Below are 72,089 nucleotides of genomic sequence, written 5' to 3' on the forward strand. Positions count from 1 at the left end.
TGACCCAAATCCTCCCCATTGTTAAGGCTATTTAACATACAACCTGGAGAGTCTAATGCAGCATTTTGGTTATTATAAACCACCAATGAATCTTTTCCCCACTATCTCACTGAAAAAGCTTCCAGGCTCAAAATTTGCAGATAGTGAGGCTAAGGCCAGTGTCTTTAACAACATAGGTTTTTATTTTTTCCTAAATAGAAAGATATAAGGTGTGACTGCACTATACAAAGACTGATTTCCTGTGGACCTCACAGCCTTCATCTCAATGAGTCATTCTGTCATCTTCTGCATATTTCAGAAAGAGAACACAAAGTAATACTCTACTGAAACTACCGATAGGAACATTGTTTTAAAATACTAAAGCTTTGAAATCTAATAATTAATCATGTCATTGTTAAAATGTTCATAGACTTACAGATTCATAGAGATAGAATAGATTTCAAAGGCTTGTCTTCCTTTTGTAGATGTGGACATTGAGGCCCAGAGTTATTTGTCCCAAGTCAGGACTCCAAGGCCCCAGTCCAACAGTCTGTCGTCTACACTGCAGTTCTTCCCTTGAATCAATTTTTCTGGCAATGAGAGCAATGAGCCAGTTCATTCTTTCTGAATTCGAAATATTACTCAGTTTCAGAAAAAAAAAATAGATGATTTAAGTACATCACAATAAAAGGGAGGAAGAAAGGAGGAAGAAAGGAAAGGAAAGAAAGGAGGAAGAAAGAGAAGGAGAGAAAAATAAATTAAAACAACAAAGAAAGAACAAAAGGAAAGTAGGAAGGAAGGGTGAGATGGAGGGGTGTGTGGAGGGAGGAAAGAACAAGTCCAGTGGAGACAATCTAGCTAGAAGGCATAAGGGGACTTCTTGAAGCTGGATTTGTATAAAAGTCCTTTAGAGATTTTTACATTGATTTCTTTACTTTTGTGGTTTAGATTTCATGAAGTGGAGTAGCTTAAGCCTCACAGGCTACACTTTCAACTAAGCATTTTTTATGTTTGTTGTAAATGTTACCAAAACAAAGTCCACATGCCTGATGCTTTGAAAGGCCAAACCTCAAAACACCAGATTTTGGAGTAAAGAAAGGTTTATTGATCAAAAAGATGCCAGCTGAGATGGGAGACCTAGTGGTGCCTCAAATACAGAGTTCAGGCTACTTTTATGACAAGGGAAGGGAAATGGGCGGGGCAAGAGGTGATTGAGGACCACAGACATCTGGGCGCCAGCAAGCGTCCCAGGACGATTGGGAAACTTCTTTGTTCTTAGTCTGTTGACTCCAGTTGATGTGAGTCTGGTCAAGAGGTTCCTGCAAGTTTTTGATAAACAATCATTATTTTTGTACATACTTCTCTCATCTACTCGGGAGAGGCACCTTCGTTAAGGGGGTGTTTTTGTAAAACTCAAGCCACAAGCAGAATTCCTCTAATGATTAGCATGTCTACATGCAAGACTAGGCAGAAACAATTAACCTGAAGGCCATGGGAACAAAGCAGGCTTGAACAAGGTGGAGTCAGAGAGGTTGAGCATTTCACGAGGTTACATAAATTCACATAGATAACAAACCTCAAAGAAATTTTCATTTTAAAACAAGAACCACAACCACAAAGTTATGCACATGCACTTGATTTTAGGGTTTCCAAGAGGAGCCTACAAACTCATTCATTTATGCCACAAATTTTAATAAGTGCCCACTATGTGCTAAGAACTGTTCAAAGTACTAAGAATACAGGAGTATATAAGAACAAGATTCCTGTCCTCATGGAGTTTATTTTAGTGGGAAAAAAACAGATAGTAAATAAGTGAAACATAAACAAACAAGATAATTCTAGATAAAAAATAAGTGCCTTAATGACAATAATATAGGAATACTGTGTATATATACAGGAGAAAGTTATTTTTTTAGCTATGCCAATTACAAGAAATAGCTAACCACAGAAAAATCAAGGTCTTTTGAGATATAATTGTCAAATAACATTGTGTAAGTTTAAGGTATACAATGTGATGATTTGATATATGTGTGTATTGTAAAATGATTGCCAGGATGAAGATAGCTAACAACCAAGTTGAAGGGCATTCCACATTGAGACTCTTGTAAGAGCAGAAGCCTTGTGCTTTAGAACACATATGCTTGGGTGGATCTCTGTTCGTATTTCATTAATGGTCCTGCCAAACTTGCTCTTGTCTAGTTCAAGTCTCCTCCCCAGGCTTCCAGAGGAGGGAATTGTACTAGCCCTATACACAACAAGTATGTATATATTGTAAATTGCCATTTACTACAAGACAAAATACATTATCTAAACGGCTGGCACCAGAGACCCTCTCAGAAATGTAACTGTCTATGAGAATCCAGTCAGAGTCAAGTAAATCCATAAGGACCTAGGCTTGACTGGACCCCAAGCATCAAAAGATGAGCACTAAATTGTGCCATGTAAGTAGAAACATTTATTTTGCTCCAGATATGTAGAGATGATTCAAAACTGAGCCCTAATGATCAATAGACTTGTAGTGTGAGCAAGAAATAACTGTTTATTGTTTTCAGCTAGTGAGGTTTGGGGGGGAAAGGGAGGGTTCTTGTTACCACAGTATAATAAAGCCTATCCTAATTGATATAAAGACATAAGGGAGTAGAAGAGAAAGGAAAAAAAAGAAAAAAGAACCCAATCAAGATGGGGAGAAGCACAGAACCAGCAGAGTAAAAGGCCACCTGAGCTCTCCTGTTCAGGGCATTTTCAGGTGGTTTATTATTCCACTGGAAGTTGATCGTGTTGCTGCAATATATATTCATCTTCCTACTCTCCCAACTCTTCGCACCAAATCTTCTGTGAAGCCTATTACAAAAACAAGATTTGCTGTGAGTTGCTCCTTCTGCGGAAATCAAGTAGGACTCAGATCCCATTTGGGAGGGATACAATATGGGGCACAGTGTAGAAAACAGAAACCCACAGATGGAGATGCATACAGGTTCCCTGGAAAGGCAGTAGACTAGTTGTGGGATTTCACCTTTCCATTTATATAGAATTGTGGGTTTGGGTCAAACTTCCCTACCCGCAAGGGGATACCAGCTTCTAGGTAGATTACATGTAGATGGATGCACAACGCTGGTGGGGAGGCAGTGGTGAAGCGAATGTAGAGAGTGCAGATGCGCATCTGTGCTCCCTGATATATCCATCTTCTGACTGACAGTAGTGCCTGAATGAATGGGGGCCATACGGGTTCCACAGCACTTTGTGCTCCCATACAATTTAGCTCTTACCTCTCTTACAGCACTTGACATATATGGCTTTATAATTACTTAGAGGCAGGTCTTTTTTCCCCACTTGACTGGCTCCTCCGTGAAGCTGATAACCCCATTATATTCATTTGTGTGTCTCCCATACCTAGCATAGTAGTATCTGACACCCAGCAGATGATCAAAAATGTTACTTGAGTTAGTTAAACTCTGATATGTATAGCCTTGTTTAAATAGAGGCAGCTGACTCTCAAGAACCACCAAAACAAAGTCTCAAAAGTATTTCTTTTAGGGGTAGAAGCATAGTAGCTGTTGGTTTTGTCTCCTAATTATTCCCAGCTATCCATTTGCTGGGCTACTGCTGATTCCTCCCCAGTGGTTGCGGGGAATCATGAGCCTAGTTCTGCCCAATGAGGTGTAAACAAAAGGGGGAAGTATCACTTCAAGGCCAGAACGTTTAATTGCTGGTGTGAAATACTCCATGACTTTATTTTCTTTCTGCCAGAGCACACAGCACTGTCTCAAATAGTGGCTGCTCCACTTAACATCTGGGGTTAAAAATGATGTAAGAGAAAGCACTGGCTATTCTACAATAGACATGAGACATAGGCGAGAATCAAACTTGGTTGTTTTAAGCTACTGAGATATGGGGGTTGTGTGTCACCAGTGTATAACTTAATTTAACTGATGAAAAAAAATGGACAAAATTGAGGCCTTCTTTTCCCTACCCTGGTCACCAAATCATTTTTAGCATGACCAGTAATAACTGGTCACCAAATCATTTTAACATAGTAATAACTGTTGGAAGAAGGAATAAGCACAAACGATTTAAGAAGGAAACACTGAAAGTGAAAAGCCGGTACCTTGGGAACAGGACTGGGTAGCCCGTACTCAGGGAACAGAAGGAAAGGTGATGTGCTGAACCTGTGTAGGTGTGCAGGCCATCTGGTCACATGCTTGCGTGTGTTAAGAAGCTGCACAGTTAAGAAGAATGCAGCCCATCAGAAGAAATCCTGTATAAATGGTGTGTTCATTTTTGGCTGGAAAGAGGTAACAATAGTAGTTACAACTATAAGCACAAAAGCAACGATGCTTCAAAAAGAAAGGTAATGAGGCAGAATAAAGATTAATTAATAGACTGAAAGGGTTTTTTCCCCCAGTGCCGTGGATATCTGGTATCTAACAAGACTGCATGATAAAACTCTCTGCAGATTCCAGTAAGACTTTATTTCTATGTGTGTGGTCATTTATTTCTCCTGTAACATTTACATAAAGTTCTGAGTACATTTGGAATGCTTGAATTTGACTGTCATTTTCTGGGGCCTAAATTATTAAATTTTAACTGAAGAGCATCTCAAGATCTGATGTCTTCAAATTTGCATTTGCAAAATTTCCACTGCTTGACACACAGCTGCTGTTAAAATGGACTTTGTGCAGAGGCACATCAGTAAGTTCTTACACTATCTTTTGGAGCTGTATGTTTATTTTTAGAAAGGCTTAATTCTTTTGATTGTTTTTCAAAACTTTAGAAAATACAGGGGAAAAAATATAAAGAAGAAAATAAAAGCACTCAACCTCATATTCAGAAGAAACTAAGGCAGCCACTTTGATGCAAATTTATCCAACTTTTCTCCAGGCATGCATACACATTTTAATATGATTATTTAGGTCCCTGAATTTTTCTTTACACAGCATTTAATCATGAGCACTATTCTAGAAGATTAAAAATATCTTTTAAAGTGTACACAATTAATTATTTCCCTATTTTTTGTAGGTCAAGAGCTCTCTTTTTTTATGCTTATAAATAACACTAGGATGAACAGAAATACTTTCCACATCACTGATTATTTCCTAGAAGAACTACTGAAACAAAGGATGAATGTTTTAGGATTCTTAAAATAACAAGACCAACCAGTTGCCATAATGTTGTGGACAGAAAAGGGGCCATATGTTAAACCTGACAAGCTCAGGAGACTGAAAATAACCACAGAGGTTGTAAGATAACATCTTTAATCCTCCCCCCCCCCACCAGGGCTGGAAACTGCAAAATTCCTCATTATTATGCTTGTCTCCTGATTACCGTCTCTATGTGCTGTAAAGAGTGAACTGTTAGTGATCCTGCACACACCTGTGTAGGAGGAGTACCTGTCTCTCCAATGTACTTTTATCCAATCCCAAAGATTCCCCGGCTTTGCTTTCTCCCACCCCCCTTAATCTATCACCAATGAATTTCATGTAACGTTTCTCCTTTGATTTTAAGTATAAAATAAACTGCAAAGTGCCATTTTGCGGAGCATTTTCTCAATCCGTTGAGATTTTGCTTCCCGGCAATTGTCGACAGTTTGGCTCAAATAAACTCTTATAAGTTTTCTCTTAGGCTGGATATTATTCGTCAACAAAGTCAATTCTAATTTATACTCCCATATGTTTATAAGAGTGCCATTTCCCTACTCCTTGCCAGCATGAAGAATTATACCTTTTTATAATGTTTAACAATTGTTTAACAAAAAAATGGCACTACAGTGTTGCATTAATTTGCTTTAATTTTTTGACTAATAGTAAACAAGCATTTCTTCATGTATTTAAAAGTCATTTGCCTTTCTTATTTTTTTGTTTGAATTTCTATGCCCATTTTATTTTTTGTTTAGAGTATCAGTAATGTTGCTATTGATTTTTAAGTTTCCTTTACACATTTTTAGGCTATTACTCTTTGGATATAAAATATTTCCTTCCAAGATTAGCTTTAGATTCAAGATATTTGGGGTCAATAAAATGAGATACTGTATGCGAAAGTTGCTTTTAAGTATGAAATACTTTAGAATTGTTTCATTGATTTTTTTTTTAGTTTTTCCAATTTTACATTTGTACAATTCCTATCTCTGTTTTGATACTATTGAATAATACCTCCTAACACTGAGCACTTGGTTGGCATACTCAGATGTATACATAATTCCACATAGAGGTAATTTTTAGAGTTCCTTAGCACTACTATTATAGTGTGGTGCTTACAAACACAACTGAAGAGCCAAACTCCCTGGTGTTAATCCCAGTTCTGTGCCCTATTAGCTGTGTGAACGTGAGCAAGTTATTTAACCTCTCTAAGCCTCACTTACCTCATTTGCAAAATCTCAGAAAAATTTGTGAAACAAGGAAGTAGCAGACCTCACAATATTGCTTCAAGGATTAAACAAGATAACGGGGTAACTAGTTAACCTAGATAGCTAATTTAACTAATCTGGAAAACTAAGGCCAGGCATCTAGCAAACCTAACTAAGTGCTAGCTCTTGATATGACATTTACATGTTCATTGAAAGGAGATAATCCTTTTGATCTAGTTTATTTTTTAGGCATTTAGAGTGAACTATTTCTCTGCCTCTAATAACAATAGTTAACATTTTGTGGAGCACTTTGCAAAACTTATTGATAGTTCAGCAATTAGTTATTAAATACCTGAGCTCCAGGCAATATTCTAAGCACCTCAGCTGTGAACAAAATCAATAAGGTCCCCCAGACAGGGAGTTTTCATTCTAGAGAGCAAAGATAAAAAGAAAAAAAAATGCAAGTAAATAAACAAGTTAATTTCAGAGGGAAATACATGATATAAGGCAAATAAGGCAGGAGAATGAACTGGAAGATGATTATTGGGATAACTCTATTAGGTACTCAGGGCAAGCCAGGGTGAGGAAGAGGCAATATACTAAACACTTAAGGACAATCCTATGACACGGCCATCACTTGTATAAACCGAATGATTAAGTTACTGAAACCAAATTGTCGCTTTAATAAAATACACATGCATTTCTCTGCAAAGGTAACACTTTTTCATAATAGAAAATACAGCTAAGGATGAAAAGAAAAGAAAAACCATCTGTGATCCTATGGTCAACAATTTGTGTGTGTATTTTCTGTCCTCTTTTTCTGCATACATCTATACAATATATTTAACAATGGGAATATGAATATTTGTAACTTGTTTTTTCCATGAAACAATATTTTTCCATGTCACTGAGTCTTCTAAAATATCTTTAATAACTATATAATCTCATATTATGGAACCATAATGGTATCTTTAGTTTCTTACCAATGGATATTTATATCATTCTAATTTTTCATTATTATAAACAATGCTATGATAAATCAAATAATAATAAGAAAGTACTAGTTAATATTTATTTAAGTGCTTATATACAGCATGCATTGCACTAAGCAATTATAACTCTTAAATAGTTTAATGTGTACAACAGTTCTATGAAATGAGTACAGTGGTAATCCAACCTTTAGAAAACTCGGACAAAAAGAAGTTCAATCATTTGCTCAAGGTCACACATCCAGTAAATTGCAGAGCTCGGATCTGAATTTGGACACTCCTGTTCCAGCCTGAGCAAACAATCATTGCACTCTATTTCCACCCTGGCCAAATTTCCACAGATTTACAGATAGGTCTTAATCTTCATCAATATTATTTCTTTAGGATACATTTTTAGAAATGGAATTGCTCAAAACCCGACCCCAGACCAAATGCTTCTATAAAGGACCACAGCTCCTCTCATCCAAACCTAATGCCCACTCCATGGCGCCCTCTTGGAAGATCCAAAGCCCTGTTTCAGATTACACACCAGACTGCAGCCTGCAAAGAGAGACAGGGAACCAGCAATAGTGGAACAGGCAGCTCTGCCCCTGCCAGCCCCTCCCTCCTCTGGTTCTCTTCAGAGCCCTTGCCAAGTAAAGCTGAGCAAAAACAAAGAAGAAGCTCCCGAAACTGAGCCTGTATGCATTCATCCAGCCCATGGTCCCCTAAAGAATATCCTCTGCACATATCCCATAGTCTAAACACAGAACGAAGTGGAAAGGCAGAGAAAAGACATGAGTGGCTTTGAGCTCGGGAAGCGGAAGCTTTCCATAATGCCCAAGGGGCTGCTCCGACACTGCCATGCCTCTTTTGTACGCTCTTGTACCTCCTTTCCTCTCTACGTGGCCCTACAAGGCTATGGAGCAGATTAGGTAGCAAATGATTGGGACGCTCTCAGGGAACTAGAGGAGTCCCATGAATGCATCCTGCTAATTGAGACACACAAAGTGGACCCTTCTGGGTGCTTTGGGCTTGCACTAACCTGGAGTCATGACTCACTAGACACCATTTTATCTCACTCTTCAAAAAGTCTTTTTTTTTTCTTGAGAGGCTGTTCGATCAAAGAAATGAAATAATTCATCTCTGTTACTTTTCCCAGGCTTCAAAGATAACCTAGAATCATAGGTTTCTATTTTACCGAAGGAGGCTCCTGAGTATAGTAAACTTTTTGCTATCTCATCCGGTCAAATGATAGAGGTTTTATTGGGGAGTGGAGCAATCAATTGAGTTATTATATCTATCCTGTATAGTACATTATCACTCTTCAAAGAAATGGAATACAGAAAGATAAATATAAAAATAGATTAAAGGAAAGGTCATCTTTCTTTGTTAATTCAGAGGCTATTTCTGATCCTTAAGGAGCTTCAAGGTCATTATAACCTTGAATTATTGCACAAAAAAAACTACCTACTGTCAACCTTGGGTTTCAACAATCTGCTTATAAACTTTCTGGTTGGAAACCAGAGGTTACATCCGTAACAAATAGCATTTAGGAACCAAGGTCAGCCCATAAAAATATTTTTTTAATCCATAATGTAGTTGAAGAAAAGTACTAATAATACTAAAGACCCTCACTATCATTTTCCAAATTACTCTCATTTTCTATCAAGAAAATATGTTTAGAATCAATCAAGTGAGACACCAGAACTATGTCTACTGCATTCTGGCGGCAGATACGGGAACCTGCACTTAATGTCTTTGGCAGCAGAGCCAGGCTGGTAGAAGAGAGGGAGTCTCATGAGATTGAAACACTTGGGTCAGACAGAAAAGAGAAAGGGAACAGGAGCAGGGGTTATACTGAATGGACTTAAAGAGTCACAACTGCCAATGAAATGTAAGTTCTATGACGGCAGGTGGTTTTGTCTGTTTTGTTCACCACCATACTTCCAGAACCTAGAATGGTGCCTGGGATATAGTAGGTACTCAAAAAATAGTTTTGAATGAATGAAGGCAGTAGTGATAGAGATGGAGAGACACTGGCAAAAAAGCAGCTAGATGTAAGAAATAATATAAAAATCAGTCAGCTTGCACAACAATAGGGGACAAATGCTAATTAATAATCCTGTCACTAAAATGTCGAATGATAGAGAGGTACTGTAACAAGGTAGGCACACAAGGAAATTTAGTCATGATGGTCTAAGCTTCAAGTGAACCAAACAGATAATGTACACAATTTTCTAAACATCAGGGAATGAACTCAGGTATCAAAGATAATAAAGTCTGTATAACCCAATGGTCCCTCCATTGAAAAGATGAGAACCAGCAATTACAAGCCTGACTTACCTGTGCCCTTCTGGACAGATGAGGATGGAGATCAGTATCATGCCCCTGTAAGTAGAGCCCGGTAGAAAGATAAAATCAAAGGATCATATAAATGCAAGTTAAAATGCACTGGACAAATTAAGACAGTGTTACTTAAAACACAACAGAAACCACTCCCTCTAGGCATGTCAGAGCTAGAGATTTCTACTGAAGTAAAGAGAGCTTATTATACTCCTATTCACCGTGAAAGTCTGACCAAAGGGCCAAGTATCATATAGAGCAATGTGGTATTTTACAACCAATTTTAGACACAATCCACCTCTGTAATGCCTTATACAGCATCTAACTTCATGAGCCTAAGACTATGTTGTAAAAACTAACGACCTTGACAATATGTAATCGCAAAGACTTGGACTGCCACTAAAATTTCAACTACAGGAGGAAATGTATATCATGTTCTAAGTCTTCCTTAAAATGGCACCGTGGCCAATGAGCCATTGAACAAACCACAATAGCTCAATCTGTCCTCTCGTTTAAGCTAGAGAGGAGAGCTGGGCTCTGGCTCAGAGGAGTCTGGGGTCAAGCACGGATAGAGCATCACTTTTCCTCAGGTTGCAAGGTATGAGTCAAGGACGGTGACATCCGAAGAAGGTCCTTGGGAAAAAGAGAGCTTGACCAACAACCTGGCTGCACATGAGGAAATGGTGTCATCTGCAGAGACTCAGGGAAGAGGTGGTATAAATACGCGAAGCAACAGAAAATAGACCAAGGACTCAGAGAGAGCTCAAGATTTCTAATGAAAGGATGGGAGGCAGTGCCTCGAACAATTCTCTGGACCAAAAGGTAAGCTGCTTGTTTTTATAGAATGCTTTTAATCTGAGTTTAGGCATGGAGAGACATGTTAAAGTTGCCAAAGTTATTCCAAGCCAGGAAAGTAGTCACAATTTCCTATTTAGGAATGGTTAAGTAGGGGGGGGAGAAACCTGCAGGAAATTACATAGGGACTCGGATATTCCCCCAGCACACCAATACAGCTGAATTAGCCATTCATTAACTGATTCAATTTGGCATTTCTGAGATGCAATCCACTGTTTTTAATCATAATCTCTACATTTTAATGCAACACTTACCTTCCTCTTCTTAGTCTCCAAGAGTTTTCTAATTAGCAGATAAGCTGAATAATAATAATAAAAATCTTCTAGTAGGGAAAAATTATCTGCATGCTGTATTACTTCTTTCAAGAATGTTATTCTGGAAAACTACAATGCAGAATATGAAAATGCACTAATTTGATTTGTCATAGAAATGTTCTTTCTTTTAAGATCCAAGATAAATCAGCAAATGCTTTCAAAGCTGACATTTAATCCATGAATTCAAATCATTTCCAAGATGTATGATCCATTAGAAAGACAGTTTCAATTTCCCTTGCCCTTGTGAGAGTCTAATGCATAGCTGGCAGAAAATGCATTTACGTTGTACACACTCCATGATAACAATATCATTTATTGATAAGGCTTTCCAAGTTTCAAAAAATGATGTTCCTGGTTATGTTCATTTTGATTTGTTTATATGTACGTAGCAGATAGATGCCTCCCTCTGATAAAGTTTCCTAAAATGTAGCAGAGTAACAGATATCCATGTAACGAAGATCAGCTGCTACAGATTAGAAGAAATCTCCTGCAATAATAATCATAATCATAAACAGATGGGGATATCTAAGGGTAGACTAGATGTCCATAAATAGATATAGACTCAGATACAGATATAGATATAAATAGGATAAAGAATCAAGCCAGTCTAACTCACAAAAGGGTGTGATCAACCCAATTTCAATTTTCCTTTCCCCACCCCACCTTCTATTCTTCACCCTTTGTCCTAAGCAAGATTATTCTGACTGCCAAAAATATCAGTAAAATGTATTGGACTCTAAAGCAGAATTTTCCAAAGCACATTAACTCAGCCTTAAGATTCAGAGTATCAGTGAATGCAACACTCATGAGAGGAGATGCTTCTCTTCTCCAGTAATTTGAGTTTTCACCATATAATTACCAAATCGTACATATATCAATTCTATACCAGAAGAGAAGCTACATGAGTGTACAGGATAGTCCTACCTTTGAAGAGCTTAACGTCCTTAGATTATGAATGAATAGATTCTGTGTTAGTGGGCAAGTTAATGTATCTATGGTTAATTGAAGGAAGGGAAATGTTCTCTTTAGGAACAATTTGACTGGCAGCATCGGGAGTTATAGAGCTTGCCCAATTTCATACAGAAAAATCATGTAGTGCTAGAATGTCAACTTCTTCACTATATATATATATATATATATATATATATATATATATTATAAAAAGGAATTCCAAAGAGGAAAGTTATGTCCCCAAGGTCATAACCTAGCTGTTCTATCTGTGCCTGCCCTCACCTATGTTAATCAACAAAACAAGAATTAGATGTTTATTAGCTAATGACAGCTCATTAACTCTAACACCACCCAAGGGTGTCATGCAACAACTGGATTTGTTATCTGTTGTGACATAACAGACCACTCCAAACTTAGCAGCTTAGAACAAAGCATGTCTGTAGTTTTACTGTTTCTGAGGGTCACTAATCTACAAACAGCGTAGCTGGGTGATTCTAACTCAGAGTCTCTCATGAGGTTGCATCATCTAAGGCTTGATTAGGTCTAGAGAATCCTACCTCATTCACATGGCTGTTATAAGGATGCCTCAGTTCAGCATGTGGGTCTGTCTATAGAGGTGCTCATAGCACGGCTTTCTGCAGAGCAAGTTGTGATGAGAGAGACAGAGAAAGAGAGAGGGAGAGATCAATCGCAAGAAAGAAACTGTACTGTTTTATAATTCAATCTTGGAAGTGACATACCATCATTTCTACCATATGTTATTGGTCACACAGAGCCCTGGTACAATGAGATTATAAAAGGGTGTGACTACCAGGCAGGGATCATTAGGGGCCACGTTGGAAACTGACTACAACAAACTTCTCAAAACCCAGGGCACTTGCTCATACTTCAGAAGATGCAATAGTTTCAGCAAATCTTACTTTTCTGATCCACAGATGACCCAGAACTCTCCCTGAAGAACCCCTTCCACACTTCTAGAGATGCAGCCTGGCTGCCCCACAGCTGAAAGAATAAGAACAATATGAGCTCTGGGTGCTTTGTTCATTTGTTCACAAAATAAAAAAATAAAAAGAAGTTTGGGTAACTCCCATATGCCAGGAACTGTCCTGGGGGCTGAGAATATGATGGTAAAGAAGGTATAGTTTCTGCCTTAAAACTATTTGACAATAAAGAGATAGAGACAATAACTGGAAGAGCACAGAAAGAGGCAGAAGAGGAGGAAGAAGATAAAAGAAACAGTAGGGAGAGGGAGAAAGATGTGAGGACGGCAGAGAAAGGGAGATGGGTGCACACAGAAACCAGCATTGATGGGAAACAAATGCAATCATAGAGGTTTTTTGCTTTTGATGCCCTGCATTAAAATTCAGATATTGAAGTTTCAGAGGAAAAAAATGGGAAGGTTTTTGCTTAACATATACATCCCTATGTTCAATGTACAGCACATTGACTAAATTTAGAAATTTTGCCTAAATGTATGCTTCCTTAGCATGCAAGAAACTCACACCTCAAAACAGAGGTTCTCAAGTCTTTGAGGAAAGAAGTTGATAAAAGCATTGGACCCTCTTTTCATAAAGAGAATGAGGATGTGTGCACATGCACACAAACACACGCACATATTTTTGGAGTCCATGGGCCTCAAGTTAAGAATGCTTGATCTTAAAATGATTATAAAATAACATTGTAAATAGTTTTCCATGTTAGCTGTCATTGTCAATATTCAGGATAGACTCTAGAACAAGCTTTGATGAATCCTCATGATGACAATGTTTAGCCAGAAATAGGAAGAATGTTAGGGCATTTTGCTCTTTGAGAGGTTTTGCTAAGATAACAGGTTCCAGCCTGAAAGCAAGAGCTTGCCCCTTTACCTTGGCAAGGGGCAAGGTAAAGGGCATTGTGTCCAAAGAGAAGCTTGGGGCAAAGTGAATCAATCGAAATGGAAGAGCCCTTTACTATAATTCCTTCATTTTACAGGTGGGCAAACTGAAAGAAGACCCCATGGCTGACCCGGGTGAAGTGGCTGCACATGCAGTATGGCCAAGCATTCAGGATTTATGTAGCCTTGGTCCAGATGGTAGGAAGCGTATCCACAGCGGTCAGGATCACATTTGGGAAACTGAGGTTAAACTCCCATTCCAGAAGGAGAGCGCTGAGTAAAGCCAAGTTAGCTACAGACGCCTCAGCCCAACAGGCTATGGGATGTGTCCTAGTAGACATTTCTATGAACCTTCATTTAACAGTCTGGGTTTCCTCCCCTGCAGAAGACACCTTGACACATTAATTCTGCAGTGCAGTAATTTTATACCTGGAGGCCAAAGGAAGCTTGGGTTTGAAAGCCAAATTTTCCCTTGGAAATATAATTGAAAGTCTCCAATGTACATAAACCCTGATGTGCTGCCATTTAAGTCTGGCACTTATGGCTGTAAAACTTAGCAAACTCTATCAAAAGCAGGTGAGGGAATGGCTAATATTGTTGTCCCACTGCGGATAGGTTAGAACTGACCTGAGTAGGCACCGTGCCAGGTCTTTGACAGACCTGCAGTGCCTAGTTACATCAAGTCATCCCTGACAACGCAAACTGCTGTTTGAGCCCTTGTAGGCTGATGCTAAAGGGAGCATGGTTTAATATGGGATTCCTTTCCATAAGCTTTGAGAAATCTCCTAAGTCTAAACCAGATGTAAAATGCTCAGTGCTCCACCAGAACTTGGAAGGGTTAGGTATGGGGCCCTTACCTTTTCCTCATTCCTCCTTACCATGGTACAAAAAAAAAAAAAAAAGCACCTCTAAGGTTGCAAAATCCATTCACCAGCTTTTATGCCCTATCACAAATTTTTGAAAAACAACTTATTTCCAAATGTTCCGAGGTATAGATTCTCAAAATAAACACCCAATAGTATTTGCCCTTTCAGCTGAATTCTTCCTGCGAGCGTGATCTCTACTGCATTTTGATTTCTGGGATTCCCAATAAGCTTTTTCTAAAAATTAAGGGCCATGCAGTGTGGCTGGCAGGATGACACTGGGCTGACCTGTTGAGAGCACCATGCTTTTCTACCTTGCTTTGTTCTTTGAGCTGAAAAAATGCCACACACCATTTAAATTTTATTGGAATAAGAAGTGAGCATACATATGGTGAACTGTCAGGTTTGCAACATGCAAAATGAAACATTTCTATAGAGCATGTTAGTTTGAGGAAATTGCTGAAGTGTCACTAGACAGAGTCAAAAACTGATGAAACTGATAAGAGACAAAATTGATTCACTGAGAGACAGAGTGGATGCCGCTGTGCTCATTTTTGTTGCTGTATATAGAATTCTATTTTATGAATCTACTAGAATTGATTTATCCAGTTCCATCCAATTTGGGGCATCTGTGAATAATCTTGCTATAAAAAATCTTTACAAGAATCCTGATTCACATGTGTCAAAGTGTTTCTATATTAGATAGGTAAGTGAGAAACTGCTGGTATTTTGCCCAGCATAGTGCCAGAGGGTTTTCAAAAATGGCTGTACTATAAATTTTGCTCTCACCTGCAGTGCATGAAATTCTTACTGTTCGTCATTCTCGCCAATACATAGTGTTGTCACACTTTTAATTTTTTTCCCAATCTGGCAAGTATCTGATGGTATCATTCAGTGGATTTAATTTGCATGTTTCTGACTACTAATGAGGTTGTGCACTTTTTAATATAACGCTGGCTTTAAATGGCCTCCTTTTTTATGTCTCTGTCCAAGTGTTTTTCCAACTTTTCTGATATATATATATATATATATATATATATCAAAATTGGATATATATATATATATAGCCAAAACCATCTGCATGAGTTTTACAACCATAATATTAACCAAAAGCAGCATGATACAAAAGAATACAAATGCATGTTTCCACTCATACAAAGTTCAAAATCAGGCAAAACAGAACTATTTGTTTAGAAAGACATAAGCAGGTGGCAATAATATTTTAAAAAGCAAAGAAAAAAATTGTAGCACAATTCAGAAGAGGTAACTTCTGACTCTAAATAGCTCATGTTTGGGGGAAATGAGTTCTGTTTCCTGCGCTATCATCATTTCTAAAATTTGGTCAATCAACTCACCAGTGATCAGGCTTTTGAATGCTGAAAGTGACTCAAATTAAAAAACTCTATTAAAAAAATAGTAAGAATCTATAATTTCATGTGTAGATAAAGAGCAAAAATAAAGCACATACAAAGGGTAACAGCAAGTAGTGGTAAGAAATTCCTATTTTTTAACCTTTTATTTTGTAATTTAAAATACACACTCAAGTATACAATTTACACATTTACTTGAAGAGAAGGCTGAGTATTACTGAATGTGTACCCCTCTCTCCCTAGAACCCAGTGTAAGGTCAGGGGACTGTAAAGTAGATTTGGAATATGCTGACTTGAACTTCAGGCATACAAATCAGTATCTCTTTAAAAGAGAATATAAGGTAATCTCTAGAGCAACTGCTGAGAAAACTATTTTTAAAAATTCTACAAAGACATATACTAAAAAACGTCACAGATAAAGCAAAATGTAACATTAAAAAAATGCTCAAGTAACCCATAGGTAATGTACAAAAATGGAGAGAAATATAAAGCAGAGAACAAACAAAACAAATAATAAAGTGATAGGCTTGACTTAAATCCTAACATGTCAAAAATTACATTAAATATAAGTGGTTTAAATATATCAATTAAAACAGAAATCATCCAAATATATATATATTTAAGATTTTATTGGGGAATTGGGGGAGGGGAGCAGCACTGGGGAATCGGGGAAGGGGAACAGACAAGTTGCTGTCCTTTTGTTCTTCAGTCTAGTTGTGGAGGATGTCGCTTCACTGGCCCATGTTGGTATTATCATTGTGCTCTTTCTGGGTGAGGCAGATTGGTCACCAGCCCTTGGTCGGCTGCTCATGGCAGCTCACACCGGCTGCTGGCCACTCACATTAGCTTATGGCAGCCCACTGCAGCTTCACTGCATGGCAGCCCAGCCCCAGGTCGAGCTGTTGTTCACCATCTTAGCTATAGAGGGTGCAGCGTCACTGGCCCTCATGTGGGATCCGAACCGGGGCCCTGCTGCTTAGAGCTGGCGTCCCAAGTCAACTCCTAACCAGTGCGCCACTCGGCCGGCCCCAGAATAGATTTTTAAATGACCCAACTATATGCTATCTATAAGAAGCTCATTTTAAATATACTAATATAGTAGCAAAGAGATGAAAAAAATATATACAATAGAAACACCAATCAAAAGAAAGCTGCATGGCTATAGTAATATCAGATAAAGTGGACTTCAGAGAAAAGAAAATTACCAGATACAGAGAGGGACACTACATAATGATAAAGAAGTCAATCTATTAAGAAGACATGATCCTTAATGTGTCAATAACAGAGCTTCAACAACAAGATGAAAAGGATAATGAGGAGAAGATAACTTTCACTGTTGGGGCCGTTAATGTATGCTGCTAATATGTGTTAGACCCTGTTCCAAACATTCTACATCCATTATCTCATTTAATCTTTACCCCAAGAAAAGTAATTACAAAGGGCACATTATTTCCATGCTGCATATGAGCAAAGTAAAACTCTGAAGAAGTTAAGCACCTACCACAAGGTCACACAGTCAGCAATTATCAGGCCAAGCTCTTTTCACTCCTCATTCTGCCTTCTTTAAACACTTTTAGAAAAGAAACAGTGCGAGTATCACATGCAACATGGCAGCCCAACATCTCCTTTTCTTGGCCATAAAGTCTCAGGTCAACTTTTAAAGAACAAACTTGGATTGTCAACGAGTCATTGGAATAAAGTGGCCCAAGAAGGTATCAGGAATAAGTACAAAGAGGGAATGAACAAAGCCTGTGCAAGACGCAGCTAACCATGGGGAAGATGGAAGTCACCTGATGACCACAGTGATTCAGACAGTGTCAAGACCGCCACATAAAGTTGGGCAAGCCGGGCACTGCGCAATACCACAGATGTCATGTACACAGACTAACACAGGCTATTGTGTAAATGGCATTACCTGGAGTCTCAGTCCACGGCATCCCCTGCTATTCGTGGCACCTCTGACAATCATTATGCTATCTGAAAGTAACAGACATAAGTCTTCAAGGATCAAAAATGGTCATTAGCATCTGTTTAGGGCCTGGACTCTGGAGCAAAGACAACTGTCCAATTCAGTGAGTCTAAACCCTGGCAAGCTGGGAGAGCAGTACCCAGACAGGTGTATTTAATGGGCCAGGAAAATTGTCCCCAGTGTTGTAATGAATCTATACAAGATTGTAAAACTTTATTTTGCCAAGCAATTATTTTCCTTTCAAACTGTTGTTGTACCACCATAATTTCCTAAAAGAAACTTTATAAACACATTTCTCTTATTTTGCCAAGACTTGGCTAATGTGAGCACAGATCAACATTGGTCTATAAAGGAGAACCTGAGCTAGCAAGTCAGGACAGAATGACCAAGACAAAAGACAGAAGGAAAGAGACCATTTTCATTTGTACCCCTCCCCCACAACCTTATCCTTCTTCCTCAAAGCCAAAAGATGCTCATTAGACTTTGAAAATAATTTCTAAGACTCAGACATTTGACCCATAAACCATCTGAAAAGACTTGCTTTGATGGTGGGTGTCAGCACCAAATGGTCATCATGTCTTTCCAGAGTCATCATCGCCAACAGTGTTATATGGGAACGTGGGCAACAACAGACCAGAGTTGTCCAGGAGAGTCCAGAACCAAGAATGGCAGCTAAGATGGAAGTTCTCTGAATATCAAGGGTCTAGTATAAGTCCACTCTTTTATATAATACTCTATCTTGGGCATTTTGCCAAGTTTTTAGCAGATCATAGGTGCTCAAAAACTTACCTAGAATAATTGCAATTGCTGAATTGACAAGGTAAGGCTACAAAGGTCATGAAGGTAGAGAAATACCCAAGAGTCTCAAGACCTTGAAAGTATGGAGATAGAGCCCAACATTCAAAAAAGAAAGGGACAGGGATGGAGATGGAGGGAGGCGGAAAGGGGAGAGAGAGAGAGAGAGAGAGAGAGAGAGAGAGAGAGAGAGAGAGAGAGAGAGAGAGAATGAGAATTATTTAAGTGAATTTGCATGTTGACCTTGGTTTAGAAGCTGTGTGCTCCCTGATGTGGATTGTGCTTGGCCTGTGACGTTCATTGTAGCCTGAAAGAGGTAAGATCTCTGCAGGGAATCTTCTTCCGGAGAGAGCACAGGTGGTCAACATCATCTCATCTGAGAAGCCTACCCTTCCACTTTGACTGGTTCTGATGGCAAGGAGCCATTACTTCTGACACTGGTGGTTACATTTGTGCATTACTTTGGTAAAAGGAAAATCAGTACAGGAGAATTTAAAAAGCACAGACTCTGGGCCGGCCGAGTGGCTCAGCTGGTTAAGAGCTCGCTTGGGAGCACCAGCTCCGAGAAGCAGGGCTGCAGTTCGGATCCCACATTGAGGGCCAGTGACGCTTGCCCTCTACAGCTAAGATGATGAACAACAGCTCGACCAGGAGCTGGGCTGCTGTGGGTCGCTGGCAACGGCGTAGACTGCAGCAGGGCTGCAGTGGGCTGCCATGAGCTATGTGAGTGGCTAGCAGCCAGCGTGAGCGGCCGGTAGCTGGTGTAAGCTACCGGGAGCCGCTGTGAGCCTGCGACCGATTGCCTCACCCAGGAAGAGCACAATGATCATACCAACCTTGGCCAGTGAAGCGACGACCTCCACAACTAAACTGAAGAACAAAACAGCAATTTGTCTACCTGTCTGTTCCCCTTCCCCGATTCCCCAATGCTGTTACCCTCCCTCCAATTCCCCAATAAAATATTTTTTTAAAAAGCACGGACTCTGAAGTTAGCATTTTGGTTCTGAACTCTGCCACTTACTTAATATGAAATCTTGAGGGAAACAGCCTCATGAAACCTCTACTTCCAACTTGTGAGATGATAAGGGTATCTACCTCACAAGTTTTTGAAGGTAAAATGAGATAATCTATGTTAAAGTCCCTTTCTAAGCTGAAAGTTGATGTAAATGCTAGTTATTGCTATCTTTTGGATAACCCAATTGATCAGGGATTTGGAAGAGTATTTCTGAGCTCTGATGTGATAGCAACAATTTTCTTTAAGAATTCAAAGAGGAATGAGGGATTTGAAGTTGAACAAAGATAAATATCACAGTAAGAAGTTTTAAAACCATCATTTCTGATGGAAGGAAAATAAATTGACTGGCTGTGTTAATCTCCATTAGTTTCTATCTACAAATTAATAATATATTTTACTTAAACAGAGAGGAATTTTCATGGCAGAGGAAACACTATTCTTTTCATTTAGTTTGCTTAATTCCTGTTGCCATGTGAAGAGCAATTCATTTCAAGTATCAAAAAGCTCTGACAGACACTAGGAAACCAGGCAGTGGATGTTAGCAGACTTGCAACTCAATCTAATACTTCCATTAATAGTCTCCTTCTATCTTGTAATAATCATAGAGAGTTGTTAGGATTCTCTGCCATACACAGGTCCTTACTGGGGTAAACAATGAGATGATACTTGACTTCTAGCAACAAAGAGTAAAAAAGCAACCCAACAACCTCCCCCCCCCCAATAAAAGAGAAATGTATAACTATTGCATTGTTTTATACATCTGAAATTAATTTTTAAAAAATTAAAATAAATAAATAGATTTTTTAAAAAAACAAAAGAAACACCTCTCAACAAAACACATGCCAACTTGAAGTGAGATAATAATGATTTTACCTGAATGGAAATTTTTCTCCTGCTTTTCTCAAACAGAATGATTTTCCAAGCAAATAGATAAGATGATAGCCAAGCTAAAGAATAACAGAAAGTTGGGTCTGTAGAGAAGTTCTGTAAGTATCTACACAAGCAAGATAAACCAGCTTCTAGTTCTTCCTTCCTTTCCCTCTTTTTCTGCACTACACCATTTAAAAAACTCTGATAGCTCCATGTAAGTATAGACTTTTTAGCTGATGACAGTCCTTCAGGATTTTGGCTTCATCCAAACTGAACTATTTTCCATTTACTAAAGAAGTCCTGTTCTCATCTTCACCGTGACCTTGCTCAAGTTTCTCCTTCTGTAAGGAATGTGGCCTAGGGCTCTCTACATGAATAAGCTCTCTTTGTCTTGCAAGTCAAAAATTCAAAGACTCCCTCTTCCTGAAGCCCTCTTCTAAACACCTCTTCTGGCCCTCCCAGCAGAGTATGTGAGCCTTATTCTATACTCATTAAGTGTCTACTAAAATTACTTTTACATGTATAATTATTTTATACTTAAGCTATTGCTGATATGTCTGTCTCTCCCACAAGACTGCTATCTCTTTGAGAGAAAGGATTTCAACCTTTATACTTAGATCTACAGCATCTAGTACAGAGTAAAATCTTACACACTCCACAAATGTGTCTTAAATAAATGCACAGTTCAGCATTTGGCTAACTTATTCTGCAAAGGGCCAGATAGTAAATAGTTTAAGCTTTGTGATTCATTTATTCTCTAGCAATTCTGCTATCACAGTCTACTCAAGTCCACTCAACTCCACCATGGTAGACCAAAAGCAGTTATAGTTGTTAATACACAAACAAGTGAGTGTGATGTGTTTCAATAAAACTTTGTTTAAAAAAACAGGCACTGGGTCAGATTTGGCCCATGGGCTACAGTTGGCTAATCCCTGATAAATTAAAAGATCAAATGGATGAGAAAGCCCTCAAAAGTTCTTCTCACAAAGAGGACCTCAAATCCAAGAGGATATCTGATGATGTAAGGGTAGAAAGCAGTAACAGAGCCCTTTTAGCAGAAATGAAAGGGAAAGGGTGACACCATAGCATTCCTCTGCCCTCAGATCTTAAAACTAAGAGTAACCTAGGTTAAAATGCATACAAGCTGGGAAAGCGCAGGTCCATCAACAACCTTATGAAGCCTGCAAATGTAATGTTGGTTAACAACATATTCTAGTAATTAAACTTTTTTAGTTCATAGGTTAAGAGTACCTATAAATGGAGAGCAGTAGACTGCCCTATAGGGTGCATTTTTTTTTCCTATGTTCAATCAGAGCTAAATAACAAGGGAAGATGCTAGCTACCCAAGAATTGTGTCTATACCAGAGAAATGAAACAATAAGAGATGGAAATTCCAGGAATGGTCTGAAGGATGGTGACATTTGGCAGAATTTTTGACAGAGAGCGTTTGGACAGGTAACCCACAATTCAAAATGCACAAGCAATGAAAGGTGACACTGGGAGTATATTTTCAATTCCAAGCCAATGTGCCAAGCTAACATCATTGGGTAAAAAGTACATACAAAATCTTTCATTTTAAGACATAATTCTGATGCACATATTTTATTTTTTCTTCTCCATATTGTGTTTTCTTGGGGAATTGCTGGGGCACAAGGAGGACAATTAGATCAAAGAATGCAGCATGGCAAGTTCAATGGGTCGGAAAGTAGCTATAAGAGTGTGCACTTAGGTTCCCATCCCATATTTACATGGAGATCCAAACTTTGAGATACAGTTCCAAATGCAAATAACAGAGATAAAATGTTGGAATGGTGCCTGATCCCATATAATCCCTTTCTCTGGAAGGTAAAACATCTGACAGCAAATGCAGGAGCCAAATCGTGGTGTTGAAAGCAGCAACATCCCAGCAGCACCACCTGGCTACTGCAGAATGGAGTTGAATTACATGTGAAGAGGGATATGGAGAATGGAGTCACACAAACATAAAAAGACACTGGCCATAAAATACGTTAAGTGTGTTTACTGTCCTTTGAAGAGAAAAGTGTCTGAACAAATCAAATGGTTTTGAATGTTTCCAGCCTCCATGTTTCCCTCTTTCCTTCTTTCTCTAAAAAAAAAAAAGTATTTCCAGATTTCAAAAGAGTTGGACCAAGCTTTACAATACATGAAACACCAATTTATCACAGTGATCATTGCTCCATGGGAAAAAGAAAAGGTAGCTCCATGGCCTTTTCTGTTTAATTGGCTTATAGGACACATCCTGATGTGCCCTTAAAGCATCACTGCTCTTTTTATGAACTCAGGAATAGAACTCACTCAGGGAGCACACACAGTGTAGACAGCCTATCGACCTCACTTAAATGGACTCCATTTAGTGAAAGGCCACTATGTTAAACCACTTGGAACCCAATGATGAGCTTTTGGCCTGAATTTCCTGGACTAATTGTTAGCACATCCCAAACCCACCTGCAAATTTTCCACTTTGGCTCTAAAGACACAGCAAAACATAATAACAGCTTTGTGAATCTTTGAATCTCATTCTCTTCTCAACGAGAAATGATTCTAGGAATCAAAGCCATGAAAATATCACCAGCCTATTTTGGCACTGAGAATAGACAAGCGCTCAACTTTGGTTCGATGCTTCTTAACCTCTTTTGCAAACGCTGAGGCCATGCTTTAGTTAGTAGTCCTTAATTTTTTGTTTCTATACCATTCATGTCAAGGGTCATAAATTAAGATACTTTCATGGGCCAAACAGACCAAGAAAGTACAAGAAAGGATGGGTGGAAAGTATTGGAGAATCCAATAAACCAGAGATACAACCACCAGATAGTTCCAACCAAATACACTGTGCAAGTACTGTCAGCTATTTTGACTTCCAGAGATTTTCAAAATCTAGATTGTTATGTATGTGTGTAGATTTTAAACATTTACAATTAATTTAAAGGAAAATAAAAACCAGTGTGGGCCAACAAAACATATTTAAAGGTCAGCTCATGACTCATCTGTTTATCACCTTTCCTTAATATCAACAAACAGATAAGTGACTGTACCAGTTCACCTATTACTAACTGTGTCAGAGGAGAAGCATACCAGATAAATCACTGCTCAGGTGAGGGGCCAGCGTTTGACACTATCTAACCTTGGAGAAGTTATTTAAACTAAGAGCCTTAGGTTATTCATCTGCAATGTATTGTCAATAAGATTTTTTAAATATTGCCTATAGATACAACTAGCAGAAAGTCTGATTTTTAAAAATATAATTCGTTTTGAATCTTAATGTTTTACATATCAATACAAATAAAAGCAATGACTTTGAAACTGTGAAAATAACAAAAATAATAAACAACATACAGAAACTCACCAAATGTATTTAAAGTTTAATTTGAAATGAATTTGCCTCATGGTCATAGAATAGTATGTTCTTTGGGTTCCTGGTAACTACAAAGCCCTTATTGCTTAAAATCAAATATGCATATTATGCAAAGTGTATATATTTAAAAACAATGTGCTCTAAGACCTTACACAAAGCAATTAACAAAGATGACTCATTGCCACAATGTCTAACAATACATTCCATAAATGGGCAATACCTTTCAAAACATTCAACAAAATTATAAAAATTCAAGAATTGTCAATCATCTATTTTGCTGGATATCTCTTTCTATGACTGCCAAGAACTTTTCCCGACAGTCAGAATTCAGTTATTGGCAGACACAAGATTTTGAATCTCCTGAATCAATTTAGAAGTTAACCCCAAGGTCTACAGTAAATCTCTTTCCCTTTTCAATAAGGTTGGAACTAAGAAGGAATCTTATAGCTACACTTAGAGGAATAATCCTACCTCATTTAGGAGACAAGCCAACCATTCACATACAAAGGAGAAATGGCATACCAAGGGAACCATAAAATGCATGCACTGAGAATCAGAGTTTATATAACATATACACAAAAACTATATTTAAATATCAACATTTTGAGACCACAGGTTCCCACATATACCTGTTCCTTGTCCTGATACAAACTCTTTGATTCTGTCCTCCCATATTTAAACCTATTAAAGGGTTCAACTCCTATTGAAGGTCCCTTCAAATTATTTCTCCTCTCTTTCCTTGAGAGAGCTGTATGGAAGAATCTTAGCACTTTACTTAAGAACAAGTGAGGAGTCTCTTTGTGTTAGAGACTGTTAGCTAGAAACACACCTGTTTTAACACATTTCCACCATAGCAGAGGCATTATTCTAAGCCCACTAGCACCACCAAAAACTTAGCAAAATCCTGGAAATAAATTCTTCTTAGATATCCTCTTTCTTCAAACTTAGTATGACTGAAATGAGCTGTATTTAGGCCCCAAATGCTAGCTATTCCTCATGATTTCTCCCTACGGTCCATCAATTTAATTACTATGCCAAACCACAACCATCTTTTTTTTCTTTTTTAAGAATTTCTTATTGTAGTAAAATATACATAACACAAAATTTACCATTTTATTATTTTTAAGTGCACAATTCAGTAGCATTAAGTACATTTACACTGTTGTGCAACCATCACCATTATCCATGTCCAAAACTTTTCATCATCCCAAACTGAAACCCTGTACCCATTAAATGCTCATTGTCTGTTCTCTCCTCCCTCAGCTTCTGGGAAACACTATTCTGTTTTTCATCTTCATGAATCTAACTATTCTAGGAGCCTCACATAAGCAGAATATACGATATCTGTCCTTTTGGGTCTGACTTAATTTCACTTAGCACACAAGCCTCTTCTTGGACTTTATTTCGCTTGCTTTGTACTCCACTCAAAAAGTTCTATGAAGTCGTCCTTCTCTGTCACTTTGCATCTGTTCTTTCCCTCAACCCTCCCTATCATCTCATGCCTCAATTCCTGCAAAAACTTTCTAATACATGCTACCAGCTTTCTCTAACTTCTTTACATTCAATTCTACAAAAAACTTTCTGGAAACACGTTGTGACTTCAGGGTCTTTGCGAGGGTCCCACAGGCCCAGGGGGAAAAGTCCCAGTTCTTTAGCTTGGTACGCAAAGCCCTTCACAGTGTGGATTCTCCCTGTCTCCAGCCAAACTCCCATTTACCCCCATTGCAAACTCTGTGCTTAACCCAGACAATAAACCCTCTCACCCTGCAGAGCTCACTTGGGCATTTTCTGCCAGCTTCTACACCTTCTATCTTCTTGTGTGCATATACACAGTGCTCTGAGGAATCCCCTGGCAAGCCTGTCCCAGAGGGTTCACACTCCCCCATACAACCTCATGGCAGACACTCTGTCTTCTAGTGCTTGGCACTCCCTCTGCATTGTGGGTACTTCCAGTGTTTGCCTTGTCCTCCCACCTGGTCTGATTCTGAACCTCACACTCATGGCTCCGGACCCAGAGGAAGTACTCAGTAAGCATTTTTGAAACTTATGACATGGGATTCAACACTTACAGACAGATGCATTGGTTTACCTTAAACCTAAATCTTTCTCAGAGCTTTCTTTTTGGTGAAAGTAAAAACCAATCCAATCTCTTAACTCCTGAATAAACCTCACACCTTTACCAACACCATGGGCTGAAAAGTGGAACTGGTACAGGAGCTGCTATGTAAAAGTTTGGCCATTTGACACACTACTGTCTATTCAAGTACGCGGGTTATCCTACTGCCCATAGCCGTTTCCATGGATGCAGTCTGCACTTAGCTTCTTTTAGCATCTCTTTCCCGGGCTGAATATTTGAATTTTATTGCAAATCATTTTCTCTTCATGTTTTAATACATTTTCACTTGCTTTCAATTTATTATGTTTCATTGGACTCAATAAATATATTTTTAACAATGTAACAATGCTTCATTTAATTGGATGGTTTGGATCTCAGAGAAAAGTTCATTTGTGCCCTACGACAATGATTATGAATGTGGCTAAGTCATTTCCAATAGAGATATCATTCCCCAAAGAATAAGTGTCTAAGTGTCCATCAATTCTCTTACTTGGCACCCGTCTGCCAGGTCTCTGCTAACTACATTTCCCTTCTGTGTTCTGTTCTTTTCCTCTCTCCCACCCTGGAATATGCATTTGGTCTTCTTATCCTAGCCTGAGCTGCTCCATTTTTCCTACGCGATCTCTATCAGTAAACCACGCAACGCTGTTACAAATGGTGCATGTCTTATAAAAACATACACTCCATTCTCTCCTTCCACCACTGTGCAGTGTGATCCAGGCAGCTAAATGGAATGCCCCCATCGCAAACCATTTGGGATGCACAACCTCAAGAGAACTAGGAGTCAGATGGCAAAAGCCAGCATCTGATAAACAAATCCATGCAGGAAAAGACCTTTTGCCTATCAGCAAGGAACTCCTCATGCTCCAGACCAGAGTTAGCAAGTAAATTGTTCTCTTGTGCAGAATTTCAGCTGACTCCACCATCTTAGGAAGAGTCCTAGGTAAGGAAGCTGAAAAAGGACATAAAGAACACAGGTCTGATATGCTTTTATTTTGGAAGCACAAATAAACTCTTCTAGGTCCCTCCCACATTTTGTCTGAGGGAATTTTAAATCAGAGTAAACAAATATTCTACCAATCTACAGTAATGCATCCACTTTTCACCTTTGTTCAAATCATCTCCTTAACCATTCTTCCTACTTGAATCCATCCTCAAAATCCCAAATCTTCTTTGAAGGCTTCTCTGACTTACATCTTTCCTTTCCCAAGTTTTCCAACCCTTTCTGCCTCACCCAGTGATTCTGATGTTATTTCCTGCCATGATTTGTGATGGTTTCTGTGTCTGTGTCATGTAATATCACCTCCCTGAAAGAAGAAAGGCTATGTAGTGTTTCTTCAGGTTCAACACCAATGCCTCACCTAGAATGAAAGTGTAAAAAAATATTAGTTGATGGAATTTTCTTCTTCTCCACAGTCCAAAATAATCTCTCCTGCCTCAAGAGAATATCTATAATATTATTTCTTACAATGTGCCTTTATTACAGTGAAGTGTGTGTGTGTGTGTGTGTGTGTGTGTGTGTGTGTGTGTAAGTTGCTAGACTTAACACTGACGCCTTGAAACAAAGTATCTTATAAAAGCATCCTGGGTGAGAAAATTGCTGAAGCAAGGGACAAGACAATACATGAGGGGATAGGCAAAAACTTCAGGTGAAAACCCACAAAGGCAATTTTGGAGAATGTGAAAAAACAAGAAAAAGAAATCATGATAAAAGCCAATAAAGCAGGATATGGGTACCACAGAGAACGCGGGCTGCTTCAGACCTCGCCCAGTGTCTCATCAGCTACTTAGCCAAGACGGTCCAGGGACAAGCATAAGAACGTAGTGTAGATCCTTCAAGGACAATGTATTTCAAAATTATACATGTTCCTCATTCTTGAGTGTGGATTTCAATTTCTCAACTAAACAGAGAGAAGCAAATGCAGTCATGTTGCATTCATGTTCCCTCCTCCTCCTAAGTGACTGACTGCCTTCCATGCCTGAGGCTGAGGCTCCCACACAGGATTCTGGACACCCAGAGGAACCCAGTGCAGCTTATCAGGAGCATCGCTTGCTCAACCTTGGATGAGATCAGATTTCCTAAGTGATAGGATGCCCTCTTAGTGAGTTACATACAAATACTGTACGGCACCACAATTTCTAAATCCATGATGCTTAGCTTGAGTACAGGACAGGACATTGGGAAGATGGCAAAATTAAATAAAAAGCCGGTCAGGCTGAAACAGCAACAAACCAAAAATGTAAAATCAATCAAGAGAGTAGTAAGCATTGAGGGACTCTGGCTTGGAAATTCCTGTCGAATAACATACACCTTTTAATATCTTACTCTTTAAATATGGGAAAAGTGGAGAGAAGATCGCTCTTAATCTTTTCTGTTACTGCTTAACTAATTTTAGTCAGCAAAATTAAGCAACTTTTATTTGCTTGGTAAGTGAATAAAAGAGAATGTGAAAGCAGTTGAAGCTTTAAGCTTTCATCAAAAGTTACAGGTAGCTGCCAAAGGAAAATCTTATCTGTTGAAAAAGCAAGTTCAGCACTTCGCTGTGGAGCTATGAAAGTCTAAAGATAAGAAGATGTGGTATCATTTAATTAACAGCCACCCAATGATGGCTCAGAAGAGATTAATTCTGCTGCTTACGAAGTTAAAACCACCTTGGTCTCCACCAGAAAATGCACTTTAACCCGTGTTGTACCTTGGCCTTCCTCCCCCTTTCCCATTTTCATATTCTCTCCCCACCCCTTCTCCTCTGTCTCCTCTTTTTCCTCAACAAAGTCAGTCTTTTAATTTTAAAAAAAGTGTCCCTTTTCAGTTGCTCAAAATATTTCCAGCAACAGATAAACTTTTTTATTCTTCTTGTAAAAATAAGCAGCTCTCACTAATGATCTTTAAGAACAAAGAAGGAAATCAATTAACTCAAGTTTATTATTTTTAATGAAAGAAAAGATTTTTCTAAAATCTGAAGGGATTACAGAAAAATTTTTACTACAGTGACTCAGCCAAAAATGAAACTTTCAACTAAAATATAAAACTGCCATCTGAAAATACCAGATTTATGCAGAAATACATAGTGAAGAAAGGTGAATAAAAGTCTCATAAATCCATGAAAGTTAAACATAATATAATATAATATAGTATAATATAACATTATATAATATAATATATAAATGATTAATATAATAATATAATGAGTAAAAAAAAATACAGCACATCACTGTGGATTTTGTCTCTCTTCCTCCTTCCCCATTTGACTACTCCCTCTTTCCTAGGAGTAGAAAGCATCCAATACCATTTATATGTGCATGTAGCAGAGACTATCACTGAAATAGTGTATTTTAAAGAGATGAATAAAACCTAAACTGGAGCAATAAATATTTTGGTATTTGAGTGACAATAAAAAATGGATGTGTGTATAAATCAGGGAGAGATTCCTCTCCTGAGACACAATTCAATATACTGTATTGAAAAGGTATTACAGTTAGGCTCAAGAAAGACTGAATTACAGTGACAAAAAGAGAACCTTTATGCAGTGACTTACTTCTGTGGATGTGAATCAACATGATACTAATAAATATATAAAACAAAACCACAGCCTAAATAAGTCTTAACTACACAGAGACCACATTATAGGAGAAATAACGAAATTTAATTTAGCCACAAGAGTATTTCCCCGGGCCAAGCATAATTTTTAAAAATATACAAATCTTTTTCCTTACATAAACTAAGCATTAGGTTTAGTAAAATTGGTTAAATATACTCCCTAATTAATCCCTTCTCAAACCACAGGCCAATCTTACAGCTTCCAAATGGAAATAGAATAAAATTGGGTGTCTAGCAGGTAATAAACATTTGGACTTAACAGAATATTTTATATTAATATATTTATAAATATTACATATTTATCTTTCCTTTTTCTATTAATAAAAGTAATAAATGGTTGTTACAAAAAATAATATTAAAATAAAGATCATCAGTAAAACCACTAAGCCTAGTATTATCACTGTTAACATACTAGAGTAGGAAAATAATCTTTCCGATATTTTTCCTTTTATATGTACACGTGTCTTTGTACTATATGCCTTTTCCTTTTACAAACACAGGATCATAGTAAATGGACTGTGTGTAATTTGTTTATTCCCTTAAAAATATGTAGTAGATATTATTCTCACATTAATAATATAGACCTATATCATCATTTCAATGTATTACATTATATATTTGTACCATAATCATATAACCAATCCCTTGGTGATAGGCATTTGAGATTCCTTACAAATTTTGCTATCATAATCAATGCTTCAGTAAACATCCTTATACATGTGTCTCTGCATATCTGTACTTTTGAATGAAACATGAAATTTGTGTCTCGCAAACATTGGAGAGAGCGACATTTCTGTAGTCCACTGCTGTTTCCAAATTTGTATGTGAGAACTCCATACCCAGATAAATTCTTGAAAACGCTTTGCTAGAATTTTATATTGCATACACAGACATGCACAAACACACTCATAAGATTCAGGAAAATTGGGGGAACGTCTTTAAAAAATGAAAGGCAGATGGATGGCAATCCGAAATGTAAATAGTAACTATTAAGGATATTACATAAAATATGATACAAATTTACCCCTGAAGATACTAGGCATTGTGTAAGCATGGGTATGGCACAATAGGGGCCTTCCAAAGGGTAATTTACTATGACTGTTTAAACCTAAATACATTTTGGTGTATGAGGAATGATGCGTGCTAAATGTGGAAATGTACCTGCAAAAGCTATTATGATTTAAATATCTGAGATTAATATTCCAAAACCAAAAACTGCAGAAGTTTAACTCATGCACTACTCCAGCTTTCCAAGGAAATGATGCACTGTAATAGCCAGAGCTGGAAACCACAAATTCAACAAAATCATAGTAGGAAATAAGACAGGTAAGGTCTCTATCTTCATGTTGGTCACATTCTAATGGGAGGAAGGACAATAAACTGGTAAATATATTCATAAACAAGATCATTTCCAAGAGCGATAAGTAAAGTGAAGGGTACACTTTAATTCAGGTAGAAAGTAATTGGGGCAGAGGGAAGGGACAACGTCAAATAAGGTTTTCTGGGGAGACCTCTCTAATGAGGTGACATCTCATAGGTAACAAAATGATGAGAAAAAGGCAAACATGGAAAAATCAGGGAAAGGCATTGTTGGCATCAACACCAGTAGGTGCAAAAGTCCTGAGGTAAGGGTGACCTTGAAATGTGTGAAAGTCAGACAAAAGGCAAGTCTATCTAGAGACAGTGAGCAAATGAAAAGCATTAGGAGGTAAGTCCAAGAGGTAGGCACCTTCTAACCAAGGACTGGCAACCTTGCCAATAGGCCATATCTGGACCGCTATCTGTTTTTGTAGACCCAGCAACTAAGCTAATGGTGTTTACATTTGTAAAGGATTACTTTTTAAAGAGCTGTAAAAGTTATTTATATAACTTGTTGATTCTCAAAGCCAAAAATATTTACTCTCTTCACGCCCTTTACATAAAAAAAGTTGGCTGTTTCCTAGTTCAGACCATGGTAAAGGGCTTCTATTTTCATTCAAGTGTCAGATGAAGGTGTTAACAAGTTTCCCATGGAGGAAGGGGGTGAGTTATAGGTTTTGAAGATCATTCTCCTTCCAGGTGCAGGGAGTGGAGGTGGGGAGTGGAGGCGGGGAGCACAGTTTGATGCTAGAGCAGAAGTCTAGGTGAGAGATTTAAGTGATACAAACCAGAAAACTTCTAGGGTAGGAGGGTTTGGAATAGGAGCAAAGAATGAGAGAACATCACAAGTTTTACTCTATCATCTAAACATGACCCAAATTCGAGCTCTCTATAGCTTCAAAGCTGGCAGTTCAAGGTGAGGATGAAGGGAAACATGGTTCCTAGATGATTCAATGGCAGGCCATCTAACCCAAACATTCATTTATGCTCGTGTTCACTACAGCTTCCTTGATGGAAGGCCAATTTCTGCTCAAATAGTTCCAGAAATGAAAGGTTCGTTTTTGACATATAGCAATTGTTTAGACAATTCTGAAAAGGTGACCACTTAGCTGGTGTCACTCACTCTGGGCACCAAAATGTTTATCCTAAAAAATAAGGGATCACTCAGGCCAAAGAACTTACAGGAGAGATAACTGGTAGTCGTTACTTAGAGCTTCAGGGAGATGTCACATCCCCTTTCTTCTGCTCTCATGAGTCATTAGGTAATGCTAGCATTGGTTCAAAGGTCAAAGATGGAGATGGAATGTGGGAACAAAGAAGAAATGAAGGTAGAGTGTGCAGAATACAGCCCAGAAAAGATTGAGTAAAATAATAACCTGAGCCCAAGATGCAGCTAAGATGAGTATTAGAAAACAGTGAGAAGGAACAGAGAGTTGACTAACTAAACATAGGGAAGAAGAGCAGAGAACTAATGAAATGGTCAAGCCAATGGAGATGAAGACAACGAAAGGAAGTTAACAGTGTGAATGGACCAATACACCACAGTAGCATCTTTCCTACCAGTGATGCTTTCATAAGCAATGTTTGTGTTCCAATTCTTATCCCCATAATTTCTTACAGGCAGGCTCAACACTGAAGAAATCCAGTCACCAGTATACATATAGAATTGATCTTAAAAACATGTTGTTGTTTTTCCTGTGGGTTGTAAGAGCATGGTAGGTTCTTTTCCCCCCACTATCCATCTCCCACGCTCCTTCATAGTCACTGTAGCTCAAGAGATTAATTTTACCTGGGACTTGGCCTTGTATAACTGGTATTACCCCAAGGCCAACCACAGTCCCTTCCCCATTCTAGCAGTTCATTTAATGGAAAACAGTTCACTGAGATAGAGTCTCAACCCAGGATTTGAGACAATTAGCTCAAACCTCTATCCAATACCCTTCTTGCACTGCTTACTCCTCTGAAAACACAGATACAAAATACAGAAAAGTAAGGTGACTTGAAGAAGTTAATACCTGCCTGGCCCCTTATGTACTTCAACTAAATCTAGTATTTGACTTTTTAAAAAAATATTAGGGAAGGACAAAGCTCTTTGCTTTCTTTCTCTCCTCCTCAAGGTCTCTAACCAGAAGTCAAACACACACCCTAGAGCAAGCATAAAACTTCAGGAGAGTCTGTCAGTAAACATGTCCTTCCAGCCTCAATCATCAAGCCCAACAGTTCTCTGAAAAGCTTTTGAAATTAACTGTGGAGAGAAGTTGGATTTGCTAGTCAGATGTGATTTTCAGCTTTTGAGCGTATAAACTTTTAAATGATAGTAGGATTATTGCGACTAGAGAATTAGCAGTTCCTTGATTTTGGTAATCCGTATTTCTCTTTGCTTCAGTGGTCTAAAAGTATTTCAAAGATATTTGCCTGAAAGCAAAGACTTTACCAGGGTGATGCTTAAACTGTTGAATTCCATTATTCACTAAGAACTCCCAGTAGAAAAGGACTTTAACTGAATAGTATTTTAAAATAAGTAAATGTGCAAAGTTTGGATGTACTAATTATCCATCTGACTAGCTTCTTGTAGAGGTTGAAAGGACAAATGAATGCTCTTAGGCGATACTTTGACAAATGTATATTGCCCCCTGACTTAATTATTCAGATTCTTATGTGTGGGGTTTCAATAGTGTTGGAGCCAATTTTTTAGGCACATCTCTCTGAAGTTATAATAAAAATTAGCATGATTAAATATACAAATATTCATTTTACACCTTATTATAGAGAGCACATGTAATTCATAAAGCAAGGTCAAACTGTGTTCTCATTGCAATCATTCACTGGGATTCCTATCAAATTTGCTGATGTTGAATTGGAGTCAGTAGCTGATTAGAATGAGTACATTTCAGTTATTATGTGTGGCAATAGATACTGATATCCCAAAAAAAAAAAAATAGGTGTGAATTGAAAGATGAGTTCAATAGTTTGAGATGGTTCCCTGAATAAGGTATTAAAATGTTTCATGATACTTAGTATTAGAATATAAATTAATATTCTTTCACTTCCTCTCTTTTGAAAGATGTTCCATTAATATAGATGATTATTTTACAAAACACTTTTAAGAAGAGATAACAATAAAGGAGTGATTAATTATGTGAGATCTTCAAGGCTTATACTTGATTGCTTTCATTGTAACCAGAGTAGAAAATCCCTTTTAATATGGTGTTTCTGACTGTTCAAAATGATCAGATCTAGCCTTAAATAATGAAAGCAACTGTAGGGAGAAAGAAAATCCAAATTAAAAAAAAGAAAAAGAAAGAAAGAAAAACTTTCCCTGGTAGTGAGATGATCCTAATTTAAGTGTTAACAAATCAGACCATTTACAGTTTCCTTTCAATAGGATGACCCCCCAACTCACAGCCAATTTCTCTGAGTTGATAAATAAAGGAGGAAATTAAGAAATAACTTGGCCTCCATTTTTATGTGTCTTAGATTTGCTACTTTGCCTTTTTACTGCTCTGCAAGCAAACATGTTCATTAGATAGCAGTGGACACAGCTCCAGGTGACACAGAACATTCACATATCGATGCAAACATTTTACTCCAAGCACACAGCAATAATAGACAAAATATCTTAGAAAGAAAATCAAAAAGCCATCAACAAGTTCAAACACAAGTTAAAAGTCTTGGTGATTGGATCTGTGAAAATTTCAATGTGACCACTGGGTGGAAAACTCAAGCAGCCAATACTATTGGATGTTACTAGACTGAGACTAAGCTGGTCAACGCAATGTCAATGGTGAATACAGAAATGGATAAAGAATGTTAGCGTAAACTGAATTATTAACTATAAAAAATAACTAATATTTGTGAGTATTTTGTTTAGTTAAGGTAAGATACTGGTCAGCAAAAAGGGAAAGTGTATAAATGAAAGACAAAAGTATACAAAAGTCCTTTTTATATTTAGGAGAAAACTATAACTTTTAAAACCTGGAAAAATAAATATATGTATGGATACATGTATAAACACACACATACATACACATACTTAACAATGCATGTTACACATTTGAGAGTACGTAACTACTAACAGAGTAGAAATAAAATACAGTGTTTCCAAATCGGCAGACTGAAAAGAAATGTGAAAATATTTTTAGTTCAATCAAAGGCAGAAAAGGAGAGCAAAATGAGATCCAACAACAACAACAAAATTTAAGCAGTAAAGTTTAAAAAAATCAATTATTAAATATAAAGCTATTAAAAGATCTATAAAAATGCAGATATTAATTTGGATTTTTTTAGACCAAGTTTTATGTTGATTTTATGAACCACATTAAAAATAAAACACAAAAAAATTGAAAATAAAGAACGGTAAAATATATCTTGCAAATAAAACCAAAAGAGAGCTACAGTAATAACAGACAAATAGAATCTAAGCAAAAATCATTAATAGGAATATAGGGAAATACAACTTAACAATGAGAATAATCTGTCAAGAAGATATAGCAATCAATCAATATATAACTAACACCAGAGTTTGAAATATACATATAAAACTGACATAAGTACAAGGATAAGTTGACACATCTAAATCATTTGGGGAAATTTTAGCACAGGTCAATCAGAAACTGATAGTTCCAGCTTTTTCAAAAATGATATGAATATAAAAGATTGAACAACAAAATCACAAAGTTCACCAAGCTTGGAGGAGTGTGTGTGTGTGTGTGTGTGTGTGTGTGTGTGTGTGTGTGTGCGCGCGCGCGCGCGCGTACATGTGTGTGTTTATTTATTTATATACACACACATATACCAAGTAAACATACTCTTTTCAAATACACATGGAACACTTAATTACAAAATTATGCACTTCCTAGTTCTAAAAGGAATTTTTAAAATATTTATTAGGAAAATCATATCATTTCAGTCATCTATCCCACTATGATTAAATTAGAAATTACTAGTGAAACGATAGTTAAAATTAAAAGTTGGTAATTTTAAAATATACTAAATAACTTGTGAATTAAAAAGTAAAGCACTACAGAAGTTGGGGAACTTTCACAATAGAATAATAATGATAGCACTACATATTGATAACTGTTGGATGAAAAAATGATCATTCAAAAAAATTATTAGCACCTTGACACTCTTTTCATGCCCACATACCTCAGGTAGGACTACCTCGATGGATTAGAGGGTTCCAAGAATGGCGAATCTCAAAAGGGAAGGCGGTGGGGCCTCAGTCTCTCTCCCTGGTAGCGTCCTTGCTGGAGCCTCATGCACTCTGAGTCTCCTTTCTCCAATTTAGCTTCTACCCCAACAGCTGTAACAATTTTCCTCAAGACGTGGGAAGAGAAGTTCCTTTATACTACAACTTGGGAAATGTGAAATATACGTTGGTTTAATATTTTCAAAAACAGTATCCCCATAATATTAGGGACTCATAAATAGTGTTATCATGTACCAGTTGTATAGATAAGGAACTACACTGAACTATAAAATCTTTCCCTTGTCCTAAAGGAACTTGGAGCTTAGATGAGGTACGGTCATCCCCTGTCCCCTTATTTTCAGTTTCACTTTCTGCACTTTCAGTTTTCCGTGGTCAACCTCAGTTCAAAAATATGAAATGGAAAATTCTGGAAATAAAAAATCGGGAAGTTTTAAATTGTGTGCCATTCTGAGTACCTTGCTTCAACTCATCATGCTGGCATTGTATCATTCATCTCACATTATCACAAGTAGAAGGGTGAATACAGCACATAAGACATTTTGAGATGACATTCAAAATAACTTCTACTACAGTACATTATTATAATTATTCTATTTTATTATTATTGTTAGTCTCTTACTTGCCTAATTTATAAATTAAACTTTATTTATTATAGGTATGTATGTATGGGGAAAATATAGAATAGATAGGGTTTGGTACTACCACAGTTTGAGACATCCACTGAGGTCTTGGAACACACCCCCATGCATTAGGGCAAACTACTGTATTACAATGTATATGTATCATATGACAAAACAACTCTCCACAAAAGCAATAAGTTGGAGTATCAAACGTGAGGTGTTAGAACGCAGTCAGAGTTGGAGTGGAAGGGAATTTCAAGTTGGAGTATTTAGATAAGAGGGGGAAGTGATGAGACCTTGAAGGCTAGGTAAGGCTGTGATAGATACACAAGGAAGAGAGACACGGTTCTACAGGGAGAACAACGTGAGTGTTAGAAAGTATCGGGCTTACCGATGGAACATAGAGCAGGTCCATTTAACTGGGGCTCAAATGCGGGTTTCTGTGTAGGGGAGTAGTGAAAGGTATGTCAGGAAAGGCAAACTGTGGCTAAGTTGTCAACAGAGTCAGTAGTGGGTGGGGGACCCTAAATACATGTTTGAAATATCTGGACACTGATCTCTAGGGAAAGGAAACCTGCTCAAAGTTATAGTGAGGGAAAAGATCATAGTTGAAGCCGTCCTAGAAAACTTCATTTGGAAACAGCATGCAGGTAGAAAAGAGGGTACTTAGAGCAGAAGAAGGGTTCATCCTGCAAACAAATTACTCAGTTTGTAATATGAGTGGCCTGAGACAGAGATTCAATGAAATGACTCAAACTTCACAGACAATAGAACAAGGAATAAAAATCCAATCTGTTAACCGATCACTATGGGCAATTCTATTAATCTGTGCCATTCCCTCTGGGAATTAGCTTAGTCACGATTAAATTATGTGAAGATTGTGTCCAAGTCCACAACTTTTTCTTTCCCTCTATGTATCATAGGACATTCTCCTCCCCTACCATGAACAACTCCATCCTCAGCCCTTTCATCTCACCCCAAATCAGTGTCTGAAAGTTTCTTTTCAACCTTCCAAAACGCCTTTCAGGAAGAGGCTCTGAAAACTACCTTCCACGAAGGTACAAATGTCTAATAAAATTTTGATGACTAATTTCTCTCTGAGGTATATGATTTCAAGATTTAACATAGAGGAATGATACTCTAAATCAGCGGTTCTCAACCTTCCTAATACCGCGACGCCTTAATACAGTTCCTCATGTTGTGGTGACCCCCAACCATAAAATTACTTTCGTTGCTACTCTATAACTGTAATTTTGCTACTGTTATGAATCGCAATGTAAATATCTTTTTGTTTTCCGATGGTCTTAGGTGACCCCTGTGAAAGGGTCGTTCGACCCCCAAAGGGGTCGCGACCCACAGGTTGAGAACCACTGCTATAAATGAAACTATCAACAAGCCCATGTTTTGGTAAAGGAAAGGCTTCCCAAAGAACCTGAACACATAGGTACATAGGGAGCCTCCCATTCGTAACCATCCTCATTTGTGGAAAATTCCTCCATAAATAGATTTACACTCTGTTGTCCTATCAATATTGGAGACAAGGTAACACTAGAGGAAGTGAGAGGAAAGAGAACACAGTTTGTTCTTGGGTCAAGCTGTGAAAATAACTCACAAGCATCCCATGTTATTATGGCAGCAACAAAGTCTGGCAATGAGTCTTTACCCAACATGCTTCCTGGGTCTTTGGAAATTGTTTCCCCCATTTAAAAAAACAGAAGTAATTTTTTGTTTTTTTTAAGAGTAGATAAATGCAAACAATCTTTGGGTTAAGGAGGAGGCTGCCCCTAAAAAGAATAGGGCTCAATCTACAAACAGATTCATTATTTTGGTGGTCAGAAAAGGAAAGTATCCAAAAGTGTGGTTTATCCATCAAGAAATTATATTTGTGGAACTGCTTTGACTAATGCTAAAGACTCTATAAATATTTGCCATCATTTTGTGAATTTGCATTTACCCAACCAGCATAATTTTCATCTGAGCATTCATTATTGTATCAGTATAGACTTCTTCTTTCATCTCAGACACATCTAGAAATGTGATCCAGAAAATGTAACACTTAGTGGAAAAAGCAGCAGTCGTACTTCCCTCTTGCCAGGACTGTAATGAAGTGGTGGGTGTTGAGTTTGTGGTCTACCTCTTCTGGCACACACCATGGCTATCAGAAAATGAGTCAAACTTATGAATCGGCAGAATTGGCAAATGCCTTCTTCAATTTCAGGGTTACCCACAGGCTTTTGGTGTCCTAAGCACTTTCCCCCAATTACACTGCTGCCTAAAACACCACTGTACCTTATAGCTAACCCAACCATCAACCCCATTGGTTATATACTTACCAACAGCCAACTTTCTGGCCAGTTACCTTGGAAAATTTTAAGGGATACTACTTTATAAAAATTCTTAATCTCCAGTTTAAAAACCACAACAGTGTCCTAACCTAATTCAATGGCTCAAGAAAGTAACAGAGTAACATTTCTTGGCTGAATCAATACTGCATTAAAGAAAGGTGCTATCATTGAAAAGTTATGAATACAAAACAGCTCGATGATGTATTAGTGTCACTGCTTGCTGTCTCTTTCAGTTCGCTTGCATTTCTGAATATAAGCAGAAAAGAACCCTCCTCAGGTTTAGATTTGTCAGTGAGAGCCTATTGGTATTCCATTCTGCCCTGTGTAAAGGCGTTTTACGTGTTCCATTCAAAGCACTGCAGATACAAAAGAAGGAACCTAAATATGAGAACAGACATGGATGTCTATTGAGTTTTGTTAGTACATTCTCGAAGAGTTCATATTTTAAAGAATCATTTAGTAACTTGTTTATCAAAGAAGGTAAATTATTCCTGCCAAGACTCTCTTTGCTTTGTGATCCAGTAAGTCACAGTCATTTTTTTTCAAGGTCACTTAGCACAAATTTAGACATAGTTTTCAAAAATTAAGCTTTTTAAGGGGTCTATATCATTGATACAGGACTCTTACAAATCAATAAGAAGGAAGCAAAGCCTAAATAGACACTGTAATACCCTGTGGTGATGTAGGTTTGTTATAACAGGCATTCTTTTCCATTGCTGTTGGGTAGTAAATTAGCAAAAACTTTCTGAAAAATAACTTGGCAACTTCATAAACAAAATCCTTAAAAATGTCTTACCCTATGAGACAGCAATTTCACGTCTGAGCTTACCCAAACAAGGGTGAAAAAACTTCACGCATAGGTAAAAAAACTGATGTGTGATCTCTGAAAGTGTTAATTATATCATCATTAGATTCCTGGGAAACTAGATGCTGCACTAAGAACCAACAATAAGGCATTGTCCACAGCAGACACTACAGTCCACTATCCAGCACAATATCGGGCACATAGTAAAAAAAATATTAATAAAAATATTTATTAACTGATCAAATACATAAATCAATATTCATTTTATAAACCAGTGCTAATCAAAATGAAGTCCATAGTTTGGCAATATCAGCATCACCTAGGACCTTAGAAATACACACATTTGGAGGCCCCAGACCAGACCTAACTAACTCATATTTTTTGGTGGTGGAGCCAAGGAAGCTATTTTTTTTTTTAAGATTTTTATTTGGGAATTGGGGGAGGGGAACAGACAAGTTGCTGTCCTTTTGTTCTTCAGTCTAGTTGTGGAGGATGTTGCTTCACTGGCCCATGTTGGTATTATCATTGTGCTCTTCCCAGGTGCGGCAGATCGGTCGCCGGCCTCTGGACAGCAGCTCCTGGTGGCTCTTGGCAACTCACGCCGGCTGCCGGCCACACACCGGTAGTTTATGGCACCCCACTACAGCGCCACTGCAGACTATGCCGTCACCGGCAACTCATGGCAGCCCAGCTCCAGGTCAAGCTGTTGTTCACCATCTTAGCTGTAGAGGGCAGTGTTACTGGCCCTCAGGTGGGATCCAAACCGGGGCCCTGCTGCTCAGAGCTGGCGTCCCAAGCCAGCTCTTAACCAACGCACCACTTGGCCGGCCCAAGGAAACTATTTTAATAAGCCTTGTAGGTGATCCTGATGTAGACAAAGCTTTATAAAGCACTAGGCTAAAATACTAAGCAATCTTCAAAAAACAAAATGTCTCAACTTTATTATATTTTTAACATTTTTTTTTCTACTTCTATCTCTACCACCAGAGTAAGCTATTTAAGACTCTCCAAATGGCAGAAGAGTAGTTCCTCTCTAAGCCCAGATTCCTCTGAAAATCAGGGAAAGGAGCTGAAAAGTAGGAAAGATTTTATGGAATTCCCTTGTCGAATTTCATTGGGATCCCTGACAGGGGTTGGGATTGGAAATTCTGGATCCTGGAAACCAGAACTGTGTTGAAATTCTGGCTGTGTTACTTCCTAATTTAGCATCTTGAACAAATTATTTAACTTTTTTGGGTTTCAATTTCTTCAGCTATAGAATGGGGTTAACATACCTATGTGCTAGCATTTTAGAGAGGGGATTAAATATTATATGAGTATAAAGCTCCTTGAATAGCATGTATTAAATCCTCAATAAATATTAACTCCCTCTCCTTAAATCAGGGCTGTTTTCTTTAAGATACTACATTTATACTTAGTAAGCAGGAAGTTATATCAAGATATATCTTACCATTTTTGGTATGCTTCAGTGTTTGACATATGTTAGGCCATCTTTAAATACTTGATGGCTGACTGACTGCTGATGTGATGGGTCAGAGTGAGGCAGAGTTAAAGAATCCAGTCCTGCTCAATGTCATGAATCATCAGAGAAATCCAAAATAAAGGCACAATGATATCACCTCACGCCTGTCAGAATGGCCATCATCAGTAAAACAACAAACAACAAGTACTGATGAGGATGTGGAGAAAAGGGAACCCTGGTGCACTATTGGTGGGATTGAAAAGTGGTGCAGCCACTATGGAAATCAGTATGGAGGTTCCTCAAAAACATTAAAAATAGAACTACCTCATGACCCTTTTGGGTATTTATCCAAAGAAATCCAAAACACTAATTCAAAAAATTACATGCTCCCCTATGTTCACTGCAGTGCTACTCACAATAGCCAAGATATGGAAGCAACCAAAATTTCCATGAATAGATGATTGGATAAGGAAACTGTGGTATATTTATATAATGGAGTATTACTCAGCCATGAAAAAGAATGAAACCTTATAACTTGCAACAACATAGATGGACCTAGAGGATATTATGCTCAGTGAAATAAGTCAGACTGTGAAAGACAAATACCATATGATCTCGCTTATGTGTGGAATCTAAAGAACAGAATAAATGAATGAACAAAACAGGGAAAAAAAAAAAAGAATCCAGTCCTTTGACCCTCACTGCACTGTATTAAACCACTTGAGAGAGAAGAGGAATGCTTAAGCCTATCGCCACTGAAAGAAAAATGCCAGCAAGTACAGTGAAATTCACACTTCTGACCATGAGCTGCTGTCCTCTCCTATCTGTGCTTTCCTTCTTCTAGACCAGATCAGATCTCTGCAACATCTGGCATGTGGCCTTGAGAGCAGAAAAACCCTGGGTGATATTTACCAAGCCATAATAAGTGAGAGCACACAACTTCCAGATGTCCTTCATATTGGCAAACAGAGGTGTTGAAAACCATCAATGAAGAAAAACCAAAGGAATTTAGCTTTTTATTTTTCCTAATTGGAAACACAAATTGAAAAGATGACATTATGAGACGAATTTCAACATGGAACAGAAAATTCTAGCAAAACATGGCACTGAATCCTTCTTTGGGAACTCATTATACGCCAGGAGCTTTTGGGGAAAGAGTGTCTATCCTTCAACATAATGAACTCTCCACATTGCAATCTAACTCCTAGGAGAAGGAACACATGCACACACACTCTTAGAGACTGTCTGATATGAAATGGGAGCAGATGGACAAAGTTGTTAAGTACTTGCTGTGTTCCTACCACTGCAATAGTGCTTAGGGGGATAAGAGTCAGTAAGGTATGTCCCTTGCCACGGAGGAGCTTACAGACCAATAGGCAGGCACATAAACATGTAAATGATAGAAAGAATTACAGGCGCCTTTACAGACATTGGATTAGGATACACCAGGTGCTCAGAAAAAAAGAATCAATTCTACTAGTGGTGAGGGTGAGGGGAGATGATTAAATGGATTTCCTTGTGATACATCTCTAAAGATGAGCATGTCCTCTGGAGCCTTGCTTTTTAAAGTGTGGTCCATGGACCAGCAGCATCACAGAGAAGCTTCTCAGACATGCAAAACTTAGGCCTCGCCCCACATCTTCTAAATCAGAATTGATTCTCCCATTTTAACAAAATCCCTAGAAGATTCATGGGCACATAAATCTTTGAGAAATGCTAGTGTACAGCAGTTTCTGAGGAGTGTTACAGGCAGAAAATTTATTGCAGTAGGTTGATTAAGTAGATGAAATTTCCAAGACCAGGATAGTGTCGGCCGAGCTAAAACTAGTGTCCATAATACTTACTCGGCTCACATGTGTCCTCTATTAGGACTGCCCAGTGTTTTAAACATTGAGACATTTCAAACAGAAATTCAGGTTTGATGATTCTTTTGGGGGAAAAAAGTCGACAATTTTGGCCAGATTGGACCCTGATTCCGATAGAAGAATGAAGGGCAGCATAGAATGTCAGTGTCAGACAAGGCGAGCCATGATCACCCTCAGTTCAGTCCTCTTCACTCATTGTCTCCATTACTGCTCTTGTCTCCAATAGACATTTGAGTCTTGACCCTTGGAACCACCTTCACTTTATAGAAACTGAGTATGAACTGAAGGGAGAGTAATAGGACAGCAACTAAAGTGGAATAGGGAGTTGATGAAGGGATTTTTTTAATATGTTTCAGACTATAAAGAACATGCCGATAGAAAAAGACAGGGTAGATACGCGGGGGAGAGAGGGATAAGGAGCATGATTCTGAAAGAAAAAAGAAAAACAGGAGGTCATATCAAGAGCACAGAAGGGCCCAGCCTACCTCTTGCTCTGAGGCAGGGTGGAAGGAGATGAGGTGGATCAAATATAGTTTGTCAGGTGCTTCCACAGTAGGCTCAAGAGTTCCTGCCTGCGAACGCCAGACTCCCTACGCAGAGGCAAGATGATGTGCTGAAAGTGAAGCCGCAGCAACGGGAAATTCCGAGGAGTGGTGAACATGTAGGATAGCGACCCGCTCCAGCAACAGGAGCAGGCAACCACTGAAGCAGGAAGGTGAGTTTTCGAGTGATCTTGGGCGCAGAGAAGCGGAACAGCAAGCTCTGTGACAGTGCGATGCCCTGGAGTTCTAACCTCCAGCTGCGGTGAGCATCACAGGAATGAGAAAGTGAATGTTTGGATGGGCCTACGTTTGCAGAGTAGATACAGAAGAAGGTCATGTAGGTATGGATGCTGAGAGTGCTGATAAAAGGGGCTGTAGTGACCTATCATGAGGTCCTGAGTACCTGGCAAATGAAAGAAACTCCCAAATCTGTACTCTTTCTGCCATAATCTTTCATCTCTACGAGTCACACAGAAGTACAAAGAGAAGTCTTCATTTTTCTGACGTGGCGTAAGGGGACCTACCTGTCTGCCCTGGAATCCCGTGGTCAGAAGCACTAGGAAGTCATCTGTATGTGGTGAAAGGAACTGGGTGCTTTCATTTCTGTTGCCTCCTCTGCTTTGATTCCCCATGTCCTCATGTCAGCTGGTTTTTTACTATATATATACATTCTATTAAAGTCTTCAAAGTAAAACAAGAGAAGGGCTATTTATACATCATTATCGCTAAACCTGCCAGTTCAAAAGAGGACAAATAAACAGCTACTATACAAGTTCCATGCGTTGTTAAAGAGGCAGAACCGTCAACATTGATATTTCTGGCTTCAAATTACCATCTTTGTAATTGTAAAATCTCTACTGTGCATTCTGTGGACTCAATAACATATCATGATGATAATAGCAGCCATTATTTTTCCTCTTACTATTAACACTGAAACATTTGAAACTTCAGAATGTAAATAGCAAAAACACTACCTGGATACTGGGCCCACTGAAATCAAAGAATAAATTATTTTAAATATAGACTTAATCCCATCTTATATCAGTGATTGTTATTGTCATTAAAATTACTACTTGTAGTTACATAGTACATATTTTTTCAAATGGCTTTCTCATGCTTTATTTTACATCATTCAGTTCACATAAGTGATTGTCAAATGTCACTGCTATGTGTATTATCCACTCAATCATCGAACAATTAAAAACATAGTAAATACAGACTTGGAAGGAATATAATCCCCAATATGTGATGAATTCAAACAGTAATAGTGCACACTCTCAGTAAGTGGGACATTTTTATACTCTGCTTTAGCAGTTGATGAAAAATCCAAACTTGAGGAGGCAAAAACTGAAGAGAAAGAAAAAGTTAGGTAATGAAGAAATGTGCTGCAGGCCACATTCATCCCAGAAAGCCCATTTCTCTCTGCCTGAATTTGGGGAGTAGAGAGAGAAAGGCACTCAGGAGTCGATAAACCCATCCCTATTACAACTGCAGAAGGTATTTTGTAGAAGACAGTGTTTGTAAATTATTTGCATTTCAGAAGTCTCAATTCTGCACTAGACAATTCTAAACCATAACAAAAAGGAACAAAAGGAGTTAACACGAAATACATCCATTTGGTTAGCTCTATGTAGTAAAGTAAGGCCCATCACCAAACTTTAATTACAAACTTTGTCTAGTTACATAAAAACAGACCAGGATACACCGTAATTAGTGTACCAGTGTTGATACCAAAAAAACCAGTTTCCTTCACTAAGACCATTAAGCATCAATATGCAATATATAAGCAAGGGACGTTAAATGATCAGGATGCAAAGTGGGACCGAGCCCACCCAGATGGTTCATCAGCCACCTGACAGTTTCTCATCAATAACCTGGTGAAACATTCTACCTTGGGTATTCTGCTCCATGAAAGGGTATTTCAATGCATTCATATGCCTTCTGCAATGAAAGTAGATTGAATGGATGACTGAATTGGTCTAAGTATTCTTAGCTTACCTACTTAAAAAATGTGCACTTTAGTAGAAAGAATTCAATTCTTCTTAGCTTTCTTTTACTGTTTACTATGTGCTGATTTTAAAGAGAACTCCTTCAAGAGTTCTTTAAAAATAATATTATCTGGAAAATATTTGTTATATTATTCTCATTTTTCTATATTTTTAAAATAGAACCAAATGATTGATATCGACTCTCCAAGTCTGTTTTCTTGGTGTCCTCCAAGTGAGTAGGTTCCTTCATAGTTTTCACTGACAAGCAACCTGATTTTGATTGATTTGAATAAGCTACCTCCTGCCCAAGACTCTGCCAGGTCCTGTAAAGTTAAAATGGGTATAAAATACAATTCCTGGGGCCGGCCGAGTGGTGCGTTGGTTAAGAACTGGCTTGGGATGCCAGAGGGCCCTGGTTCGGATCCCACATATGAGGGCCAGTGACACTGCCCTCCACAGCTAAGATGCTGAACAACAGCTCAACCTGGAGCTGGGCTGCTGTGAGTCGCCGGCAACGGCATAGGCTGCAGCCTCTGATGCAGTGGGTTGCCGTGGGCTACTGTGTGTAGCCAGCAGCCAGTGTGAGCGGCCAGCAGCCGCAGTGAGCGGCCATCCAGAACCCGGCGACTGATCTGCCTCGCCCGGGAAGAGCACAATGATGGTGCCAACTTGGGCCAGTGAAGCAACGTCCTGCACAACTAGACTGAAGAACAAAAAGACAGCAACTTGTCTGTTCCCCTTCCCCCAGTTTCCCAGCGCTGCTCCCATTCCACAATTCCACAATTAAAAAAAAATCTTAAAAAAATAATACAATTTCTGCGTTCAGAGAGCTTACAAGATAGCACTGAACTTAAACATTTCTATAAATAAGAGCATAGATGGGCAGGGCTTCCTCCAGCTCTGTCTCTCACCGCATCATCCTATCTGTGCTCTGTGAACACAGAGGTACTATAATTAACCCAGAAGGTTGTACTACTTCCAATACTCTATGGCTTTGCTCAGACTGTGTCGTCTTCCAGGAATAACCTCATTTTTCCAGACACCTTTACCCTACCCAGTCATAACACTTTCATCTACAGGCATTGCCTCATCTATGTATGAAGCCATTTTTGATCCAATAATGAAAGAAATGACTACTCTGTCTTCTCTTCCTCCATTATACCCTCCACTAACTTTTGTCATAGCACCAGGGGTTACAGACTAAGACCTTAAGAATCCAGAGACAGCACATTCAAGGCTGTGTTATTGAGTTGTCCACCACTACAGGTCATTGATGCCCAGTGAACTGGGATCTTCTGAGAACATTCATGAAACACAAATTCTGGAACCATCCACCTGGGATACAAAGGAGGGAAGCATGTATTCTTGTATTCGTCCTCCATTGTTCACTGGTGACCCTATGGGCATTAAGTCAGCCACATGCCAATTTGGACATATGTGAATGCTGCGCAGATGTTTTCCCCATTGGTATCAAAAGACCTACAGGGAAGGAAGCAAGAGGTGTATGTAGGATGGGTACAAAGCAAAACACCATCAGGTTGCTCCTACATAAAACCTGTCAAAATCTGCTTTGACCTGGTCATAATGACCATGCCTGGAGCAAAGCAGGGGACTGAGAATGAGGCACACGAAATCACAGTCATGACTATGGATGACTTACCAAATGTTTCCCCAGCGTGTAGCATATTTCACCAGAAGAGCTCTAAGGAAGCTCAGGACAAAAAGTGCTACAATCTGAAAGAAGAAAGTGCTCACACCCAGCATACACATTTTCTACATCCACAATTGCTTTCTATTTCAAATGTGCTATGTTTGCCTCTGCCTAATTTCTTCCAGGCCCCAACCTTTCAACATTCATGATGGACTTTCCAAGCACTATTTGATAAGGAACTATGTTCCTATCTCCTTTGTAAACACAACCGATGAACCCACTTTTATTATCTGCCCTCTATCTCTCTGATACAATAGCAGCTTAAGGCCTAAAACAGCCAGACCTAGAGCACGTTTCAAGCCCCAAAAGGAAAATGCCAATCTTGCTTTTTAGTGTCATATTTTTCCTCTGACTTAACGTACTGCCCTCACAACGCCGCCTTTCCAGCCCCACAAAGAAGTTTTTTTTTCATAAAAGTTGGCCCATTAATCCAACGCCTAATAAGTTAGGTTTGAGCAAGAAATGATAGTTTCCCAATAAATAATACAGGGCCTTAGAGTCAGATTTGAAACATAAAGTTATAATTGTATATGAGCAGAGTACAATGAGGTTTTGTAGAATTGTTTTCTCAATTCATTGGCTCACTCTGAATGCAAAAAATTCTTAAGTTGTACCTGGATTAAAGATGAAAGACGATCCGTGAAGGAATAAAATATGGACCAAAGTGTTCACATCTGGCTTCATCTCCCATGATAATGTCTGTTCCTGGTAAGAAAATATAAGAAGTTGAAAACTAGGCTAGGAAGATCTCCTGGATAAAGTTCTCAATCTTTTCTGGGAAATAACATTACCAGATGTCTTCCTTCTACTCCCATAATGCTAAATAGATCAAAGCTTCAATGTAAATAAAAAGGAAAGGGGTAGGGAGGAAGGAAATGTCTCTGAACATTGATGGGAAACAGGCCCATCAATGATCTTGATGAAGTAAATCAGTGATTTCTCGTAATAAACTGACACCCAGCCCTTCTAGAAACCATTTAGAAGCAAGAGGCAAAGCCAGGCCCATTTTTTTCTTCAAAGACTAAGAGTTCTTACTTGAATTAAACATTTTTTAAAGATATTCCCAATAGGTCCACAAGAAAGTATTTTTATTCCTCACTCTTCAAGACAGAACATTCTCAATCACCTAGATAACATCTGGTACTGTATAAGTCCAAACTTATCTTCCACATTCAGGAAGTGTTAGACCACCAGTGGGTAAAGTTTCTGGCCTCATTAAAGTGGAGAAACAGCAAAGAAAATGGATGGACAAGGAAATTTTTCAAATCCTGCTAAAAAAATAGAAGTTCTTTGCTAATATTGCTAACACCAATTGAGGTTGACAGAGATGAGAAACTATAATTTCCTGCAACCTGCAAGGGAATAAGCCTGGTTGATTTAATACTTAACATTGAGTGTCTGCCCTCTTGACTTTAATATGCACTGGGAAGAAGGAAGGAAGGAGGGAAGGAAGGAAGGAAGGAAGAATGGAAGGAAGGAAGGAAAGGAAGGAGGAAGAGAGAGAGGGAGGGAGGAAGGGAGGGAGGGCTTTTGTCATCACCTATTATGATCCAGGTGATATATAAAATATTTTCATATTCATTATCTGATTTTAGTCCACCTAACTGTTATGTGACAGACTGAGTGTCTATCCATGGAAGGCTATGAAATTGTGGAGGAAGTCCATTTTTAGAGAAACAAGACAGAAAATCTATATTAAAGACTAATTTGTGAAATAACCTTGAGCCATTCACAAAACTCTTCATCCCTGGTACCCTCATCATTTAAACTGAAGGAGTGAGCTTACGTAATACTTCAAGTCTAATATTCTATGGCTTAATGACAAATTTCAACAGAAATCTATGATTTGAGCCACTTTTCGACCCCTTCTCCTTTCCACCTCACTGGTATTAGCAGCATACATTTTACTGGGTTAACCTTCTTTAATTTATGCATTAGCAAGTGTTTCAAACTAGGGAGACAGGAGGAGTCCCTGGTTCATAGAATGTGAAATTCATTCAAGGACTGGGAGGAAAAACTGAACGTAAGACACATGGACATTCAGGACATTTTTCTCTAGCCAAGCTTTCTGTAGTCTTGTCTCAGAACAAATGCTCTTGTACATCAACAGTGTAGTCTCAAGAGCTGCCATGGTCACCTGTTCTCAAGCAAGTTTCAGGAGCCATGGTGTTGAGCTCTAGAGCTTAGTCTTTTTTTTTTTTATTAGTTTCAGGTATATAGAACAATGCAATAGTTATCCTTTACACCCCTCACAAAGTAACAACCTCCTTTCCCCCATCCACTGGTCCCCCACCCCCAATATCATACTTATCTATTACAATTCCATTGACTCCATTCCCACACTCTACTCCACATCCTGTGACTATATGTATATATAATTATAGTTGACATACAGTATTAGTCTTGAACAGGGAACCAGGCTCATAGGAAGGACGATCCACTGGAGCAATGGACCCACGCCATTCAGTCTCCTCTCTTACTCTCCCACAAGGACAAGTCAAATTCATTACTCACACTCAGGCATCTGAAGCAGAAGCAAATTTACTTAAGGTACATGAGACAAAGAAAGGCACAGATTCTGACCCTGGACACAAAAGAGGCTATGGCCCCAGCATCCTCCAAGGAGAGGGATGTGGATGGTGGAAGATGCAGTGATAATGGATTCTCCTTGCCCACAGATCAGCCATGAAGGTACCCTACCACATGACTCCTATTATGAGAAGACACTAGAGCTGTATCTCAGGCAATTATTGAGACAAGAAAGACGTAAAAGCCATCAGGGACAGCCCTGGGGTGTAACATCTATTGTTTAGTCCCTTTCTCCTATCCTTAGGTTAAATAAAAATAGAAAACTAAAATTAATGAATTCTTGCCATGTGAGAAGCACAGTGCTAATTGCCTTACATGCTTTGCCTTATTTAAATCAGGCAATAATCCTCTCAAGGAGGTACTATAATTATATGCCTTGCAGTGGTATTACCACCCTCATTCTATAGATAAGAAAGCTCAGCATAAAAGAGGCTAAGACAATGGCCCAAAGTTATATTGCTAATAAAGACAATGTTAACATTCACACTCTGTCCTTTGACAAAAATAGTCCTCTTTGCAGAGTCTGATGTTCTAGGTGTTAGAAAAGCTTACTAAAAAAAGATATTCTATACACGGTGCTGGGAAAACTGGACAGATACGTGCAAAAAAAAAATGAAACCGAATCACCTTCTTATCCCATATATAAGAATAAACTCAAAATGAATTAAAAACTTAAATGTAAAACCCAAAACCATAAAACTCGTAGAAGAAAACATAGTCAGTAAACTCTCATACATTACCCTTAGCAATATTTTTACTAATATATCTCCTTGGGCAAGGGAAACAAAAGAAAACATAAATGAATGGGACTACATCAAAATAAAAGTTTTTTCACAGCAAAGGAAACCATCAACAAAACAAAAAGATATCCTACTGAATGGGAGAAGATGATACATGTGATAAGGGGTTAATATCCAAAATTTATAAAACACTCATTCAACTCAATACCAAAAACACAAGCAAACAAACAATTCAATTAACAAATGGGCAGAGGACCCAAACTAGACATTTCTCCAAAGAGGACATAATACAGATGGCCAATAGACATATCAAAAGATGCTCAATATCGTTAATCATCAGAGAAATGCAAATCAAAACCACAGTGAGATATCACCTCACACCTGTAACATGTCCATCATCAATAAATCAACAAGCAAGTGTTAGTGAGGATGTGGAGAAAAGGGAGAACACTTGTGCACTGTTGGTGGGACTTAAATTGGTGCAGCCACTATGAAAAATGGTTTGGTGGCTTCTCAAAAAATTAAAAATACCATTACCCTGTACACCTGAAACTAATTAAAAAAAAAAAAAACTTCAGGTATGTATAAGCAGCAACTGCAATAACAATACTGCCTTTAAAAACCATGATGCTATTCCTTTTCTCCAGATTTTAGAAATATGTAATAGATAATGAATAATAATAAACCCTAAAAATCTTGCAAGGAGGAATGGAATATAGAGCAAAGACTTTGACAAGTACAATCAAAATGTGAATTATTTGCATACAAATTATCAACAGACTGTTAAAGCTGTTTTAGAATCATATGTCTTCCAGTTTCATTTTAAATGTCTTTTCAAATATCTTTCCATTTTTCTTCCATGCTTTGACATCTAATAAATTATATTAAAAAATGCAAAAAAAAACAAAAACAGACCATTACCTTGTGACCCACAAACTCCACTCCTGGAAATTACCCGAAGAAATCCAAAACATTAATTCAAAAGGATACATGCATCCCTATGTTCATTGCAGCACTACTTACAACAGCCAAGATATGGAAGCAACCCAGTAGCACTTGGATTCAACCATTAATTTACCCTGTGCCCTTGGACAAGGTATCCACCTTGTTTCCTTGTCTGTGGTGCCTGTGAGCAAGTGCACACATAGACACAAGGGCTGATCTGTAAGGTCCTGCTCTAATCCAGCCTCCCGTAATTGCTCTGTCATCTTCATGAAAACAGAAGGCAGAGTTCTGGAGGAAGAATAAATTGGCACAGCCTTTCCCGAGGGCAAGCTGGCAATACATATCAAGAGCCTTAAAAATGCTCATATTCTTTGACATAGCAGTTCCCGCTCTAGAATTTTTTTCTAAGGAAATAATTACCGATGCCCACAAATATTTGTGAACCAAGAAATTTGCCTTATGCATAATGACAACAACAAAAAGAAAACAAATGCCTAGCAGACAGGAGTTGTATATGTCTGCAGATATATGATGTATTTCAAAAGCACTAAAAATGGGTTTTAAAGAAAAGTCTAATGACATATACACAATGTTCAGCCTGAAATATTTTTTTATTATTATTATTAGTTTCAAGTGTACAGAACAATGCAATAGTTATCCTTTACACCCCTCACAAAGTGACAATCCCTCTTCCCCTATCGACTGGCCCCCCACCCCCGATATCATGCTTATCTATTATAATTCCGTTGACTTCATTCCCACTCTCTACTCCGTGTCCCGTGACTATATGTATATATATTTATAGTGGACATACAATGTTATTCAACATCAGCTTCAGAAATACAGTGCTGTGGTCAGGCCTCTACACTGTCTATGAAGTGGTCTCCCTAACAAGACATGAGTCCATCTGGCCCCCTAAAAAATATTTACAAAATTATTGATTATATTCCCCAGACTGTCTTTTCTATCCCTGAGGCCATATTGTACTTACCAATTTGTATTGTCTCATCCCTTCCCCGTCTCCTTCATCCCCACCCCCTCCCAACTAGCAGCCATCAGTTTTTCCTCTGTGTCTTTGAGACTATTGTTTACATTTCTCATTTATTTAGTTTTTTAGATTCCACATGTAAGTGAGATCATATGGTATTTGTCTTTCTCTGACTGACTTATTTCACTTAGCATAATGTTCTCTAGTTCCATTCATATTATTGTAAATGGTACAGTTTCCTTCTTCTTTTTAGCTGAGTAATACTCCATTGTATAAATGTACCAGTTTCTTAATCCAGTCGTCTACCGATGGGCATTTCAGTTGTTTCCAAGTCTTGGCTATTGTAAATAGCGCTGCAATAAACATAGGGATGCATATATTTTTTTGAATTAATGTCTTGGGTTTTTCTGGATAAATCCCTAAGAGTGGAATTGCTGGGTCATAAGGTAGTTCCATTTCCAGTTTTTTGAGATACCTCCATACTGATTTCCATAGTGGCTGCACCAATCTGCAGTCCCACCAACAGTGCACCAGGGTTCCCTTTTCCCCACAACCTCGCCAACACTTGTTGGTTGATTTATTGATGATAGGCATTTTGACTGAAGTGAAGTGGCATCCCATTGTGGTTTTTATTTGCATTTCTCTAATGATTAGTGAGGTTGAGCATTTTTTCATATGCCTGTTGGCCACCTGTATGTCTTCTTTAGAGAAATGTTTCTTCATATCCTCTGCCCATTTTTTTAAATTGGGTTGTTTGTTTTTTTGGTGTTGAGTTGCATGAGTGTTTTACAAATTTTGAATATTAACCCCTTTTCAGATATCTCATTGACAAATATCTTCTCCCATTTGGTGGGCTTCTTTTTTATTTTATTTATGAGAAAACTTTGTTGTGAAAAAACTTTTAAGTTTGATGTAGTCCCATATGTTCATTTTTTCTTTTACTTCCCCTGCCCGCAGGGATGTATCAAAAAATATGGAACGCGTCATGAATTTGTGTGTCATCCTTGCACAGGGGCCATGCTAATCTTCTCTGTATCATTCTAATTTTAGTATATGTGCTGCCAAAGTGAGCACCAGCCTGAACTATTAAGGGAAAGAGCAGGTGGATATAATCATAATATAGAGAGATTTATTTATACATATATTCATGTATTTTATATATATATCGAGAGAGAGAGAGGAGAAAGAGATAAAGACTAGGTTTAAATCTCAATTTTGCTCCTAATTATCAGCTGTGTGAACTTTGGCAAGTTGTTTAGCTTCTCTGTGCCTCCATTTTCTCTGTAAAATAGAAATAATAACAGGGCTTACTTGCCTAAAGAACTATTTTGAGGATTGCGTCAATAATGTAAAGCTCTTTGTCTTCATCCAGCCTATATAGCAAGCACGCAGTAGATATTGGCTGGGTACTCAACTGAGACAATAGGAAACTATCACAGAAATCCTTTAGTCTCTATGCACTTAAAGCATTTTCACACCAGATTTATTAAGGTCTCACAACAATCCTCAAGGCTTTTATTAGGCAAAGATTCCCATTTCTAGGTTTCAGTTAAAGAAGCAGAGAAACAGAAAGTATCATAATTGGCCCGTGCCACCAAATAAGTCAGTGGCAGAACTGAAAGTAAAGTCTGTCTTTTATTCTTCCTTTCTAGGGCTCTTGCCATCATTTAAGAAATACTAAGGAATAATTTATACTATTTGAATTTTTTATCATGTGCATATATTATCTGACCCAAGAATCTTAATGTTTACATCTTTGAAAATTTTAAAAAATGACAGCATGTTAAGGGAACATGCAATCTCATTAAAGGAAAAGAATGGCCTCTGCCGACTGGCCAGGCCCCCAGCAGTGACAACACCAAAGGCATCTACCACCTGACAATCTTCCAGGTGTATGCAGGCTCTATTGAATTCTAAGCGCACAGTTCCTGTATACGTGTTCATTTCCTGCTAAGGTACAAGGAAGAACATGCTGAGACAGATTATGGAGGCTCCTCCACGCCCCCTAGGTCCCTGGTAGATCATTTCAGAGGAACTGAAATGGAGCAAGGTCCTCAACTATTGGTTACTGTCTAGGGAGGGACATGTGAAGATGACTAAAGTTTCCACTTCTTTCTAGGGTTGCAAGTTACCTGAAAATCCTACTGAAGGTGAGACATCTTAGTACACAGAGATTTTTGCCTCATCTCATTAGAATTTACCCATTTTAGTTGGTGCAGGAATAAAAGCCAGAGTGTGAAGCAATAGGATAGGAAACAATAGGCATGCCCTTTGACAATGTCAGATACAAGCAGGGGTTCTAACTTTGGCTACATAACAAAAAAACATTCTGCACCGGAGACAATTGGGAAGCCCTCCTCCAGTAAATTCAGCATGTTAGGTAGGGTTATGCTGTAGATTGTTTTTTCCTACGTGCACTGAGCAGTGTTAAACAAAACTTCTCACCCCTCTGTGTCACACCATTCAAGAAAACAGGCTCTCTTCTATGCCAATAACTCTAGAAGTAAATCAACGGACAATATGGAAGGCCCCTATCAAATTAGAAGTGTAAATGCAGAGACCTCCTAACAGCTCCACTGCAATAAAATAGCACTTAAAATGGAAGAAAATAATATAGAAGCATCCCTTTCCTAGTTAATGCAAATTTGCTACTGGTGTCAAGGCTGCTGAATAGAATAATCGTGTGTCTGATTCACTGTCGCAAAATGTAAAATGCAAAAGAAGAAAGCGGAGGAAGAAAAAGCAAAAATCATTATCTTCAAACTTTGAAAAGTATTGGACTCATAAATTCCACTTCTTCTGCTACCCATCAAGGATTAAAATACTTATAGCTCACTGCTTCAACTGCATCAATGTATTTAATGCTATACAGGGAAAGAGTCTGAAATCTAGCAGCTAATGCCCATGGTTTATCCTGGAGTATGAATGGGAAGAAAAAGCTAATTTATTTGGTTTAATAAAAAGTCTATTCTCTTTACTCCAAATAATTTCATCCAGAAATATAGAGTAGGTGGGAGAGTGTAGGTATAAACTATATGGTAAAAAGTAAATGTAGAATAGGAAAAAAAGCAAGATAGACTCATTACCCAGTAGATAAAAAACAGTAGTTCCTTTTACTGTCTCCTCAATTCAGATAATAGCCTCACAACCTACCAGGTGTCCTCTATGATGGCATCACAGCCTTACTCCCACATCCAGATCCGGTGGTCACCACGTGCTTCAAGCCTCTCATCTCTACTCCTTCTCTCCTGTAACCCCCACAACTTCCTGATGACAAGCGCATCATCTCTCAGACTCCAGATGTCCAACTGTCTCCTTGCCTCAAGTGTCTGTCATCTTCCATACGACTGAGTCAGCTCTTGGAGTACAAATCTTTGTAGGATTCCATTTGTCTCTTTCTGTAATTACAAGTCACTAGCATATGAACAGACTCAAACTTTACATTGCTTTCGTTTGTCCCCCAGTTGTTTCAAAAAAAAATTTTATTAGTTGCCAGCATTTAAGTATCATGAAACTTCACTTTAAAAATGAGATCTCAGGCTTCTCTAAGAAAATTAGGATACATGGCAATACAGAGTTTATACACTAGAAAACCCACCATCTGTGGGAGTGCAGTCTCAGCTGCCTTCCTTAGAAGGGACCTCACTACCCAAGTTCCCACAGTCACTATTTCGTCTCTGACACTCATTTATGTTACCTTCCTGGCCTCCCTATACAATGGAGGCTGTGACCTACGACCTACAACATCAAACGTGAACTCTTGATGATGATTTTCCAAGCCCTAAGAACTATTGCTCCAACTGAAACATGCCAGGCCTAATTCCAGCCCCACCCCCCCACCCCCCATAAACACCTGCCACCATGCATCCTGCCCTGTCACATGTCATGCCTCTGTACTTACACATATGATCACGCTGGCTTTGAGGCTCAGAGACTCTCCCTATCCTTGTCTTGCCTTGTAAAATCCGTTATTCGAATCACCATGGATCAACTCAAATAATATGACCTCTTGATCATCTTCCCTGGCCATTTCCCATAGACGTCTCATTATTTGTATTTTTATAACATTATTATAGCACTTTTCAAGATATATTTAAAATGTTTAGGGTCAGTATCCCTAAACTTTGGTGGGATGGTGTCCCATCTTTATTTTCCCCATGGAATCCAGTGTCAGAGTAGTCACTTATGGATATTCTATAAATATCCGCTCAAATAAAATTATATACTTCCCCACGTGCCTGTTCCTTCTACTACAGAACTTCAGCCAAGGGGAAATGGCTGTTGTTCTTTCTTCAAATCTCCCAAAACATGAGGCTTGTTCCACTCATGTCCTGGACCCATGTTTTCTCTTTGAATATAATGGTCTAGAGCAGCGGTTCTCAACCTTCCTAATGCCTCGACCCCTTAATACATACAGTTCCTCATGTTGTGGTGACCCCCAACCATAAAATTATTTTTGTTGCTACTCTATAACTGTAATTTTGCTACTGTTATGAATCGTAATGTAAATATCTTTTTGTTTTCCAATGGTCTTAGGCGACCACTGTGAAAGGGTCGTTCGACCCCCAAAGGAGTCACGACCCACAGGTTGAGAACTGCTGGTCTAGAGGGAATTTCTTCTTAAATACCTAGTTATCTGAAGACGATTTGGTTGACAATCAAGTCCCCCCTGACAAACAGAAAACTGAGTTATCCATGGAAGCAGCAGAATGCTGGCCAAAGGTTCCTACGTGGTCTGTCTGTGGGGATAACAGGAGCAGGCGTTGTGCAATTTTCTCTCCAATCCTGTCACTAGCAAGCCACACTCCCGTCCTCTGCAATCAGAATTGACTCAACTCTTGTAATATCGTTCTGCTGAGAAAAGAATTGAGATCATCACAACCATGGTGTTAAAAACGTTACAGGCTTCATAAAAATCACCACACTGACTACAAAACAGTAGGTGAGCAAGGTTGCCGCTCCACCTTCATCATAACTTAGCTTGACGTGCCTGGATGGAGAAACAAATTAGAGGTAATTCCTAGCCCACTTTCCATTATTGTGGAAAATGATACACTGCACCTATTTCCAGGCAGACTGCCACAGTGGTAAAGAGAGAATAAATGTTTTCCAAATGATAGGAAATGAGGCTGGAAAAGATCTTGCTGGATAGAATTAGATAATAGTTTCTGAAAATTGGAGCCATCCCGAAGCTGTTCTGGGGGATATGGGATTCGAAGGAAAATCTTGATACCCACACCCCTCATTTATTATGGAAACAGCATGTAGTCTAGAAGCTGACACATCTTAAATTGTCCAAAATCACATCACTGGTCCACTGATTGTGTGGATGACCTTGATCAAGGTCCAACCTCCTTGTCTGTAAAAATGTTCATGTCTTCATCTGTAAAAGAAAAAACAAAAAAACAATATGAATTCTGCTACAGACCCACTGCTGTTTAATTTCATGGGTTATAAGACCATGTATACACAAGTATTAGCCTAATGCCTGGAAGATAGCAAATTCTAAATAAATCAATGTTAGTGACCCTCTACCCACATCTCCGAAGTTTTCTGCCATTCACGGTGAACTACCGCCCACGTCCCTCCATCGCTCACACACACACAAACACAACACTCCCATCCTTATTCCCACCATACATCCTATCCTTTCTCTATCTTTGTCCCACCACGTAGATAAGCCCTTTGGTGTATGGAGGTGTATGTACTTAGGATTTTATACAGTATGCATCTATCTGCCTATCACACCAAACTGAAGTCAGATATATGAACTTTTGCTTCAGGATATTTAAAACCACCACCACCACGAAGTCCGGAACTTTGGAGACATCGCAAGGTGGAGTGACTCAAATGTCCCAGCCTTCAGCTTTTTCCCTCCCCGGTCTCACTAAAACATTACTCAGAAATACCCTGACACGTCGTTACACCGCCTTGATCACTGCTGGCAAATCAGGGAGCCATTTGGAAGCTGATGAGGTATAAGTATTATGGTTCAGAACTCAGTGACACAGGTATTATGGTGACAGATGGCACAGCTAGATAAAAGAGAATACACAGGGGTGCCTGACTAGGGCAGGTCCTAGCAATGCAGTGACTGTTAATTAATTCGGGGACTGTCTGGAAAAGTTAAACCGATTGCATAAATCAGCATGGGGAGAGGGAGGGGCTATTTGAATGACAGCTACAGACAATGAAAATGGAAACAGTAGGGTGAGGCTGATCCCCGCCTTGCCCTGATCTTTCCGGAACATGGGCGCTGGGCCCTTTTCTTGAAGGAGTGTGAGTGAGTTTCCCTTATTGTGGAGGTGGGAGGGCAGCCCCACAGGACAAACCCGTTTGTTTCCCTGGCTGGGTACTCTCCCTAGGGGGATCCGTGGGATAAAATTCCAAGCAGAGCAAGTTGGAGGAAGTGAGAAGCCAGGTACCGTGTACCCTTGTGTTGCTCACTGGTGCTTGTGTCCTGTAGGGAAAATTGCTGTCTCACTGCAGAGTTGTTCTATCTAAGCTGGGCATTCCTCAGGCCACAGGAGAGTGTATGCAGAGATGCCTCCCGCTCTGTAACAGTCAGCTTCTCTCTTCCTGCCTTCCAGATGCCTCTGGAAATGTTCAGGCCTGCAGTGAGGCTTTTGTGTCCCAGGTCATTTTCCCCATATTCATTTCTGCTCCTGGCTAGAAGGCAGTGGAATGGGTTTCACCCCAGTGCTCAAGGACAGACGATGGCTGTGGGGCGAAATTCCACTCCAGAGTACAGTTTGCATTTTGACCGGTTTAGCCCTAGCTTTTGTTATGTAGATACATTATAGATCTTATTTTTCGAGGGTTGGTACTCTATCAATAACTATTGGTGTCTACATGTAAGGTTCCTATTTCCCCAGCTGCCACTTCTTTCTGGGCTTTATTTTGTGAAACACGTAACACACCTGTATATGTATGCCCTTCCCATGTTTGAAGTATGTGCAATATCTCCTTCACACTGGGTCCTCCCACTCCAGGGAAGACCGGTTCTAAGGGGGTTACACAGGCAGAGGGTCAAGGCAGGCAGGGAGATAGATGGGCAGCTGCAGAGCACGGCCCCAGCCTTCCGTCTGAAACAAAGACTGAATGCCAGATCGGAGGGATGAAAGGGCCCGCAGGGGAAGGAGACAGGGCCAGCCCAGGTCAGTCAGCTTGGGACAGGAGGTTGATGTCCTCATAATGGCAAGATGCACTTACTCCTTCAGCCAAATCTTTCTTCGTAAGTACCATCTAGCAGCATCCCTTGGGGGGAAAAAATATATTTCCAACCAACACTTCTAGTGATAGATTCCTCAATTGTTACTAGGCTAAAAAGTCCTTGGTTACAGGCCCAGGTGTGGCTAAAAGAGCCTGGACTAAAGCTTGGGAGGCTCAGAAAGCAGTAGGAAAATGAAAAAAAACATTCTGAGTTTTCTCTAATGTCAATCCTTGTTACAGTAACTAGTACAATAAATATAAGCTGGTAGAACTGTCAAGTAAAGAAAGGACAAAATGGATACATTTCACACATGTTTTAATTTCTTTATTAAGATATAATTGATGTATCACTGTGTAAATTTAAGGTGCACAATGTGTTTATTTGATACACTTACATATTACGATATGATGTCCACCGTAGTGCTAGCTAACACCTCCATCACATCACACAATTATCACTTCTTTTTTGTGATGAGAACATTTAACATCTAGTCTCTTAACAACTTTCAAACACGTAATACAATATCGTTAACTATACTCATGATGATGTGTATTACACCCCCAGAGCTTATTTATCTTCTAACTGCAAGTTTATATCCTTTGGCCAACATCTCCCAAGCCCCCACCCCCACCCCACCCCCCTATCCACTACTCTGCTCTCTGTTTCTATGAGTTTAGCTTTCTTATATTCTGCATAAAAGTGATATTATGCAGTATTTGCCTTTCTCTATCAGACTTATTTCTCTTAGCATAATGCCCTCAGGGTCCATTCATGTCGTCTCAAAGGGCAGAATTTCCTTTCTAATGGCTGAATGATATTCCATTGTATATATAAGGCACATCATCTTTACCTATTCATCCATTAATAAACACTTAGGTTGTTTCCATATCTTGGCTATTGTGAATAATGCTGCAGTAAACATAGGAATGCAGATATCTCTTCAGTATTCTGTGTTTATTTTCTCTGGATATATACTGAGAAGTACAATTGATGAGTCATATCATAGTTCTGTTTTTAATTTTTTGAGGAACTTTATACTGTTTTCCATAGTGGCTGCACCAATTTGCAATCCCACCAAAAGTGCAGGAGGGTTCCCTTTTCTCCATACCCCCTGCAACACAGATTTCTTGTCTTTTGGATGATAGCCACCCTCACAGGTGTGAAGTGATATCTCTGTGATTTTGAATTTCATTTCCCTGATGATTAGTGATGCTGAGCATCGTTTCACATACCTGTCGGCCCTTTGTATGTCTTCTTCGGAAAACTTGCTGTTCAGTTCCTCCATGCATTTTTTAATCAGATTGTTGGGATGTTTTGTTATTGAGTTGTATGAGTGCTTTATACAATTGGATAGTAACTCCCTTATCAGACATATGATTTGCAAATATTTTCTCCAATTCCATAGCTTGCCTTTTCATTTTGTTGATTGTTTCGTTTGCTGTGCAAAGGCTTTAGAGTCTGATGGAGTCTCACTTACACATTTTTGCTTTTATTTCTTGTGATTTTTGTGTCATATTTGAAAGATCATTGCTAAGACCAATGCCAAGAACGTTTTTCCCTGTTTTCTTCTAGGAGTCTATGATTTCAGGTCTTAAGTCTTTACTCCATTTCAAGTTAAATTTTTGTGAGTGGTGTAAGATGGAAGTCCAATTTCATTTTTCTGAATTTAATTTCACTTAAAAAGAATAGTAGCAGGATTACTCATCTATCACATATACGGAAACCACTGAAGAGAGAAACCAAGATATGCAGGTCTAGTTAGTTGGCTGAATGTTTAACTGACTGATTGCTATGAATGTTTCTCAGTCCTGTAGCAAGATTAAAGCCAATCAGAAACACTTATTCTAAACCTGACTCTGTTACTATGTGTAGCCAAGACAAAGACACATTTTAAAATTGTTCCCTAAACAGGTCTGTCAGTAAAATAAACATAGCTTACCTCTACTCTTGCTATAACAGAGGGGGCATAAATACGTTTTCCTTAGTGAAAAATTTTTGCACATATATTAGTCAAGTCCCCCATCTAAATATAATGTTTTCTTATTATCATACTCAAGGCATGAGTTTTATAGACATATGACTGGTTTGTAACAGCTGTTGGGAAGACAAGCATTTTACCAACTTCTCCAAAACTGAAGAGCCAAGGTAATCCCGAGAGTTAGTAATTCCATACAGCCGCTCAACCCATCCAGCTAACGGGTACATTTTGCAAAGAGCTTTATCTCAAAGAATTCAACTGTGAAATGTGCTGTTAAAATTTAAATATTCTGTGGGAATTTTGTTGAGACTCCTTTATGGCTGAAGTAAGGATTTGGAAACATGCTCCAAATTAAAATTAGAATGGTCATGCTCTGTGATGTCAAATTAAGAGGTCCCAGGTAACCATTTGTTCATGAATCAGAGAAGATTGTTTTTCTTTCAAAGGAAAATTACGTCCTGCCCGTGGGTCGCTCTCAACCCATCTCCCTGACAAGGTTTTCTTCTGTGAAGCTTCTTGAATTTCATGAGATGTCTACATTTGCCAAAAAGCAGCAGAAAAGTAAAGCCGTAATAAGCATGAGAGAATATTTCCAGTCCAAGTGCTTGTCAGAAAGTTTGACCTCAAATTCACTAACACTCAGGACCTATCAAAAATTTGGTCAAGGGAAGTAATATTTCTAGAAAACTGCCTGAAGAACAAGTAGCCTATCTACCCTTCTAACATTCAAAATAATTTATCCTCATACTGTACCACAACACTATAGAGCTACATATAAACTGTACCTTCTTCTCTTCACCCTCTTTCTCCAACGAAAAGTTAAAAACTGCTTTTACTGATCACACTAGTATTATATCACCCACACAAACCAAGGAGTGTCACTATAGGGATATTGTTGAGAACATTATTCGTGACAACATTATTCATCCTAAGAATGACCCACAGGTAAAAATTATTCTCAACAATTAAAGCCTACTATTTTAACATTCTTAATACTAGACTGTTTCCTTTGAAAATTTGGTTTCTTTAATCTTACAGATATGTGAACTGTATGTCTTGATTGCTTTCCTGTTTTACTGATTGCCAGAAAGTTCAGAGGTAAAATATTGGCACTGCCCCCCAGAATCTTACAGTACATATCCTGTTTTAATTTTAGCCTCAACTTTACCTTATGTTTATGCTTTTATTTTATTGTTCTTATACTTTACTTGATTACTTTCATCTGGTCTATAGCATTTTGTCAATCGTGATACTATTAAAAATAATTTAATTTTCTTAACTAAGCATTTACTATTTATTTACACAGCATTTTCTTAGGCATGCAATATATTTTCTGATTTATCCTCTAATCCAAATACCTTAACTGAGATCTGCACGTTTAATTGAAGCCCAGGCAAACTTTCATCAATAGCAAGAATGGATGGGAAACTCTCTAAAGATTTTGAAGAGAAGAAAGAAGGCCACTGGGACTGTTTAGAACCTTATTATTGTTTCTCCCTAAAAGAAACAAAGGCTGATATGAGCCCTTATTTTCCCAATCAATTAAGTACATTTTATTTAATTATATGTTAATAAAAATAAACCAGATCTTATTCCACAGTGACTGAGGGAATTTTTTAGAGACAAACTCAACCTTTGATAAAATGTTCTCAAGATTGAATGTAGGACTAGGATAAGAAGAAAATTACTGAGTTATTTCCTTGATATTAATGGGGCTTTAAAGAAAACCATGCTCTTCCTCACCAATAACAAACATGTATTGAGTATTTATTTACAACACTGAAGTCTCTGTTCCTATTCTCAAAAGGCTAGGAAGTCTCTCTCATTCCATTCCCTATATTCTATTGCAAAAGAGGTAAAATTTTATTAGCTGTCTTTCAGCTCTTCTTTTCAGTGTACATCTACATCCAAATTCTGTCTTGCATTTCTTTATAACCAATATACTATAGTTAACTATCCCAATATTTTGGTATTAGTGAACCAAATTTACAAGGTAAATGAATATTCTTTGCACATTTACATATTAAAATGATGCGGAATCAGTTTCACTTCAAGGCTCTCATTGATTTACCCACGCTTTCTTTCGTAAAATAAGACAATAACTCTGAGAGCTACCCCTTCTCACAGCATCGTTGCATCAGAATGGGTCATCGTTGAGGATGCATCCTCTTGGGCCTCCATAGATTTCCATCTGTGGTAACTGTGCAGCCAGTAATAATGCAAAGTGCCAGAAGGGCACCACTGCCATGTCTGTCATGACTTGAAATCTGCTACCAAAGCTGATCATGAAATCCATCACCTCCTTGTTCATGGCTGTCTTCACTAGCAGTGGAGGTCATTCTCACCAACAAATTCCTGACACCAGGAATTCAAGAGCCTTCTTCAACAAGCCACTCGGAATAATAGCAGCATGGCAGTTGCTTTTGCTATTTGACATTGTGTGAGACACTCATGCCTAGAGCACTTACCTGACAGCCACAGCTGTGTGTGAGCAAATTCCTCCTCCTCCACTTCTCTGAAAGGTTCAACCTATATAGCCTCATAGTCCTTCTCCTCCAAAGCAGCTCTTTCTCTCTGCTGAAACTCAAAGAATAATGATGACCAGAGTTTACTAGATTGAAAGTTTTCACTGAGACACCAAGATACCCCAGATATCAGATACCAAAGGGTGTTGTAAAACAGAGCAAAATGTTGTCAATTTTCAAAGTAGACAGTATAGAATCAATTTCATGATGGATCTTCAATGAAGATTTTAAACGGTTGAGCAAGTTATAGATCAGAGATGATTTGTGGAGAAACTTCTTTGGAAAGAACTGTTCCCTTACTGCAATTCTCAAGCCCTGTTTTATCCTCCCATCACTAAAAAAAGGCAGCGGCAGAAGGGCTCCCCTCTTCATCTCAAGACAGTGGCTTCACTATATTCATATCAGCCACAAACTGTATGCAGTCCAGGTGCCCATCAATAGGTGGATGGATAAACAAATCACATTATAGTCATAAAAGAGAATACTACTTAGCAATAAAAAGGAATCACTGATACAAAGAACAACATAGGTGTGGCTTGGAAACATTATACTAAGCGAGAGGATCCATACACAAAGAAATACACACTGCATGATTTCACTTATCTCAAGTTCTAGAGCACTAAATCTGATCTATAATTAAAAAACAAAACAAAACAGTGGTTGCTTCTGGTGGGTGAGGGATGGGGGGTTAATGTTGAAGAGGTATGGAAGAACTTTCTGGGATGATGCCTACATCTTATTAGGATATTGGATCACAGAGGAGTATGTGTTTCTCAAAACTCAATAAAAGTACATTTGGTATGTCTATTTAATTGCATCTAAATTTTATATCTAAAAAAATAAACATATATTGAACTCTGGTTAATGATATGCATGCTAAGGTGTTCACAAGGAAGTTACACAGATGTCTGCGATTTATTTTGAAATGTATCAAAAATAAGGATTGGTGGATAGATAAAGAGACAAATAAATTGACACATATGTCATAAAATGAGCATAGCAAAATGTAATGGTAGATAGTAGGTATAAGGATGTTCACTGGAAATTTTTCATCTTCATTGCATATTTGAAAATGATCGTGATAAACTAGTGAGGGAAAATAAGATAGTGGCTTCAGTACTACTCCTTGTAGAACTTGGTATCAGTCTCCTGGAATTAAATAAGCACAATGGACTGGTGCTCGTCTCTGGTCTGCAAAGTCAGAGAGCAGGAGAGACAGGCTGACCAGAATCTCTGGCAGTAGGGACAAGGCGGCTGCCGTGTTGGGCTTGTCTGCACAGGTTGCAAGGACAAAAAGTGTGTGTCAGTGAGTCTTGTGGACCAGATGTGGGTTCTACAGAAAAGAGACCAGGCTGGAATCACCAAGAGGACGATATGGAAAGGCAAAGGCTAGTGGAATAGAAATCATTTTCTACAATGGGAGGTTTAGCGTTCCAAGGGCCCAGCCAGAGAGCCTCTGAAAAACCCACACAAGTATTCATGACAGGAAGTATCCATCTGCCAGGGCCAGAGAACACAGGCATGTGACTTTATTACTAGTCAAAAAAGAACATCTGCCACCTTCTCACTCATTTCTGATCCACTGTAACCCTACAAGGGGCAGTTACAACAGCGTGCTCAGGGGAGGTGGTGAGCAAGCAAAAAGTCACCCCACCTTTTTTCCCCTGAAGGCCCATAAGCAGCCTTACCATGCCATACCTGAGGAGGTTGGCGTGGTGGCAAGCAGGGAAGGGAATTAATACTTACCTTTGAATAAAGTCAGAAGTATTATTTAATATGTTGCACTGGACATTCTAACTTCTTAATCAAAACGCTGTCTTTCAGTTTAAAGAGACTGTAGGGCTATCCATTGTCCAGCAATGATCAGAAAAACAACTGATCATGGTGGCAGGAAAAAATAAAACCTCATGCTGAATAAATTTTAAACGGACAACAGATGTAGTGGATGCTTTTCCCGTCCTCTCAGGCCCCCTGCGGAGGTCACTGCGCCCACCCTGCTGTGAGTGTGGGCTGTTCCTGGCTCACAGTGGCCTCCCTTATCCAGAAAATTGCCTTCTGCAGAACAGAAGTGACCTCACCCGGATTACATCACTGTCCACCACCACCCTGGAGTGGAAAGTGGCCAGTGGCTGCGCAGAGTACAAAAGGTGAGATTTCATGGGGGAGCTCAATTCTATGGTGCAGCACAGATTCCCACGGGACAAGGCTGCAGCTAAACTTCAGCCAAGACCCCATCCTGTCTTCTTCCCTTGCCCTGTCTTGCTTCCTCCATTCCCCCTTTCCTAAAGATACCCTCTCAATAAGTTACTTGCACAAGCATCTGCAAGTCTAGAGAGCCCTACCTAAGCCCAAAATAAAGTTGCATTTTTATTACTTCATGCCCAGTCTAGAACAAACAGCTCGACACGAACGCACAAACACTCACCCGCAATGCAGGTTGATGTACAGTCTCAGTGTCCTGTTTGCTAGAGCACCCCAGCTGTCCCCCATCCATCAGGGAGCTGTGCACCAGCTTTACTCAGTGTCCAGGAAAAAACCAGCCTTTCTTCATTGTCTCTACATATCCATTTGCTGTTAAGACTGTTCTACATTTTAAAATGAATTCTTTTTTTTTTCAGTTCTCTTGACATAGGAAGTTCAATTGGAAAATTTTAACATGCTCATATTTTTTAGGGGAAAAAGAGCCTATATCCTTCATGCACAAAAATGTTAACTACATATTGCCCTGAGAGTTAAATGTGGGTTCCAGACCTCTTTGATATAATAATATGATGTCCAGCTGGTGGGCAAACCTTGGTCAAGGCGGGCACTGTAGTAGAGCCAGGACACACAGATGGGTCAAGTGCTCCTTCCAATGGATTTCCAGATGAGCCTGGAAAGAATATCATTTATTAATTAAATAAAAACAAGAAACCATATTGAGATGATGCAGCCTCTTACAAATCAGGTCATCTGAAAATGTGACACTTGATGAGCATATTGACCATTAAAGCAAAGGGCCAGTTCCATAAAAGTTATAAAAGGGAGCTAAAGTATGGTTTAATTATAGTTAATTTGGATTTTTTTCACTGTACTTTGAATGATTGAGGTTAAAAGACAAACATTATAAAAGCAGAGATGCTGCAAATGTCATAGTCCTTTATCTCAGGAATCCATTTATGTCCCCTGGAATGGGGTCAAAATTCTGGAAATGACAGTCACGTTGTTCTGGTGATAAGTTTGCTTTGGAAATTGTCAGGTTGGACTTAACGCACAAGGGAACATAAGGTTGGGAGGAAATACAGGGTGCAGCTGGGAGTAGGGGGCATATAATGGAATTATGCAGGGTTACGGGCCATGCAGAAGGAGAACTGGGAGAAAATACTCAACAATCAAGACAGAACATGTACCCAGGATCCACCTCTGTTCTCACAGCAACCCTTGAATATATTACACATCATCAAAAAAGTATAGAGTAAATCCTAAATTCAACCCAGAAATGTGATATATTTATAGTAATTTCTATGATATTCTTTAACATACCCCCAGCTAGAAATTCAAGGACTGAGTTCCTGTATGTGGTTTCTGTAAATTGGTTCATGTACCTTCCACAGTTTCTGGGACCCGATTTCCATCTGAAGGGAAATTTTATTCTTCAGTTTAACATGCTATTTTGGGTTTTTTGGTTTTTTTGTTTTTTTTCAAAGTATGGTCATTGGAACTTCAGTATCTAAATCAACTGAGGAGCTTATTAAAAATGCATCTTTCAGGCTCAACCAAGATCTGGTACTCAGAGTTCTGAACCAAGGGCGCGGGAATCTGCATTCATAACAAGCTCTCCAGGTGCATCTGAGGTACCCAAAGTTTACCATTGAGCTGAAGAAGAACTGAAGACTAAGGCTTCACCTCCACTGGACCTTAAAGTCAGAAGGCAAGAGCAAGGCCTCTAATCCCTTGGCCTTCTGCTGTTGCCAGTGCCCAGTGATGCTAAGACATCCACCGTTTCTAGAGAAGCCCACCAAGCGTGGAATAGATCACCATCCCTCTAGATGCCAATTCAAAACAATGATTATTATGTTCCCTGGAGGCAGCTAAAGTTTTGCACACTTTTCATGAAGGCAAACTTCTCTTCAGGACATTATTTAGAATCTTCTATTTATAATTTCCCTTAGAAATATGATTTCATGCTACCCACTTGTGGAAACTCTTTCACCTCTCTTCCATTGTTCTCTAAATCAAGGTCTGGATATACTAAGTCCTGACTCCATAATTCTACAGTGAGAATTTATTAAGTACCTACCATGTGCCAGAGAGGGCGCTGCATGTTAGAAATACAAAAATGAAGAGAAAGAGCCCGTCTGTCTGGGACTCACAGCCTAATAGGAAGAAATGGTAAGTAAACTGTTGATTATAGCATAGTGTGATCACCATTGACAGGTTACTAAGGGATCTCAGAAAACTGGTCTAAATCAACTTAGGAGTTTCAGGGAAAGTTTCCTGGAAAAGGCTCTGTCTGTGCTTAATGGAGAAGCATGAAAAAAAAACTTACCTCTTAGACACAGGAGAGGGCAGATGGCCAGGGGACTTATCAACATAGTTACTCCATAAAAAGAGGGACATTTATGCAAATCAGACGTCAGGAGTAACCCATGGTTCTCCAAGGTGGCATACAAAAAACTACTGGTGTTCCAATTACCATGCTGCATAACAAATCACCCCAAAGAATAGTGACTTAAAACAACAACAATCACTTCTTCTCTCTTGGTTTCTGTGGGCCAGGGAAGACTTGTCTTTGCTCCATGATGCCGGCCTGGGGCCTCGGTCGGCAAACGTAAAGGATGGGGCTGCAATCATTTGAAGGCTCACTCGCTCTCATGTGGCAGTTGCTGCTAGTTGTCACCTGGGAACATTACCTCCTCCCCACACAGGCCTCTTCATTTGGTCACTCTGCATGGGTTACTTTGGGCTTCCTCACAGCATCGCAGCTGGGTTCCAAGGGCAAGTATCTCAAGAGCAGAGCACCAGGCAGACGCCATCTTCTTCTTTTTTCAAACTTCAATACTCGTGTATTTATTTATTATTTGTGCATTTTTTTAAAATTTTTGTTCAATTTATTGGTGTGACATTGGTAAATAAGATGTTATATTCTTTTGATGCCTAGTTTTGGAAGTCACATTGCATCATTTCTGACACACACTATTTGTCAAAGCAGTCACAAGCTCCCCACCCAAATTCAAGGGGAAGAAACAATCCCCCTTTTTGGTGAAAGGAGTGTTAGTCACAATAACACTAGTAAGTAAGAATAACACTAGTTAGTAAGAATAACATGTGGCATGGGATATATATAATTCCCCATTCTTGGGAAATATAATATGCCACATCTAGATTACTAATATAAAGAGAATTTTGGAATCACAAACTTGAGTGTGTCATCCAACACATAAAAACAATAGAACAGAAAATATCAGCAAATAAATCTAGGTGGTAATAAAGTGTACTACGTATGACACTCATGGCTAAGTCAACTGTTTATCTTGTCTCCATGTCTTCAAACTCACATGTCATATCTACATATACAAATACTCTCTTTCATGATCCCAGCATATAATATCTTTCAAAGATGTGAGTTTTTAAAACCTCTGAAGAAAATGTGCCCAGCATGTTCTAAAACGTGTTGCAATGAAACAAAGCTATGGTGACCCGGGGTCCAATTTCACAGATTTATGACCAGGAAAATACTGTCATCTCAATGTCTAGGTGCTCAGCCATCCAGTCTCTTGCCTGATGAACGTGTTGACAAATTGCCGCCTTCTTCACCCCATGGAGTCATTAATTGAACTGATCTGAAGTTTATCATAAAAGGTTCTTGGATAGTTTTGCAACAGGAGACCCATAGTCACACAAGTAGCCACAGTTCCTATTGCCATGGTGTGGTCTGCTCTGGGCAGGATGATTCACACATGACCAACCTGGACTCTTTCGCACCCACACAGACACTAACATGAGAAGAGCATCACAGCTTTCACTGCCACTGCACTGTTCCCCGCCATTCTCCCTGAAGGTGTAAATATACAGCCTGTCCAACAGCTTTCCATCTCATGCTGCTGTTACATTGACACCTGTGCTTTCCATGTGGTGCAGTGAGGGAGGGCGGGCAGGCGTGACTGAGATGATGGAGAGGGTCCAGGGCTTACCCATCAGAGTTGCCAGGTCCCTATTATACCAGAGTCATCACGGCTGTGACCTGTGAAGTGTGTGACCCAGCACAGGGGGGTCATAGGCTGCACATTAAACTTCAGCTCTAATCTTAAAGTGTGTGTTAGGAGATTTAAAGCCAGAGTTCCTAATCTAAAAGGTATGATAGCATCCTATTGATTTCCCAGGCAATGGTAACAAACAACTAGATAGCCCATAGACATCATATCTACATATACAGGAACCAGTTAAGGATTAAGAAGGGGGGAAATTTCTCCAAAGTCCAGTCTCTTTAAAATCTTGAAAATTTCCCAGGGGAGCTGAGACAATAACCCTTGCTCTTAATAGTGATAACAGTTATATCAAAGCAAGAATGCCACTTAGACAGAAAGCTAATGTGTTTCAGTAGAATCTATGTGTTGGTGTTTTTTAAGAATAAGTACTTGGAACATTTGCACATTAGAAGCTGGATCCCAACATGACAGACCTAGGCATAAAGAAAGCTTTTAAAAGAAAATTCTGACTTTTATAGAGGTCAAATGCCAAAAACATCTATTGCTCTCAGCTCCAGTGAATAGTTTAGATTTAGACATTAAAAAAGGTTGTGAATAAACAGCTATAGATTGACCCACAGAAACAGTTATCATATATCATTATAAAACTCTTTGAACTTTATATGTACTGATTTAACGCTGGCCCTGGAAGCTATCCTGCTGATGGTTAGAATGATTGCCATATGGCAGGATGGACACTCTTTGTAGGAAAAGTTTGCCAGCCTGTGCGCTGGGGAACAGGTGTGTGCTACAGCCTCACTGCCAAACCCAGTGCACTCAGTGAGATGCAGTAATGAAAACAGCGCGAGTCTGTATCTAGCCTGGCTTAGAAGAGCCAGGTAAATGCTCGAGGTTGTATTTCAGGTTGTATTCTTCTCCCCTTGCTGTTCTCCAAAACAGCATCAGGGTATATTAAGAGAACGGCTTATCTGACCCTGTGGCAGTGTGCACAGAGGGAAATAGAGACCTCAGGTTTTCAGTATTCTCTAAAGACTCTGTGCTATAAAGGGTTGGTCTGTGCCTTTCCAGACTGTGATACTGAGTCAACGGGAGACTGGCCTTTGAATAAGGAGCAGCTAATACTCATGCACCCATCCTTGGATGGATGGGGCCCATGGTTCTGAACATGTACCTGTGGTCCTGTAGCATCTTCCTCCTGAAAGACCCTTAGCCCTCTTGGTTCTCCTGCATTTCCTCCCAGGGCATTCAGGTGTATTCTCAGTCCTCTGCTTTCAAGCATAAAACATGGGAAACAGGGAGCTCTGTCTGAACTTATCCATTTTTCTGCCTTCTACCGTCACCTCTGTACCACTGCTCCCCAGCCTTACTGCAAGTAACACAGAGCACAAGGTTAAAGTTCTCACAGAAACCGAGAGCTTC

At 38.8% G+C, this 72,089-nt stretch overlaps 1 long non-coding RNA gene across 2 annotated transcripts; it reads right to left on the reverse strand.

The window, feature by feature from the left end:
• Nucleotides 1-1,077: 1,077 nt before the first annotated feature.
• LOC109393988 (uncharacterized) lies at nt 1,078-44,444 on the reverse strand. Of its 2 annotated transcripts, XR_002126366.1 has the most exons (6): nt 44,330-44,444; nt 9,634-9,678; nt 6,672-6,748; nt 4,085-4,261; nt 2,697-2,820; nt 1,078-1,298 (listed from the first exon to the last, which is right to left on the reverse strand). It is a non-coding gene; the product is annotated as an uncharacterized LOC109393988 (long non-coding RNA). The 2 variants fall into 2 exon arrangements; XR_002126365.1 differs by lacking the exon at nt 4,085-4,261.
• Nucleotides 44,445-72,089: the final 27,645 nt, after the last annotated feature.

This window comes from Hipposideros armiger, unplaced genomic scaffold (assembly GCF_001890085.2).
Source record: "Hipposideros armiger isolate ML-2016 unplaced genomic scaffold, ASM189008v1 scaffold_403, whole genome shotgun sequence".
In the NCBI taxonomy this organism is placed as follows: domain Eukaryota; kingdom Metazoa; phylum Chordata; class Mammalia; order Chiroptera; family Hipposideridae; genus Hipposideros; species Hipposideros armiger.